Raw genomic sequence first — 52500 nt, forward strand, 5'->3', positions numbered from 1 at the left:
GCGCCGACACCCACGGTCAACTGGGTACTACACTACAGCTCGGAGTGAGGATAACAGGGATGCAGTTTACAGGGTTATGGGCCGTTACACGCCCGATTGGTTGAGAGACTCACCTCCTCTCCCCTGACTCACTACGACTTGTGAGGTCTGCATCTTCCACTAAGGTGAAAAGGCATAGTGGTGGCTATAGCTTGTGTGTTTCTGAACATTCAAGTGATGCTAACGTGGATCCCGCGAATATTATAAAAGGAAGGATATCATCATCGAGTTTATATGAGCCATGAGTCATGAAAAAGGTCAAACATCTAATGTGTCCGTCCAATCAGAAGAAGAAGAAGAAGAAGAAGAACGTGGGAAGGTATAGCAACAGTGTGTAAACTACGATGTATCATGATGAAAGAAGCAAACGGATCTTTGGAGGAGAGTAGAGGACATAGTTGAAACGAGATCTACAAGTAGAAAGGGCATGGCTGTAGGCATGACCTCATGCTCAGTTCTGGTCAGTGAGATACAGTACAATATGTGGGTAGTGGTATCACGCAAGATACAATCATACAAGTACATGTACCATGATCTAAAGTAGCAACGATAACTACAATAGTCATGTAGTATGCAATCCAGTAGTAGTAGTAGCGCAAGCAGGAGAACGACTTTTTTTAGTTTTTACTTGTTGCTTCTTCACAAGTGGGAAGCGATAATTCCCCATAAGCTGTGTAGGTTCGTCAGCAATGGAGCGACAAGAGTCATGCAGTGCGTGACTGCGTGTGCGTGTGTGCGTGTACATGTGACATAACTACGGTCAACTAGATGTACATCGTCATGACGATTGTAGTAGTACTACTACTAGTACTAGTATTAGCAAGCTACGGTTCAGTACTGGCAAGGCAGGGATATTACTAGTACAGTAGCAAGCTACGGTTCAGTACTGGGACTACTGGCAAGGCAGGGATATTACACTACATGCAGTATGATGAACTATTCTCCTCCAAAGATCCGTTTGCTTCTTTCATCATGATACATCGTAGTGTACACACTGTTGCTATACCTTCCCACGTTCTTCTTCTTCTTCTGATTGGACGGACACATTAGATGTTTGCCCTTTTTCATGACTCATGGCTCATATAAACTAGTAGTAGTAGTAGTAGAATTTATTATTTTGATAGGGAAGGCCCTACAGACGTTGCCGTCTTGTTACAGGGAACCCTAAGTGCTCTTTACAGAGCGAAACAAAAACGGATAGATGCTCAACCTGACGACACGAGACAGGCTCGATGATGCTATCCTTCCTTTTACTTTTCGCCCCAATAAAAGCTGCTGTGCTTTACTGAATACTACAACTGCAACTGCAACTGCAACAACAACAGAGCCGAGCAGAAGAGCTGTTCTGACCTCCAGGCGTGCACCAGAGAAAGTTCCTTTAATGGTAGTACCTACATGATGTATTACATTGATGACAGTTAGGGTCCGGCGGATTCTGCCGGCAGAAAAATTGGCAGAATTCGGTACTTTTTCTGGTAAGTTTCATGTATGTTTGGTATGTGGATAAAACAATGGAGCAGAATTCGAGGAATTGCCCGCCATAAGGTTTGTATTATTATTATTATTATTATTATTGTGGAAGAGAAAAAAGACATATGGATACGAGTTAAGAGTAACTCTCCATCACTGTAACATGATACTATATACAGTCAGAATTTATTTATGGCTCAACATCCGAGTTTCAAATTGCACACCTGATGAGCCGTCACGAACCATACGGCGAAACGTACGTCGTGTGAAACAACTTGTTTTGTAGTCAACTAGTCCATCACAATGTCATGCATGAGGAGTACTGTAGGAGTTTGGCTTTCGGCTTGTACAATTCGTTCTCGCAAAGCTTCCCTTTCTTTACTTATCTTTGATATTTATGACCCACCCAAGTTGGGTGGTGTGCTGCTTTGCTGCTTCGAATTGTAGTTAGACCGCTTTGTCAAATATCGTACTGGTCTCGTCATCGTCCAGTAACAATCGACATTCTTTGTTCCTTTGGGACTGTAGCTTTTGCTCGTTTTCGTTGCGCTTGCATTCCCCTCTTTGGTCTTTCCATAACCTTGAACCTTCCAAGTTGGAAGGCTGTCGGTTAGCGCTACGGAGATGTGTTGAAGCTAGGTGTCAGGACGTCGAATGTTTCAGTACTCTGTCAGTTTTGTGCCTAGTTATTGCACTTTCTGACTGTATATAGTATCATGTTACAGTGATGGAGAGTTACTCTTAACTCGTATCCATATGTCTTTTTTCTCTTCCACATTTATTTATGGCTCAACATCCGAGTTTCAAATTATTATTATTATTATTATTATTATTATTCAAAGGATCAGTCGGGGAAGTGAACTGCCTGAAAAGAGAAAAAAACGCCAGACCCACCAGGACTCGAACCTGGGACCCTGCTTGTCATGAGCAATGCTTTAACCACTGAGCTATGGGACCAGGCTGAACCTAGAAGGCGCTGACAAGTTTTTCACTCCAATTCCCCGACTGATCCTTTGAATATGAAGTTCTCCCAATCCTTTCCAAATTATTATTATTATTAACTTTTATTTTACTAGGGTGTTTCCCACAGACCTTTGGTCTTCTTACGGGAGCCCCTAGGAAGGTTATGCATGAGCGAATAAATGAGCGGTAATCTGTACAAGTACGAATGGTTCTGCCAATTTCATGGCTTTTCGGCCCTGGCACCATCCATAGCATTCCCTTTGTGCCATATTTTCAACATGTCATTTACCACGGGCATATTCTCTTCCGCATGGAAAACAGCGAAAGTCATACCTGTATTCAAGAAAAGTTCCCGCCACGAACCTGCAAACTACCGCCCTATCTCTCTTCTTCCCTGCGTGTCCAAAGTATGTGAACGCATCTTTTATGACCACTTATACAGACATGCTTCGCCGTTTCTGAGTCCCGCACAATCTGGGTTTCGTAAAGGCGACTCCACCTCCCTTCAACTGACCCGCATCGTGCAGCAGGTGTGCCAGCATAGGGATAACAGAGCGCTTGCTGGCATTTGCTTCTTTGACTTGGCCAAGGCTTTTGATACCGTCTGGCATCGAGGACTTTTGGCAAAGCTCGAGCATGCATTCAGGGTACGGAAACAACCACTCTCCTGGCTGAAATCTTATCTCTCTGGGCGTTATCAGTACGTAACTGTGCTTGGCACATCCTCGGCTGCAGAGCCAGTATTGTCGGGCGTTCCTCAAGGATCAATTCTTGGTCCCCTACTATTTATAATTTACGTAAACGACTTACCTGCAGTCTTCCCTGGAACGTCTCTGTTTGCTGACGACACGACCCTTCTCACCTCATCAGCTTCCCTCACTGGCCTGAAAAACAACTTGCGTGCTGGCATTCAGGAAGTTCTTTCCTGGATGTCGTCCTGGAGGTTGTCCCCAAATCTATCAAAAACAAAGATCATGCTCTTCCCGCCCCAGCCGGAGTTCACAACCCTCATCCATGCCAACTTTCCAAATCCAATTGACATAGTGTCTTCTCACAAACACCTTGGCATTGTGATTGACTCTGCACTCTCTTGGGTACCCCACATCGAATATATCTGTAAAAAATCAAATAAATCCTTAGGAATTCTCTCCCCCACTGCTCCTACCTCACACTTTCTTGCAAGCTTCTTTTTATTTAGCCTACCTTCGCCCAATATTTGATTATGCTGATACGTCTTGGGTTGGATTATCCTCTTCCGCTGCTGCAAAGCTTGAAATACACCACAAGAAAATCCTTAAAAAATCCTTAAAATTCTCCTCCGTCAACCCCGCATGCTCTCATCATCCGCCCTTTATAAAATCGCTCACACAACCCCGTTATCACATGGACGCAGTGCACACCTGGCTTCTCTTGTCCATTCTATTAAGCTTGAGTTGTGCCCGCCTCATCTCATGTGTTTTAATGGTTCTCTTCTTGAAGAACTAGAAACTCGCTCTTATTCCCTAAGTATAACTCATCCACTCTTTTGCGCTCCCCTCTCTTTATTGCTTTTTCTGTTCGGCTCACTCTACCCAGAGAAGTTAAGGACCTGACCTCACTCCGCCTGTTTAAGATCCGTGCCGCCCCTTATTTACTACGACATAAATAGCTCATTATCCACATGTCCTTTGCGTCTCTGTGTTTTTCACTGTTTATATTAAATGAACAGCAACAACAACTCCGTAAAGAAAGATAAATTTTATCTTTCTTTACGGAGTTGTTGTTGCTGTTCATTTTGCTACTCTTTCTTTTTCCCTCCCCTTATTTTTATTTATCGCCGTGGTTGGCAATCACCCACTCTCTTAAAGGGGAAGTTAAGGCAAAAATTAAAATCTCACCAGTTGTAGTCTTCGGGGCGCTGAGTCGAATGGTCTTGGTCCGAGAAAGCTGGGACGCTCCCTTCCTACTTGAATCCCAATCGAACTCGCGCACTTCCACCGAAACTGGTGTTGTAGTGTTTTGGACGCTGAGTCGACTGGTTTAGGTCCGAAAAGGCTGCGATGCAGCGTTCCTCCTTTATTCCCAATCGAACATGGTTGAACAAGCGGTCACGTGCTCCTGGGTGCCCAAATCACCTGGTCACCACGCCAGCAGGCGACAAATTTCACACCAAGGTTCAACTCGAGTGACAGGAGTGCACCCAGAAAAGGTCAAACAGGCTAGTAAGTAAGTTGTACCCTGCAGGCACGGTGGCCAGGTGACTGGCGTACGCAGGAGCACGTGACCGCTTGTTCAACCATGTTCGATTGGGAATAAATGAGGAACGCTGCATCGCAGCCTTTTCGGACCAAAGCCAGTCGACTCAGCGTCCAAAAGACTACAACATATGGGCCAATTGCGGTCATCCGTGCTTTTATAATAACGAAATGGCGCTTTTAGTGACATTTTGCATACAAATCCCCATCTAGGAGGGCGCAGTCACCCAGTTTCGGTGGAAGTGCGCGAGTTCGATTGGGATTCAAGTAGGAAGGGAGCGTCTCAGCTTCCTCGGACCACGACCATTCGACTCAGCACCCCGAAGACTACAACTGGTGAAATTTTAATTTTTGCCTTAACTTCCCCTTTAACATTGGCCGGTGTTTCCACCGAGTCTTGAGATGTTGTAATAAATAAATAAATAAATATCGAGTGCTACGTCAGTTGAAAGAGCATGAATACATGTAGCTGCAAAATCTCTGAAAATTTTGTCTCGATCTGACCAGCCGGCTATAAGCCGTTCAAGAGTTATGGCCGAAAATGTGCCCTTGCAAGGAAAGATTTTTTTGTTGCACGCTGTCATTTTTTGGCAGCACTGTATTTGAATGTGAGCAGACCGTGCGCAACTTGTCGTATCATGGAAAGTTGGAAACACGCGAAAACGTGCAGAATTCTGCTCCAAAAAAGTCCAAAAATGTTTAAAATATGTCTTGGGTTCGCTGCAAATTGAGTTTTGCCCTACTCTGGTCCAGCGTGATGTGTTTGCGCGGATCCCGGAATCTTCGGCCGGTGCAGTTGGACTCACCTCCCACCTTGGCGGTTGCTGAGGCGGGCATTCGCATTAATTTTGATACCATTTGCCTCTGGTTTTGTCTGTATTGGTTTCATCTGTGCTCTTTTCATCCTGCTATTATAGTAGTTTTCGGTCCGCGCGCTATTGGGTGGCTGATAATTTTTTTTTAATCACGTTTTTTAGCCACGGGCTGCACGGCGGCGGGCTTCGGGGTCATGTCAGGACTTTTGCTAGCAGTAGCACCCTCGTACATGTACATCGTGACGTTGCAGATATGTGGCTTGATTCTTGTAAGTAGTTGTAGTTGACGTTGAATAGTGACTTTGGCAAGTTTGAGTCGTGCCAAGAAGTCAGGTAGGATTCAGTACTAGGCAGTAGTGGAACGTGAGTGGTAGTCTTTGCCGATTTTTGAGGGTATCCTGGATTTGGTGTGCAGCGCTGTGGACGTCCCACGGTCCCACTCCCAGCACTGAATGTTGTATCAAAGGTACGACCTCGTAGCACGTGCTAAACCTAAAAAATTCAAAAATTGACTTGGGTCTGTGCGAGTTTATGAGAGAACGCCCACTCGTTCCGTTGTGACAGATTCCAGGGCCACGTTGAGGGGCCCTACCCCACCACCCATTACTAGTCATGGCCAAAATTTGCTCGGCCTACATCGATATTTTGCCGCACAGTTTTGCCACAAATTTTTCGATATTCTGCTTGGCATTTCCTTTCTCCGTCGGTATTTTGCTTTGGTTTTGCTCGAGATGAAATGAGTTTTAGGGAAAACTCAACGATAATTGTCGCTGATGACGACGATATTTTTGATTGGGCTCCTGCTGCTGCTCAACTTTCCACTGAAATGTAGCCATGAGTCTGTTTTCTACAACTTTTGTGCTTGTTTTCAACCTCGGTGACTGATTGTGTTGAGGAAGTCCCTAAGAAGCCTTGGATTTTTCGAAAAGCCCACCAAAACTCGATATTTTGCTCAAAACTTGCCAGAAACTTGCGCATCCGATATTTTGCTCAAAGAATTGCTAGCAAATTGGGGCTATGACTACCACCCATGGCTGCTTCTGGACTTGTTTTAGGTTTGGCAATTGGATCCCGCACACGGACAGAATCGTCACGAAAATATGAAAAAAATTGTAAATGCATTTTCAAGTTTGGCTCCTGGGTGGCTCGCACACCGTGGCACTATGCCGGAATTTTGAGTTTTTCCGGCCTGGAAAGCATGTCAGTGAGGCGCAAGAGCGTTACTTTTAAATCATGTCCAGAGGGCCACTGAGCATAGTGGCAGGAGTGTGTGGTGAAAAGTTCACTCAAATCCATTGAGAGACACCAAAGTTACAGTCACTTGTAAGATTCGACATCACCTATAGTGCAACTTTCACTTCATTTCTCTCTTCGTATCCTCCTGCTCTCCTCGACCGATGAGCGGACAGCAACGTTAATTGGTCCCAACCGCGTTTCTGAACCCACGACGACCTGAGATCGACGCAGAATCCCGGATCGCCACTGTAGGCACGGGCGGATTATGCCGGTATAATTATTGGCATGATTTGGTGGTTGAAAATTTGGAGCCGCTTTAGGAGCTGCATCTGAGCCTTGAGCCTTGAAGGGTGGTGGCGTTCCTACGGATGCGGAAAACTCGGCCTCTAAATAGAGAAACCGAGTCTCACGCGAACCGTGAAATTTAATAATTGGCATCCTTTCGGAGGTAGGATCATAACTACTACATGGTTGTACCAAAATTCTAGTATGTAGGCTACACAATTGTGTACAATGAATGCACCTGATCAGTGCTGGTGGTCTGCATGGTAAAGGGTTTGAAGGCCATGCAGATTGTGTTTTCAATGAAAGGCAGGGTAGGAATCATGGCATTACATTATTGTATGCTCGAACTACTTCGAAGTAGTCTTCTTGAAAGTTCTTTCTCACACTGATCCAGTACATGTAGCAGACGATACGAGTGAATCAGCTTTTATCAGGGATCCTGGGGTGGACGAGATAGCCAAGGGTAGTCCGCAAAACTCCGCGTACATGTACATTATGCATGTTGCGAAGTCATGACCTCTGCATTTTAGCAGCCATGACTGCAGGCTATGGATAGTGCTCCAATAATTTTAAAAAAAAATGAGGTATAGTTGCTGCTCGGTCATGATGGAAGGAGAGGTGGAGCTACGCGAGAGATCAGCTGGTTATTCGCAGGGTGAGGGTGACATCGGCTGGACGAGTATGACGATTGCGAAGACAGTTGAACATGATCATTTTCAAAGGTAACTCAAACTAATTTGGCAATGAAAAAATCTTTTACAAAAGAAGTCAACCGATATGAATAGAGAAGTATTGACTGTTTTCTCTTTTGCATGTTGATCTCTAGTAATGCATGGACACCTTGGTATGGAGATACTCGTGTAACATTTTGTTGTACGTATGGCCACTTGCAAGTACGAAAGAGGCACAATTTTCCGAACTTTGAGGCTCCATAAGTACAACAAAGTGAATATGTATAATTATGTATTCCCTCGTGCCAAAGCATAATATGAGGATTTTCCGAGCATAATGCGAGAATCCAAGAAAGCATAATTCCACGATTTTGCAAGCATAATCCGCCGGAGCCTAATCGCCAGTCCATGCGCACTAGGGTCCAGCGGATAATGCCGGCATTATATTCGGCATTATACGACTATCCGAGCATCAGAGCATTATGGAGCATTAGAGAGGAACAAAACGAGCATTATGTGAGGTTTGAGCGGCATAACGAGTTTCACAGTGGATAATATCGGGAAATCCCAGGTTTTTGGCAACAATTGGCTACAATCATGATCATGAGATGTTGTCTGATGATTGGTTTTTGCCATGAAAGTCTGAGTAACAACGAAACAGCCCTATTTTACTCCTTTTGTGTACCTCTTGCGTACACTCACCCCCACCGTTAGGCGCTGCATCTGCCGCTAGGGTTTATCGGGTGTTAGCGGCCGTCGTGAGTTCCCTTCGGGGACAGATACGATAATTTACTTTTTTTTGCGTTCTACGCTCCGCCCGTTCCGGGTATAGTCGCTTGGGCACTTTCAATTTTCAAAAGTCCTGTGTACATTTGAGTCCAACATTTCTAGCGCTATCCTAGCTGATAGAGTGGGTCTCTAGGAGTGTTTTGGCACTAGGGTGCCATCTCGGAGCTGGGGCATAAGGGAGCGGCGAGTGGAATACTGCGTGTCCAATTTCCTGTACAATTTAGATCATGTAACCATGGTAACGGCGCTGACTCATTCAAAGACTGGCAGAATTTACGTCGTATTGTCGACTTTCCGAGTTGCCTATGTGACTGTAAAGTACACCAGGCACGCAGATACATTGAATGTTTGATGATAGGATGATGTGGACTGTATAGACCTCTTCAGGTTCCTGAAATATCATACTATTTTTGGTTCAAAGCTAGCTACACACTAGAGCACAATCAGGTATGTACAGTAGAAAGTTACTCCTGCGATTAGTTTATACTATTGCAGAGTTCCATTACTAGATTCAAAGTTCCATAATGTGTGCCAGGATTTTATAGTTTGGTAGTATGAGTCCGTGGTGATGCCCGAGCACTCAGTGTGGCATGACAAATCGGCAAATCACGAAGTACAGTTGGAAACCGCCTTACTGCCATCAAACAATCATCTCGTTATAACACAATCAAGCCTGTCTGTCTTAGTACACTGTTCTTGATATCATAGGTGTCCTCAGTCATGGGACATTTGGTGATTATAAAAAGTACACAGCAAATGTTTAAAACCGGCACCTAAGAAATCACGGGATGGCCCACGCCTGTTATTAAAAATACACCAAAATGATAAGAATTCTCAAGGCAGAGACCAATGCGCAGCAACACATACGCATACAGTGTTTGCATTTGAGCTGCAATTGCAGCAGTTGGCACTGAGTGTCAGTAACACTCTGTTAACAAGTTACGGCCGCGAGATACATGTATATAGCAAGGAGCATGACTTCATGCCTGGGGTCGCGGGTCACAAGAGAAAACCCGAGCATTAGAAATAATATTAATACACAATGAGAGGCTTTGGGATGCGTCTAGGCAATGCAGTGTAGCCATTCACTGTGGAGAGAGGAGTCAGTGACTGCTATACTAGGTTGTCGTGCACGGGTGACTTATAACCTAGTTACTTGCAGTGACAGTATCGGTAGGACTAGTAAGTATGCTGGCATAACCTGTACAGGCAAACAGTAGAAATAGCATGGAACATGACCAGGTACAAGTGCACAGCGAACATACTGAGGCGCGCTGTCGAAAAGCACGATGGAAGTGGTTGACCTGGAATGTTCTGTTGGGGACTGCCAGCTACACTTGGTTGAACGCAGCTCACTTCCCCGGTGTAAACACTGTAAGCCAACACACACAAATACATGACCTGTCTCAGCACCAAAGGAAACATCTGCCAGGCACAGAACGCGTTCACGCAGAAGATCTGTGATGGCGTGATACTTCTATGTACTATGGAAGGCTATGCACACATATCCTGATGTAGACTATCTTACAGTATGTTTTACATGGAAGCTACCTTGCTTGGACCAACAGTGTACAATCATGCACAACACACAGCCATGAAAAACTTACAAGTAACTACCTGACACTTGACTAACATTCACACTTGAAACATACTTAGGGAAATCAAACAGGCCTTACCGTGACCAGAAATCCATGGAAAACTGATGTTCAGCAGTTATTCCGCGATCTCGTGGGAGGGGTTGTCAACATCATCAGTTTGACCATCTTCATCATCAGCACTGTCTTCATTGTCTCCATGAAGTGTAGGTGCTGCAAGCACTTCGGACACAGCATTGTGCGGATTCGCGCAGGAACTGCATTGGCATGCATCGGTGCAAGAAATGGAGGACTGTAGGCATGAGCACCGGCGCGTTGAACATCCAGTGGCGCAGGCACACCGGATGATCGCCATCAGCTCTGGTGGTGCAGGAGGAAGAAGACCCCACATGATCATGACATTAGAGTCGTCTACCCTCCATCCATGATCACTGATGCTGGGTAGGTCTGGGGATGCGACCAGTGCCCGTTTCCACACACCAGCCTGGTAGTTGGCCCGTTTGACGTGCTGCTCCAAGCTATCGGCGCAGGGTGGGAGCTGAGCAGGGGGTGGGGACCGAGAGCAGAACGCCTTGTACCTGGCCTCGTTGATGCTCTCGAGTTCAGGGTGACCGTAAAGGTGGCAGACATACTTCTCCACTTCCTTCTGGAGGTTGACTGGCAGCACAAAATTGTCGCCCATGTGTGCTAACGCAATCTGGTGGCTTTGCTTGCTCTTAAGGACTTTCCACGCCTTCTTCTTTCCTATTCGGTAGAAGGAGCTGGTGCTGTCGCAGCCAGTGACCGCATGGAGGCCAAGCAAAGCTGAACACACCTGTGCTCCCAGCTTTTCAGCGACAGCAGAGATGTCCACGATGCGTGAGGCTGCCCGTCTGCCAGTCTCAAACAGCAATCGGGCTGGAATACTGGACGCTAGAGCAATGCACAAAACGAGGACGTCGGTGTCGGGTGACCGAATGACCACTGCCGAGTAGTCTGCACTTGCATGGTAGGCATGAAGCAGCATCCGCGTGTCGGCCTCCTCCTGTGTTGACCGGAGGTTTGGCACCTCTTCATACGCTACGTGGTCACCGTTGGCCTTCAGGAGGTAGGCCATGTCCCGGACTGTTATGACAACGCATCCCCCTTGCAGCAGCTGTGCGCACTCTGCAGATTTCCAGTGGTTGAAGAGGAACTGCATGAGCTCCTCCTTGTTGGCACCATTTTTCATGAACAATTTCCAGTTCCTTGGACATGGCTGGTCAGGCCGCAGAATTCTGGTGCGCAAGGCCTTGGGGACCGCAGAGGAAATCACAAATTCCCCGGCACTTGGTCGGCTTGGACAGCTGAAGAACAAGATCTGTTCCTGGAAATAATCAACTAGCAGCTGTTTCAGAGCAAATAAACGCCACCTGGGTGGGTCGTTGACGCCAATGGAAGACAGGAGGGTGGCATACTTCTGGCGCATGCTGGCCATGCTCACACAAGCACCGACGTCTACCTTACTTTGAGATAGGACAAGTGTCTGCACGGACATGGTCAGCTGGGCAAATGCTGCACCGAAGCTGTCAGTATGACCCAGGGACGATGCTGTAGTGGACACTGTGGGCTTCGTCAGGCCCTCGTGTGTCCTCTTGTGAGTGTAGTTGGCCAGGCACGAGCGGTGATACTTGATTTCCCTGGCGATTGCATCTCCACCAGACACCTCCCTCAAGACCCGCGAGTCACTGCGAATTGTTGCAGCATTGACGATGTTATTGCTCGCACTGAACGATATGCATTGGGTCAGTGACTCCTTTTTCCCACTTCTTCTTTTTGACAGGTGCTGGCAGAATAGGCACAAATTTAAATCTGTCTGGCTCCCACTGGAACGGGTCCTCTTTTTGGGGGGCTCAACATCTCTTTGCTCAGGCTCGCTGTCATCACTGTCATCATCATCATCATCACCTTCACTGCCTTCGTCGCCACCAACAGCCTCGACGGGCCGGACAGACTCAGCAACGGCTGTCTTCTTCAAAGTCTTTTTGTTTGTGTACCACTTGTAGCAGGCTTTGTGGTATAGAACTTCGCCGCAAGTTTCTCTATCAAGATTTCCGATCGACATCCAAGTGTCATCTCTCTTCGTCTCAGCTGCATTCCATAGGGTAGTCCAGGTAGTCTCCGTCAAGCGCTTGAGAGGCTGATGAGCAGGAAAATTCGGGTTGTGACAAATGCATTTCACTCCTTCACCTGAAGCTTTCGCCAAGGAAACAGTTTCCAGCCCCAACTCGTCTGCCATGTCGAACAAGACAACTAACAACAGGAATCATAAACACTTGCACCTTCTTATCTGCCATCTACCTGTCTAGGTTGTCGGACAGATCGGCAAAGAAACTTAGAGAGGCCATGCGATCGGCATTGGATGAAAGCAAAAACACAATTGTCGAACCAGTCAAGTAAGTTTGAAATTTAGTCGTGGGCGGACGTCATCATCCTTTTCACTTGCGCAGAATTCGCATATGCGTGTTTTGAGCATGCGCTTAATTTGCACAGTGTTCGTCTTCGTATTCAAACAAGTCGCCGTAACTCCCTTCAGCCCCAACGCAGAAAAGGCACCCAAGCGCGAAATTGTTTGCCCTGCCGATCTCCAACACGTCCAACCACCCACGAAATGTTGGACTCAAATCGACACAGGAAATCAGAAACGAGCACTTTTTGAGAAACCGGCCAACTGACTAGTAGGGTCTTGCGGATTCTGCCGGCAGAAAAATTGGCAGAATTCGGTACTTTTTCTGGTAAGTTCCATGCATGTTTGGTATATGGAAAAACATGGAGCAGAATTCGAGGAATTGCCCGCCATAAGGTTTGTATGGTTCTGCCAATTTCACTGCTTTTCGAGCAGAATCTGCCACCTTTTCGAGCAGAATCCGCCGGTCCCTAATTCTGGGCATTTGAGCACTATGCATTTTACCGGCGCATGACTTTGTGATTGTGTAGTAACACCTTTAGCACTAACGCTACATAACTGTTGCTACATAAAAACGTTATGATTGTAGCGTTGTGGTCAGGTAAATGTATACAAGCCATTTGTGAAGCATGCCCAACCGAGGCCGCGCCGAGGCAGTTCAAGTGACACAAATCCGGAGAAATTAAAAGAGGTTTCTTTTACTTTTAGAATAATGGAGAGCTGTGCAGGAGACATACGCGAAGTGAATATCAAACAGACGAAGAAGAGTTTTTTAGTTGTGCCAGAGGCTCTGGCGATAGCATCTCTAGCGATACTGAAGTAGACACTGATGCATTGCTAAATTTGGACCAGGATGAAGGAGCGGCTATAAAACAGAAAGAGCTTGTTCCAAAAGAACTGCTTTTGCCGAGTCCAGCTCAGGAGGCTCGAAAAGAACTAGAATTTCTCATGGACTCAGTACCAAGTCGATTGCTCAGCAGCGCCTGTCTTACTTTCCTGGTGAAGCACGTACAGTTAGTTGTGGACGGTTGTAATGCCAGGCTTACAGTCAAATGCTATCAGAAAGGAAGAAAGAGTGTGGCAAGCCATTCGTCTACACACCATCTCAAGGAGAAGATGAGAGCACAAGCAAAGGATGTAGAGTGGCAAAATAACTTCTGACCACGTGTTTTCAGGATTTCCGCAAATGGGAGGGCTCTCCATCTGAGATCGGATCTTGTTTGCTACATTACACTCAATGCACAAGGCTCTCCAGGTCCCATCAGCCCACAGACAATCCCACTCCCAGTCCCCGTCCCACCATTCGATCAAAAGCCTCGGACTCACGACCCTCCATGTTCCTCCATGTACATGTACGTCCAGATACATGCAGTACACAGTTCTGGACCATCCAACATTTCGCCACACTGCAGCTCCCGTACAACCCTTTCTCACAGTTCTCACAACAAAGTTTCTTAGCCTTTTCATTACCCATCCCGACCATGTCCAGACCAAGCAATCAGTTTGCTGGAGCAGCAGTCACTGACTTGGATCAGACCCAAAATACTGTATACCCTGGAAGTACGCACTCAACTACCGTAACCAGTCCATGTAACAATGATTATACCGCCACATGGTGAGCGAATCCTTTCCCGTCGTACCGTCCCAGAGAGACGCGAATTAAGCAATGTTACCGTCCCAGCAGGCCAGAGAGACGCGGATCAAGAACTGTTACCGTAACCAAGATAAGAGTGACGCGATCGAACACATCCCTTTTACCGTCCGTCGCGAACACATACATTTTCTCGCTCCACCGAGAGACACATCCTTCACACATTTTAAACACAAGGTCCCTACTTTATCAGTCTACCAACACAATCATACTGCCTCACCACATGAACATAATCATTCGTACACCTGCCTACTGCCTACTTTTGAAAATCACGAGGGCGTGATTATCTGTCTGAAGGGAGTGAGTGCTCCAGATTTGTCAAGCGCCTGTGTGGCCTCATTTCAAATGGGGACACGAAGTTGTATGCCGAGACAATAGGGAGGTTTCGCTCTACGTAATTACGTATGAAAATCCGTATGTCGTAGATCTACGCGCCGGGGAGCGAGGGCAACTTTCATACGTAAATCTCTCTACGGATTTCCGTAGGAAAGCTCTTTTCTACGTTGGGTCCTGAGTAGGACTTTTTGAAATATTTTTTCGCATTTTCCGCATTTGTCCATGGCAACGTTCAAGCCACGCGAAACACAACTAGCTCACAAGGTACACACACCGTACACCACGTGCAAAACAAAAATGGAAAATGCGGTTTCGGTTCACAGTGCATGCGGTGGGCGCATGCAGCCAACGCGTCTCCAAAGCAACAACGCATGTTCAGCAGTCGTGGAGAAATCACGTAGAGCGAAACCAAGAGTACCCCCTGTACTCTTGGCGAAACCCAACAGCTCTGATTTTTACGCATGAAAATTCCGTGCAGGTCCTACGTTATTTTCATACGGAATTCTGTAAAGCGAAACCTCCCTTATGACATATGTCCGGTGTCGACTGGCGTTTGCATTGTTGCGGTCGGCGATCATGTGCATCCGCAGTGCGCGATTGTCATATCACCGTCCTGTGAATGCATTGCGAGAGTTGGCAATCTTGGAGGGCCGGCTGTGAGGTTTTGGAGACAATGGTGGGCAGGACAGTGCCCTTGTATTTTCCTGTTTTTTTTCTTCTTTTTTCTCTCGTTTTGCGTTTCTTTTCACACATACAATTGTTTTCATTTTTCTTGGTGTTGTGTTCACACGTCGAAAATTTGATTGAGAATTATTGTAATTTGCAGCGAAGAGACCACTTGGATTGAAGATGGTGTGTGTGTGTGTGTGTGTGTGTGTGTGTGTGTGTGTGTGTGTGTGTGTGTGTGTGTGTGTGTGTGTGTGTGTGTGTGCGTGTGTGTGTGTGTGTAAGGTTTTCCATGCAGTTATCAAGTAAGACTTTCGTCATAAAGTTACATTAGTTGCACTTCTAATAATGGCAATAAGTAGGGCGAGCTGAAGGTGACATTTGGATTACTTTATTAAACAATGTAAGTGATGGAGACGATGCAAAAACAATCTTAAGGGTAAGGAAAAATACATGTAAGAAGAAAAAAGCTATGGAAAAAAGATGATTCGAACAAGTTTTCGTACAACACTCTTCAGGAATCACCGTTGTACGTACTAAAGAACAAAATGAGAACAAAGGAAATAATATTAGCAATCAAGGTAGGGCCTAGGGTAGCAGGATACAATGACAGCACTATGATATCGAGGTGCGATTTCTCACAAAAATGTGCAGAAAACAAGGGCATACAAGTAAGAATTATTATAATTACAACCCAATACTAGTTCAAAACTAGGATTAGATAAACCTTGTTATAGTTCACACATGTTGTTAGATTGACAGCATGAAACAAGGTGGAGGACACTGTGTTCGGAAACAGTGACCTTACGACAACCATCAACACCCATATGGTTCAAATGGTCCTAACCGGGACCGGGGGCTCTGCCAACCGTGGATGGTTGTAGTAAGGTCACTGTTTTCGAACACAGTGTCCTCCACCTTGTTTCATGCTGTCAATCTTAAACAACAAGTAAGAACTAATACCAATCGTGAGTTGTGGTTTCGGTGTTTTTTTTCTTTCAAAACGTCCTGAAGATGTCTTCTCTTGGTGGTAATCGGACGTGTTACGACGAAGTCTTGCAAGCGTTGCAAACGCCTGCCTCGTTTCCTGCGGAAGCGAAGAGGCGTAGAGCAATAAAACGCTTTGCAGTCAACTTCGTCTTGGATCGTGGGGTCCTTTTTCGCCACACAGAATGAAGGCCTACCAATGGATGGATCACAGACGACGGCCAACAAAAGGAGATCTTGCATCCATGCCACTCGCATATGTCTGGTCACCTTGGCCGTGATAAGACGAGGAGGAAGGTCTGTGAGAGGTGAGTAACTTGGATTTATTTATTTTCAGTCTCAGAATCAGTGAAAGTCGAGAGGATGGTAGTGTGTGGAGTTAGTAAGGGAGTTAGTGCACCAACTTTATTATTATTACTTTGAAGTACTTTCAAACGTCTTCATGAAGGCCCACACACAAAACTGACCACAACTTACAAGGCTTCTTTGTAGGGCTGTTACATGGGGCGTTTACTTGAAACCCGGGTCGACTTTCCACCCGTGATGAATACAGATTGACTGGTAAAATGTATTTCTGTTGGCATATCAGTACAGTAATTGACCCGGATTAATTCACCATTTCATTAGCAATGGTACATTGCGACATGAAGTGGGGGTCGTGTGAGGAGTGTAGAGCGAGATATAACACTGAGTGTATAGTCCTTATGCACATTGTACAGATGTACGAAGTTCTGTACTAGGGCCGTAGGTGTGTACATACCCGGTTGGGTGTTCATTGTGTGCTATACATGCGTGTTTGACCCATTTAGCCTCATAATTCGCGGCGAACAATCACTTTTCCAGCTTCTTCACTTTGGGATTGAACTAACGACTCGCTAGATCACTGTCGAAAAAGTGTTCGTATGAAATGCCTTCAGGGCCCATTTCGCTGTGGAAATGGCAATAAACACAATAGGGTCCTGCACATTCAACACCCAACCGGGTCTACGGGATTCTACGGGATTTCGTGCATCTGTACAACGTGCATAAGGCCTATTGCTTTCAAATCCATCAAGATTACATTAAACCCAACCGATTTTAAAAGTCTTTTTTTACACAAACACATGAAAATTTCGACTCACATTCTTTACGGATGCCTTTGGAAAATCGCAAAACCGACCACAGCGGCAGCTACAACGAGAATAGCAACATGAGAACACAGTGGTCGCAGCGTGCTAGCAGGCACAGAAGACAGAGTATTAGCAATGAAAGGAAAAACTCAGAAGGAAAACCCATCCAACCGGGAAAGGAAGACCCAAGCCTAACAAGGGCACCCAACGTTCCTCGGAATAGCCAGGAACAAGCGAGAAATAAGGGAGGGAAGGGTAGGGACACTGTGATATCTCGCTCTACGCTCCTCACACAACCCCCACTTCATGTCGCAATGTACCATTGCTAATGAAATGGTGAATTGCGTATCGGAGCTTCGATATAACAGTGTATGTTGAAAGCGCCAACCTAACAGGACGCCATAAAAGCAAGACGTAAAAGAGAACAAACGCGGATAACGTGAAAAGGGGGTATAAGCCGTAGCAAACAAAGAGCATGGCCAGTGTTCATGCCGTATGGGAAAGCTGAAGCACAGCAGAGCCTAGCTGAGCCCGGGCAGGCACATCCGAAGACAGTCGGTGGTAAAATCGACAGAATGTGGATTCCTGTCGCCAGTCAGCCGTGGCGAGGATCACATCAGTTGACACACCCCTGGATGCAGCGGCCGACGTAGACGCACCACGGGTGGAGTGTGCCAGAAAGGTCGGGTCAATGCCCGCCTGCCGCATGACCTCCTTCAGCCAACGCGCACTGGTAGGGGAGGACACAGGGCGATGGGGTTTGCGGAAGGAAACCAATAGTTGAGCAGGGCGGCAGTCCGGGTGCCAGGTGGCCGACTGCCGAGCTTACTCCAGCAAGTGGACGACAGGACAAAGGCGAGGGTTGGCGAAAGCCGCGAACTCAAGCCGCTTCAGTGGCGCACCCACACGCTGAGTCTTGGTGGGAGCCCACAAAGGAATGGATACCATGTCCGGCGACACAATAAGGCCGTCAGAGGCCAACTTCCAAAGCTCATCTGCCCGCGCGGCCCTGGTAAGGGCCAGCAGCATTACCAGGCGCATAGGAGAGCTGCTTGTTGGTCAGGTCGGCAACAAGGGGCCAGGTCAGGAGAAACGCCAAGACAGTGTGCACATCCCAGGTACAAGAGTAGCGCGGAGCCGGTGGCCGAGTATGGTAGATGCCCTTGAGCAGGCGGACGACCAGCGGGTGGGAGTCGATGGGCGAACCGTCAATCGGCAGAAGAGCACCAGAGAGGACCGAACGATAGCCAGAGATGGTACGGTAAGCACGACCCTCCGTGAACAGCACCGACAGGAAGGTGAGCACATCCATTAGACGCGGTCGAACAGGATCGACTTGCTGTTCCATACACCAACGATTCCAGCGTGACCAAGCGCTGTCGTAATGCCGTGCTGTACTCCGGCGCCAGGAAGCCATGAGCAGGGTGGACACTGATGGAGGAAACTATCCACCCGAGAACGGATACCAGGCAGGCGATCAGGTACAGCTTGCCGGCCTGGATCAGAGGGTGAGGCTCCCCGAGGGGACCGAGGAGTAGGTCGGCCCGGGATGGCAGAAGGAGGGGGCTTGGCCGTCAGAGTGCTGAGGAGAAGAGGGAACCAGACAGCTCCCCGCCACAGCGGCATGATCAGGACCAATGAACTAACCCGTTGGCGGAGCACTTCGTGAAGAACACGGCCGATCAGGGCGAATGGAGGAAAGGCGTAACCGGCCACCTCGGCCCAATCCAGGGTGAATGCGTCGGTATTGATGGACGATGGCTCTGGCCGCCAGCTGACGTACCGCGGTAACTGAGCGTTGATGCGCAAGGCAAACAGATCGACGGCGCTGGGCCGGAAGAACTCCTGCAGAGTGGAGAAAACGGCGGGATTGAGTTGCCACTCCGCGCTGCTGTGGTTCCTTGAATAGAAGTCGGCGTCGATATTTAGACGGCCGGGTAGGTACTCCGCGAGCAGGTGAATGTCCCGGGCCAGGCACCAGTCCCACAGCTCCGTGGCTAGACGGCTCAGGAGAGAGCTGTGAGTGCCACCCATGCGGTTGACGTAAGAGATGGCAGCCTGGTTGTCCATCTGGAGCAAAACGGTGCTATGACGGTTTCGCCGGGCAAACGTCTGAACCGCCAGGGATCCTGCCAGGAGCTCCAAGGCGTTGATGTGGAGGGAGGCCTCGGCAGGTGACCAGCGACCATCGGTATGGAGAGCCCCGCAAGCCGCGCCCCAGCCGCCATGAGATGACGCGTCGGACTGGATGACGACGCTCGGGGTTGCCACCTGGAGAGACCGGCCTGTCCAAGCCTGTAGTCTAGATGCGCTTGATTCATCAGGTCATGCATTACATGCATGTAGCTTAGATTCACCGTCACCATGGTCACTGTCACCATGCATGACATGTGGATATGACAATTCACTTAGTTTCTAGTTCTGTCCTACTGAGCGTCATATGACACTCCGAGGACCGAATTCATGCGCGTTGGCGCGCTTTTTGCTTTGAGTTGTTCTTTTGGACAGAAGAAATAATTAATTAGTTTACCAGAAAAGCCGTCCGGCATCGTTGTGACTGTCACATGAGCGTGAACACTGAATGCTTATTGCTGTGCAATCACTTGCTCTCCCATTTGCTAAATTTAAATAATAATTATTGTTCATTCCTCTGGCTGTCTCGACAAATGAGCTTCTGTATGGACTCTTGTCCATTGTGACGTGCCATTCAATGAATGTGTGCTGCGATGCACTTGTCGCCTACCACCACACACGCACATTGGCACGGACACAAGCTGTTGTAAACTGTTACCGTCGTCCCACGGCTGTGTGCCATCCACATGAACACTTTGGGGCGTTTTTTTTCTTCTTCTTCTTCTTCACCAAAAAGGACATGAGGCAATGATCAGGACTATCAGCATGAAACAAATCGATTGTTTCATATAATGTACTGAAAATGACCAACGCTGCACGGGTTAACTGGTAGAGCAGAGAGAGGTGACGCACAGTGACCAGAGAATGTACAAAAGAAGGTACACACAACACAAAAACACACAAAAAGCACTGAACACTAGACTATTTCGCCGCACCGAAAAGATATCGATAGAAAAAACACACGTACATTCTCTGCCACCACCGATCATCGTTTTATGCTTGCTATTCATGTACTAAACTACTGCTTTGTTTGCTTGCCTGCAATGGACATGGCGTAGAGTAATAATAATTATAGTGATATATGTACAGGGCAGGGCGTCCTACATCATAATCCAAAAACACCAGCCGAGCGAGAGGAATATATGTACAAGTAGTGGGCAACAAGTGGTCTGTCAATAATTAAACACATTTTAGACTGGTAGCAGGCAGGACTGCTCTCGTAAGACTGCAGCCGAAAGGAGGCGACGGCAGACTAACTTCGTGTACCGACAGACTAACTTTGTGTACCGTACTGCAGACTAACTTCGTGTACCGTACGGAAGGCACAGTTTTATTGAAACGGTAAAGAAATAAACCGGTAATAGAAACGCGGACAGGGGTACGAACAAGACTAGAAAAGAGATCACATGCGATCGCCTACGATCGCTACTCAAGTTTCGGGTTATGTTTTACCTCCAGCAGACAGGTCCTCAATGCTGTGTCTGCCTGCTAATCCTCAGTGGAGTGATGCTTCTTCACCACTGACCACTCTCTAAGAGTCACCTGGACGCACCAACCACCCACACCCACACACACACCACCGCCACTGCCAACGCCACCTGCGTTCGCATCGCACCAAAGCAGTGCACGGCCTGATAGCAACATTCAGGATGTAGAGCTGGGCGGCTGATGGTCTGGGCGCATTTGCGACAAGACATTGTCGATCCACTGGAGTGGGCTGTGCAGAGTGACTTCAATCCAACACGGAGTACTTGTTACCTCCTGTCGGTGATACTCTGAGCCCCAGCCCTTGACAAAGCTCACTCTGAAATGGCAGTTAGAGACGAGGTTGCTGACTGCATCGTATCCCTGGTGTACAGCTTCGGTCAGATCAGCAGCAAACCGTGGGTTGTTGAAGACCCTCATGTTGCGTGTCTTGGTCAGCTTGCACACGGTGGATGGGTTGAAGTGGTTAATGGCATTGGCGTTGCGCGACTGCACAAACAGGCTGGCCTCGCTCAGGCATTCGACAAACACCTCACCACCAATATAGAACATGTGCATGCCTTTGCCAATGTGCTTGCGGGCACTTTCAATGGTACTATTACGACCTGGATTGGACAGGAGGCCCAATGAGAACCGGTCCTGCTGCTGGTTAGGATCTGTGAAGCCATCAACAACAATGGAGGTCTTGCTGCTGTGCGCCAAGAATGGTTCACCAACTCGCTGGTTCAGCTCATAGTAATGGATAGCACACCAGCAATCCTGCTCCGGGTAGGGGACGGGTACGGCGTTGGCGGCTGCAAAACGCACACACGTACATAACACATGCAGGCGAGCATGCACGTGCACACGCGCGTGCGCCCACACACACACACACACACACACACACACACACAAACACACACACACACCTCAGACCTGTCCATCGCAGAAGCAATGATAGCCAACAGCTATGTTAGACATAGCAACTAGTGCTGGGATTACACCATTCAACAGCTTGCAGGGCTGATGAATTGACCGCCACTAATTCTAGCCTGGTATCCACCACACAGCTGATTGAAGTGGCTTTTTCTGGCCAGTGAATCCCTATTTTTCATTTTATTCATTCTTTTTTTTCTTTTTCGACACACACACACCACACCACATACTCCGGCATACACTGGCTGTTGGTAACCACCCAGGAGAATGAGAAAGAGAAGAAAGACGTGTGCGACCTTAATCGTCTGGAATTGAACCCGCAACCTCTCGATTGGAAATCGACTGCACATACCACTGCGCCATATGGGACACACACACGCGCACACACAGCATGATTGCATTGTTGCTGACGGTCTTTATGAATTTTTTGGAGCGAGCAATGCATTGCAACCTCCTTGGACCAAAACCGTCGACTCGGCGCCAAAAATCCAAGGATCCTGAGATTTTCATTTTTCACTCGCTAAATATTAGATGCAGTCAGCAACTTCATCAGGCCCTGTGTCCGAATCTGCTTATCTATCTCGCCCAGATTCAAATTACTTGAAAGACCTGCCAGGCACTATTATACATAACAAGACATCACTTTGACCATGATGCAAGAGCGTCAGGCGAAATAGCACGTCATAGTACATTCGAGATAAGCGGGAAGAAGATGACGACGTCCACTAATTTAGTATCTGTGCACACAAATCTGCTGTGTGTGTTACTCTGTGTGTCAGCTATGGCATCATCGCCTGTGGTTCCATGCCTAGCATGTACGTCTGAACCATCCTGCAAAGTTTGAATGACGTAGGTTGAGCGATCGCTCCGCGAAACATACTTTTTGAAATTCTCTTCATAGTATATCTTCCACCATTGAAATTTCGAATTTCTTCGAATTTTTTGCTGAGAGGGGTGGCTTGCAACCTCGATATGGCTTGTTCCAGGCATGCTTTGGAGCCATCGCCTGTTGAAGTAGTGGCGGGGATCTGCCCTGCAACTGCTACAACAACAAAATATTCGATCTGAGAAAGGGTGAGACCGCGAATCTCGGTTGAATATTGAGTATTTCAAGCCTTTTCACGACGAAGATGGAGTTTTTTTCGGAGATGGACGTCGCGGCAAAGGACATGGTGTCCGACTTCTGGCGTCTGGTGAAGCCAGGGATCATTTGTCCAGTCAGGTCGGCAGCCTAACCGTCGGTAAGCTTGTGTTTGGATCCCCTTCTGCTCGATGTGGTAGATCACAAACAATTTGATATCGCACAAATTGATCTCAGCATCGTGTGTACAGTATTTTATATTCAGAAAATCCCAAAGTGTCTCTGTGTGGCCGTCCTATGCCACGAGAAACTCCAATCAGGCTCCTATGTCCTCTGCCTTCATGATTGAATTTGAATAACGAACACAACAATCGAGGGCGGCTTTGCAATGAAAAATACAGCCATACTGGAGCTGATAAAAGAAGAAAAAAACGTGCTCAGGATGAGACTCGAGTACACGCATACTCTCCCAGCAGGTGAAACGCAAATTTTTGTGAAAAATGCGTGTCGCCGACTGACCAGTAATTTTCGCCTGACGGTACCGGCGTCAACAGTTTCAATATTGAATAGAACTGAAGTTGGAAATTGGCCTTGGGAACAGCATGTCTCTTCCATTGATCAGACTTTGGTGGCTGGAACAGCATGTCCCTTCCAATGACCTAAATACGCTATGGGCTGGAGCTGGACTTACGAATGCTGACGTGTGGACTCGGAGCTGGTGGATTGGCCATGCTATCTGTAAAAACAACAATAAAGACATCAGCATAAAGGCATATAGTAAGTTATATGTGTACGTTCTGACCAAAAATACCCAAGTTGCTGGTGAGGTATGTAGAAAGTAGTTGGGTGGACACACCCATTCCCAAAGCACTGCAAACGACCGAACCAATTCGTACCGTACAACAGTTCGGCAACATCGTCCCCGTCAGGTACAAATGAAATAATGATGCCATGCAGGCCAAACAAGAGCAACAACATGATCTAGCGCCAAGCGAGTAGTATATACAATGAGTTAAGCGGCAAAAGTGTAGGTGAGGCATTTAATGCCAGAACCCAAACATATTGTGAGGTCACATTCAGTCATTGTCGCCTTCCTAACACCTATATTTCTCACCTCATGCACTCATACTGAAAGAGGCATGCCAGTGAGGTAAGCTTCAATTGTAAGTGATCTTTTCAGTGAAGCATACAGGCTCTGTGGTTATTTATAATCGGATTGTCCAATTCAGTGGATTATGCAGTACATTGTACACGCATGCGGTTCTGCTGGTACCGTGTAAAAAAGTAGAGCGGAGAACACAAATGAAGAGGACAGTGGCGGAGAAGCAAAAATAAACGCCTGGTTGTGGCAACACCGTTCCTGAAAACAACACGCGGATAATCTTACTCATATCTACAGCGCTTCCAGCTTCTGATGCAGGTGATGAGGGCGACCGCATGTCGTCTGGATAGTAAGCAGGTACAGGTGACTCTATAGACACACAAGAAGCATAACACACGCCATCTATTAATTTGTTATTAGTCTCAGCACAGGTGATTACTGGCGTGAACGGTTTCAGTCATGCCACTTTCGCTAAAAAAAAGTGTAGGTACAGGATGCGCGTCGTCGGGAGAAAGGAACGTGGACCAGCTCTCCCAGTGCCGGTGGTTTCCCATACAAGTTGGGTACACAATGCACTGGTCCACATACGTTCATGCCACCGGAGAGACAGGCTCAGCCTGGGTGAGTAAAGTTACCACCGATGTGTGTACCAAGCTTACAAGCTCAGCGCTACGCATGCTAAACTTTCGTTGAAGCTCGATGAGATTGCAATACCAGACTCTTGGTCGACTGGGTTTGCATTCGCAAAAAGCCTCCAACCTTCAGCCCCATGCATCCGTATGTTTGATGACAAGAGTGACTGACATTGTTCAGTATACAGTCAAACCTCGTTAGGACGAACTTCAAGGAACTGAACAAATCTGTTTGTCTTATCGGGAGCTCTTCTTATCCAGATCTGACAAAAAAATCGATATGCATATCATATGGATTGTATTTACGTGAAGGTACATGCTGTGGTACATGAGAAGCATTTTATTCTTAGCATAAGCCAGAAACAGGTAAGTACAATGATAATGTGCAATGAATCACAACTGTGCCGAAACCTGGATACAAAGACCACCTGTGCATGTGCGTGCGTGCGTGTGTGTGTGCATGTGGGGGGGGGGGGGGGGGGCTATACTCAAGTCTGTCTGTTCAGCGGAGGTTGTTACTTGGTCTGCGTCAGCAATATTGTCACTTATCTTTAGACCATTTGAACTGAGACTTTGGACATCAACGCGTGCACTTGAGACGATAAAACTTGGTATGATGGAAGGTAAGGTAAAGAATGACAGCTGGCCATGAGGAATTTATTGTCCAAGGAGGGTTCATACTCTTTTGGACCTCCTCATCGCTGCTCTCGGTGCTGGTGACAAATATGTTTTGCTCGGGATCGACACTCTCGCTTTCGCAAGCTCATCTCTCTTCCTCTCCGCTGCCTGGCTATTTTCTAAAGGGAAGTCGGCCGTGACCGTCGCCTTCTCTATAGGACTTTCGCATGGGCAGCATGACTGCCTGTGTGGTTCAAATCAGTCGCAGTTCTTTTGCAAGATTTATTTTGGACGACGACGACGGCTACAGTACTTGCAAATCTTCACGACGCGCTGGATACTCAGAGCGCTGAGCTGGAGGTGAGGGAACTGCGATCTCAGCTTGGCGAGCGATCCCTGAGGTGAGCGATCTCGGCCTGTTTTGCAAAATGGAACTGATTCCGAGGAGCCGGTTACTTTCTTGTGCGTCGCGCTGCTCTTGCCTGCGCAGTGTGACAAGATAATCTACTTTGATGCGGCGCTGTATCAATCAGAATCACCCACCCGTCGCTTTCGAAATCCACTCGAAGTCTAGCTAGACCATTCAGGTACTAGTAAACTAATTTACTAACCAAAATTGGGATGAAATGGGCCGCCAAGTGAGCATTGACGACATAAATAAAAAAGCTGAAAGATAAGTAGCAATATTGCCGACGCGGACCAAGTATGTCCATTGGTTGGGTCTCTAGTGCACAGTTGCTGAGGCTGGTTGGTAAAGTAACTCGTCTGATTTCACTTCAAGGTACCAATGCATCTAGTGTCTGCTTCCATTTTAAGAAGCAGCGTACCCTACGTACTGGTTACCCCAGCAATTGTTGGGAGTACACTGGTAACTGTCTTGGCCGTTTTTACACCGCTGTGCTCAGGGTGGTGTAGACAAGGTGCGCATTGGGGGTCGATTCGCATGGCTTCGCCAGTTATGTGGATTGGGCAGTTATCTCGGTGCTTGTCTTGATCTGTTTCATGCAGGTCTTGCCCGCTATCGTTGCTACAAGAGGAAATCAGTGGGTGGACATCCAGGGCACATGCAGATTGGTGTGCTGCTTTTGGGATTGGCGTGCATGCATACACGGTATTTTAGAGGTGCTCAAAATTTTAGGTACGTATGAGGGCAAACGACCAGGTTACGAGAACAGCTAGTTTAGAGGTGCTGTACAGAGAGTCAGAGAAGCTATTCCCCAGTGGATGATGGGTGTAAGTGTCAGTGTGGCTATCGAAAATTTTAGGAGGCACGCGAAAATTGTGAAAATAAAAGTACCGTATTCAAAGGTACCGTGAGACCGCCCCACCATCTCGTCCTTTCGTGGTCGTGCTGTGGAGGTGGTCTCCTGTCTGTAGGTCATACGACACAAGCCTTGTACACAGACTGCACGCCTTGCAGTCAATCTGTACTCAATTTACCTTAGAGTGGACACGAGCTCCACACAAAACTTGTAAGTGTGATCTTGTTCTCACACCGTACACACTTCGTTGCACTCTGCCATATGATTTTCCTTTTCGTCAAGGTGGGGCGCTCTCGCGAGACGGGGCGCTCTGGCCGCACTTACATACACTGAAAATTTGGGAAATTACAGTAATCAGGCCTTACCTGGGGCACCAAAAGCTGTGGGTCCATTATGTGCCGGAGAGGCACCAGGTGCCTGGGCATTGCTGGGTAGGGAGAGTGCCTGAGGTCCCGAGCCAGTCACCCGATGAGAAGGCGGACGGTCGGAAAACCGGGGCACTAGGACGGGCGGTAGCACTGCAGGACCAATAGAGAACACAAACGAAAGACAAACGAAAGAAAAACGAGAGACAAACGAAAGACCTTCTTTTTATACAATCACATGACACATAGCCTCTGGAAAGTGCTGTATTTCTAACGGTATACCTGGGTGCTTGAAGTCCGGCCATGGTGTTCTAATTCTAACCACCAATAACAGTTTTCATTACTACTGTTTTCATAACTTAATGGTGTCAAGAAGGGAAAAATCTCAGAAGAAAAAATGACTGTCACCACCCTGGAATTGAAACAAGGACCTTCACTTGCGGCCAGCAATGCTCTAATCCACTGAACTATAGCGGAACTATCATCCCAGCAGAGACGACCTTTCAATAATTTCTTCGGACTTCAAAACTCACGCTTCCCGTGACACTACACAGGCTGCAGTGCTGGTGGGACGCAGACCCTTACTGTGCCCGCACACTTCATGCACAAACTACATGACTGATGATTGTAGTGTCAAGAGCACATAACCCGGGGGTTACGTACTCTTGCTACATGTAGTAATAAGTATGCAGGGAGCCCCGATGTACTTCAGTATCAAATTTCATTACTTTGGGTGCTGAAAGGGAAAATGCTGCCATTCTGTTGACTCACAGTCTTTGCCAAGAGAAGACTACGATATGGTATTTTCATTATGCCAATGGACAGAAGCCTGCAACGAATAGTAATGCTATACCTAGCAAGTGAGTTTTCAAAGTGCTGTTGCAGCATAGAAATTGCGTTACATTTTATACGAAAATAGACTTGGGCAAACCTAATATCAGCGGACAACAGAGCGTCTAGCAGATCTTCAATCAAAATATACGTATACAAAGTGCGCAAAAATATACTCGAACCGAATTTCGCAACATCAAGAGCCACCAGCTAAGAGCCGACTCGTGTGGGATTTGTGCTGATGATTCGAAGTTCACTACACAATGTACAAGTCAGTTTAAAGTGCATGAGCAGGCTGTACTGGCCAGTTCAGTGTCCGCGGAATCCGTGTCTAAGGTGCATGGCGCAACTCTGCGTGACAATGCGAGCATTTTGACATACATGATGTGTTGGAGGTACATGTTTGGAAGTTAAAAATTAGAAAACATTTCCTGGCAATTCGGGGTTCAACTTATCAGGATTCCACCTGTAATTGCCAACGCATGCCTGATCCGCAGCATCTACCACTTGTTTAAATCAGTTATTGCACAGCTGCTGGGCCACCAATAGTTTGGAATACGCCATTGCAATGCATTTCGAAACAGCAGTCCTGTTCTGTGCGGACTGCGGAGCACTCCTTACTTACCCTAAGCTAAGCCCAACATCACAATGCGTGCCTGTTCAGCGCATTTCCATTTGTACAAAATAGTCATTTCCTTCCTTATTGCGCTCAGGCATCCCCATCGCAGCCAATGCAAACCAGAATATTTACAGGAAAAGCTGACAGCGTACAGAAGGATATGAAGAACTTGATCACCACAAGTGTTGTTTGGTGCACAGCGACTCGCTACTAAATTATTGGACCACGATGAAGAGGGCGAGCTGAATTCACTTTTGTTTACTGTATTCGACATGTGGCAACGAATAGAAATACCGTGATGATGGTATAAAAGGAGAAAGAGAACGAATTAAGAAAGGACATTGTGAAAGAAGAATCCGACAAGTTTTCTTACAACACTCATCACGAACCATCGTTGTTTACCATAATTATTACCATAATTATTGTAGTCTCTTAGTTTATTTCCATCATTCCCTGTAGTATTTTGAGAAGAAGGGAACGAAAACGTTCAATACTTTTGACACATGTCCTAATTGGCTGGTGGTGATTCTTGCGTAGATGCATGCATAGACAATACATTTTTTGTAATAATTATTACCATAATTATTTAAATAAGCGACGAGACGACAATAGTTTTAGAATCGCGATAAACAGAAAGAGCTAAACAGTCATTTCATAAATATTTACAAGCTCGTGCGATCGCGTTTTACGTAACTTTGTGGGCTGCATATAGCACACTCGGATATTTATTTGGAGTTTCCCTGATCACATATTTGGAGGATGGAGCACTGCACCGGTCCATTCTGCACTGACTGTGTGCATATCGGGCCTAATGCCTAGTAATGGACACACAATGACCGGCGACAAAGACTTTTGAAGGCAATGAAGCCCGCGCAAACTTCGTTCCACAACGGCACTGAGGAAAAGACAATCCCAAGGACGGAATGGGAAACATGATGCAATGCCGAGCATAGCTGCTATCTCTTCGCATTCCGCTAGCAACATGAGCATGCGAGCAGTAGAGAACACTCCAAGCAATAATTCCCAACAATTTGTAGTGCGGATATCATATGACCCCACGTACACGTACACGCATCACGGAAGTAACCGACGGATCGCGGAGACGCAAAGCCCAGCAAGGCCACGTGCAAATAACTAACTACAATGTACCTTCAACATTACAAAAATATCCATTCAAGGGAAGAAACGCAAAGGCATTCAAACTGCAGACAAGATCATGCACTTCGCAATGTTGTCACACGCAGGGCTATTTTTTCGTTGCAAAGACACATCAAAGCAAGTACTGGCCGGCAGTAGACTAGACGCAATACGTGTTTGCCTGGATCAAAACCAGAATGTATAATTATTCTTTCGCCGCCCCCAATGATTCTTACCAGGTGTCTCAACTCTTCCGTAGTGGAACGGATTGACGCAGACATCTTTCTTGTTGTAGGAAAAGGCGAATTCGCAGCTGTCAATAGGCTTCAGCTCATGATGGCTCTGCAAATCTGGCCATCTCCACACGCGACAATATATTACATGGGGCAGGCCTTTACGATGGCTGACTTGCAAGCGGCCGTCGAGCGAACGGGGTATCGTCACACATTTGCTGGGCTGATCTGGCCTCTGCAGCGCTCGCTCCAACTCCTCCAGCATGGGCTTATTCTTTTTCAGCTTTTTGTAGAGCGCGTCCACAGCTTTCGTGCCCCATGCTTCGTCCTCGTCACCCTGTCGCCAGCCCAGAAGGCGCTTGACGGTTGGGTTGGTTCCAAAGTTCAGAAGACTACTCCCACCAGACGCCATGGCCTGGAACTCAAGGAAGACCACAGCAGATGGAGCAGCAGAGGAGGACAAGTGTTACTCGAAGCGAGAACACCGAAATAATGTTGCTCACACTAGCACTCGATTCACAACAACAGTATGCGTGGTAGTGTCCCAGGTGTACTGGTACACAGCATGATTGTTGTTTTGTAGACTTGAGGCTGAGCTCAGCGAGTCTTTGGGTGACTCATAAGTCAAAGCTCAGAACAATGTACATGCATGCATGCAGTGCAGTGAGTTGCACTGTGAAAATCTCGGTAGACGTAGGCCAAATTTTGTAGACAAGTACTGAAGTAGAGCTACGCAGTGCAATATGAGCAGATCTGCACGCTGCACTAGTTACTACAATACAGCGGAGATCGGATATAACGACCATGCATATTATGCAGTCAACTTCGCAAATTTAATAACGATATAACGACAATTCGCGAATAACGACAGAATTTCCATATGCCCAGAGCAAAGTCCAGCGCATCTACCGGTACTACTAGTAACTGTATTCATGGTATTACAGCAATTATGTAATGACTAATGAGACATCGGTACCGGGTATTACTATACCGTATTTCCGCGCATATAGCCATGGCGACATGTAGGTGAAACATCGCTGTTTTGGACCAAACTTTTGGAGAAAATAGCCTCGGTTTTAACGCCATGGCGCTAAAAGTGAGAGACGCTTACATGCAAAAAAATCGGCAGAGTATGAACTTCGAGTACTCGTATGGTGCCGTTGCACGTTCATGTCGAGCATCCACATACTTTCAATTTTCCATGAAAATTTCAAATTGTGAACCTATTGTGTACAAGGTAGCATACAAACTTACTTGTGTGAAGGTGCGATGGCGGTATGGCATGTGACAGTGGGAATGGGTACATGTAGAGAGAATCACCGCTACTGTAGGTTCACTGAAAGAATTGAACTCACCTTTAACGCCGGATGCAACTTCCTCCACATTGAATTTTGTTCACTTATAACGCCATGGCTTTATAAGTGAGGGTGGCCTTATATTCGGATATAACGCCATGGCTTTATATGCGCGGAAATACGGTAAGAATGCTGGTTGTTGTTGTTGTTGTTGTTGTTGTTGTTGTTGTTGTTGTTGTTGTTGTTGTTGTTGTTGTTGTTGTTGTTGTTGTTGTTGTTGTTGTTGTTGTTGTTGTTGCTGCTGCTGCTGCTGCTGCTGCTGCTGTTGTTGTTGTTGTTGTTGTTGTTGTTGTTGTTGTCGTTGTTGTTGTTGTTGTTGTTGTTGTTGTTGTTGTTTGGCTTTATTTAGAGTGGAGTTCCAAAACAGGCCGTAACTTACTACTATGATGACAATGGTCCCACTGATAATAAGAGAAAAGAAAAATATATAAATAAGCGGACAAACAGAACAGAGAAGAAGATAAGTTAGATAACTAATATGAGCACGGCAGCCGGTTCGCGAATAAGGACACTTTTCTGATGCCCCGCCGAGTATTGTTATACGCAAAGTTGACTGTAATGACAGATTGAGTTCACTGACACAATTTCCGTTGGCCAAGTCTAGAATGTAAGTAGTCGCGAGCATATCATAATGCATATGCGCTTGTCATTTGCGTACGCTTTTGATCGGGTATAACGACCAGGATCTAGGACTAGGAGACCGATGCCATGGGATTTATCGTGCGGTAGACCGCGTAGGAGGCGTAGTACGTAACCTGTGCCCGAACACAAAATGATGCACACTCGTCGACATCGCGCTCGTGCTCACAGACTAGTAGTAGTAGTAGTGTGTAGTGTGCAGTACAATGACATGTAGAGTATGTCATTTTAATGTTTAGTCTACCCCCTCTCTACTCTTCTGCTTCCCTGTATGTCCTTGCAAATGCTTGCCCACTGTCGACCCACCGTCAAAAATTAATTTGCACTTTTGCTCACAAATTTAAACTAGCTCTACATCCTCCTCATCTTAGCGTGTATAACTGGTTCCGAATCACAGATGGCTCCCAGACAAGATGATCTGTTGCCCTCCCCTTGGCTAAAATGTCCTCCCTTGTACACTCTCCACTCTTTGTTGCCTACTCTGCTTGGCTTGCGCTGCCCGCTACTACGCGCAATGCCAGTGCCCTGGACGCATTTAAATCTGCTCACTAGATTCACCATCACCTATCCCTCCCATGCTTCTCCGTCTTGACCATTACTTTTCTTCTTTTATTCACCATGGTTGGTTAACACCCACATCTCCCGTACTGGCTGATTTTCTTTTCATGCCATGGGGTGTTGTCTATAATAATAATAATAATAATAATACGAAGTAGTGGTTGCGACTTCGGCGATGATTTGTAAGAAAGGTTTGCTCCCTACACCGGAGCTCGCGCTATTCCGCTATTTCGACTTTTCTTGCAGGTTTGCCGAGTCGAAGGTTCGATGGACTTCTTGTGTGCTCTGGATGGCAGTCGTGAGTCAGTCAAGTGTCAAGTAAAGTCGGCGGAATAGCGCGAGCTCCGGTGTGGGGAGCAAACCTTTCTTACAAATAACAATAATAATAATAAAGAACTCTTCCTCTCCTCTCCTCCATGCGCTCTCACAGCCGACTCACTGCTACACTCAGTAGCCATTACACACACCAACCAAGGAAGGGTTGCAGGTAGATACTGAAATTCCTCCTGACAGCTGTTTCGCCTTCATAAGGCTCATCAGAGAAGGTGATATTGAATAGGATGATATCAGGTGGAGATGGTCAGATTTATACTACAAAACATGGGCGCAAGATTACGGGCAAAGTGTGAGAATGAGAAGTTACAATTCTCCAGCAACACAGTGCCAGGGGTTCCAAGAAAATGGCAGGTGAGTAATCCAATCACAAGCTGCTAAACTCTCCAGCAACACAGTGCCAGGGGTTCCAAGAAAATGGCAGGTGAGAAATCCAATCACAAGCTGCTAACATTATGCTAACACTAATTTTCTACTGGCTAGGTGATAGTTTTTAAAGAATTTTGGCGAGCCACCAAACAAAGTGAAAGAAAGTAGAGTACTAAGCGTGCAGTGCAGCAAAAGTTACGAAGAGTGCACACACGCATGAATGGACTGTAGTTACATGTAGATCTACTTTTCACTTTGTTTGGTGGCTTGCCAAAATTCTTTAAAAACTATCACCTAGCCAGTAGAAAATTAGTGTTAGCATAATGTTAGCAGCTTGTGATTGGATTTCTCACCTGCCATTTTCTTGGAACCCCTGGCACTGTGTTGCTGGAGAGGTTAGCAGCTTGTGATTGGATTACTCACCTGCCATTTTCTTGGAACCCCTGGCACTGTGTTGCTGGAGAATTGTAACTTCTCATTCTCACACTTTGCCCGTAATCTTGCGCCCATGTTTTGTAGTATAAATCTGACCATCTCCACCTGATATCATCCTATTCAATATCACCTTCTCTGATGAGCCTTATGAAGGCGAAACAGCTGTCAGGAGGAATTTCAGTATCTACCTGCAACCCTTCCTTGGTTGGTGTGTGTAATGGCTACTGAGTGTAGCAGTGAGTCGGCTGTGAGAGCGCATGGAGGAGAGGAGAGGAAGAGTTCATTACATTTTATTGGCCGAATAGTACCGTTCACCATTTGAAATAATAATAATAATAATAATATCGCCATGAAAGATTATGATCGAGATCTGGAGAGCAGGTTTCAGGCAAGAACGGTACACATGTACAACCAGGCAGTCACATAATAATACAGTACTCAGTAGTACTGAGCAGGGAGTAGTAAAATACAGTATATAATAATAATATATTACACAAAGGCACACAATGAAAACCTTGGCTTGGAAACGTTGTCTGATGATTGGCTCAGCCATGAAACTCTGAGTCACAACGGAATTAATTTGCCAAGGTTTTCATTGTGTGCCTTTGTGTACGCCGCTCTGCCTGAATCAGGCATTGAGCACTCTTGCAGAACCAAAGCATATTGCCGAGGCTGTGTAATAATATTAATTTTTATGTATTTTACTACTCCCTGGTACTGAGCATGGCTGCTAGCTGCCAAGACAAGTGCCAAACTGTCAATGCATTGAATGCAATGAGTAGATTGTACTATTGAGTACGAGTTCGAGACTGCCGGGTAGGCCTTTCCGGATTATGTGTTTGCATATTTTTGCATTTTGGGGGTCAAAATGCATTTTGTCCATTTTGACCCACTTTGGGCCAGGGAGTCGTAAAATACCGGTATTTTACGACTCCCTGCAAGCGATAGGTACTTCACGATCACCATGAATGATCACCATGGTGCCAAATGTCACGCGACTAGCTGTCGCCATTTTGTTACCATGGCAACGGTGGCATTTTTTTTGCTTTTTGGGTAAATTTTTGCATTTTCTTTAGAATTTTTTTTGATTTATAGGGGTTTTTCAAAACACTTTCCATTTATTTATTTATTTATTTATTTCACTCAACTCGTGGTTCATGACCAATTGGCACGCAAAGTGCGAGAGAGGGGTGATAGCCAACCACGGCAAGAAAAGAAAAGAAAGGAATATAGAAAAAGAGAAGAAAGAAGGATAGACAAGAATCCAGCAATGAGATCCTATCGTACTACATTATGCGATCGGAGTGCATTTTTAAAGCTGGAAAGACATTTTGATGTCTTTTATTAACATGCTGGGGAAGTTGCAGCCAAAGGCTGTAGGACAAAAACAGAGGAGAGTTGGTAAATGCGGCTGAATTAGCACGGGGAAGTGAGAGACTATTACGAGTGGACCGGGACAGAGAAAACCAATTGAATACGGAGAGATGAATGGGAATTTTACCTAGGCGAATTCTGTGGATCAAAACGCAAAGCTGCTGTTTGCGATTATCTTGCAGTGGCTGAGTATTGCTGATACAATAGAGCTCAAGACTAGGAAATAAACGCTGCTTGTTAAACAATATTTTAGGAAGAGATTTATGTTGGATTTCAAGTTTGTTCACAAGATGTTGACTTAGACTACACCAAGACTGACATGCATACTGGAAAATAGGTAATAGATACGAGCGATAAAACATAGAACGGCATGTATTTGGCAAATGAGAACGATGAGGATATAGTATGCCGAGAACACTACTAGTTTTCTTGCAAATATAGTCTACATGAGGAGCCCATGTTAGACAGTCGTCAATAATTATACCAAGGTGCTTATGTTCATGGACAATTTCTATGGTCGATGAGCTGCCAGGACATGATAAAGACACATTGCAGAACTGATCACTAGCACCGCTACAGAAGAACATCACTTTGGTCTTACTAGTGTTCGGTCTCAGCTTCCAAGTCGACATCCAAGAAATGGTGGAGTTTATCTTTTTCTGGAGGTCATTGACTAGCAATTGCTTGCAACTACTTGAAGCGGAAACTGTGGTGTCATCGGCGAACAGTGAAACATTAGGGACAGACATCGGTAGATCATTGACGTAGACTAAAAAGAATAGTGGCCCCAGGATTGACCCCTGTGGCACACCAGAATTAATTGCCTGGGGAGACGAGAGGGTGTTGCCGACGCGTACAGCCTGTAGCCTGTCAGTTAGGTAGCTTTCAAAGAAACAAAGCAGGTTGCCACCAATGCCATAGGCACCCAACTTGGCAATCAGGCCTCTATGCCAAACAGTGTCAAAGGCTTTCGCCAGGTCAAAGAAGCACATGCCAGTATGTTCTTTCAAATCTGCATGATGTTTTGGATTAGGTGGACTAGGTGCAGAGCTGTGGAGTCCCCTCGCCGGAAACCAGACTGCATGGTATGCAAGTACGGGGACAAGTGTCGATATAGCTGATCGTACACAATGCGCTCAAACAGCTTTGAAATACAGCACAGTAGGGAAATGGGTCTGTAGTTCGTTGCATCCGACCGGCAGCCTTTGCGCTTATAAATTGGGACCACTAATGCGTATTTCCATGCGGAGGGAAAGATTCCAGACGACAGAGAGATGTTAAAGAGCAGCGATAACGGATATGCTAGGCTGTCTTGGAGGTGTTTCAGGATTTCGTTTGGTATACCATCGTAACCAGGAGACTTCTTATTGGGGAGACTGCGTATGTATCTGGTTACAGTACGGGATGAAATCGTCAGCGATGTAAACGTTGACTCTACAGGTATTTGGTGGATAGGAGGAAGTAACCATTCAGGTCTATCCTTAACGCAGAAGCTGGTAAACTGCTCATTCAGAGCATCCGCGATATCAAGAGGCGCAGTGGCGGAACTTTGGTCAGACCGTGTGATTGCTGTTGGACTAGAGCCCAATGACAATGCTGATTTACGAAGAGTTCTTATAAATGAGTGAAGTGATGGACGCTGGCTGTCGGTGAGAGAAGTAGTAATGGACTGGATGTATTCTTTATGGGCTACACGTGATAACGTTTTTGCTATATTCCGCTGACGTTTGTACTGCGTTGCATTGGACGGGGTAGGGTATTTTTTATAGATGCTGTAGAGGTCATGCTTTCTCTTCATGCCTGCCCTGAGCACTGGTGTCATCCATGGTGGATCCTGGCGTGAAGGGCGGCTTCGGTTTCTGGTGGTTGACTGGTGATCGCGGTGAGAAGAGCAGACTGAGAGAGACGATTCGAGGACAGACGAGAAGTTAGAAACGGCTGTATCAATATCAAGGCCGCATAAAAGGTCACTCCAGTGAGTTGCGGCAATTTCAGCATTGACGCCTTCCCATTGCGATTGAGTGAGCAAGTGATGGCTGAAGCGAGGCGGTACAGTGTCAGATGTGGACTCTCGAGACTGTGCTATGTCTTTAGCTATGGAGAGCCTGCCGAGGACGATTAAGTGATCGGAGGCACCCAGGGGGCTCAGGGATTCAATGGATGTGAACCTCTCGGGAATGTTTGTGGCGACTAGGTCCAGGCAGCCACGGGGCCCATTGGATGTAAGATGGGTGGGGAACGTAACAAGTTGAGACAGTGCTATGGAGCGAAAAAGGTTACACAAGGCAGAGCCTGCAGCAGATGTTGAGTCGGAGGCACACCAGCTCTGGCAATGGGCATTAAAATCACCAGTTACAATGGTAGATGATGGAGCAGGTAGCTTAATGAGAGCAGTCCGCAGAGTATCTACAAAATATTGTAGGTCAGCAGCGGGCTGGTTAGGGGGTCTATACAAGCAGGCAAACGACAGTGGTTGGGATGAACCTATGGGAGTAGCTTCAATAGCAATTGCTTCAAAGTTCTGTTGCCGAAATGAGTGAATCTCTCTCACTTTGCTGAAGGCGGTAGTGAGCACCAGGATGGCAACACCCCCATAGCCTCTGAAGGGGTCAGGGTTAGAGGGAGTTTGCGGTCGGTCACGGCGGAATACTGCATAGTTCGGCAAGTGTAAGGTATGGTTGGTGGTGAGCCAAGTTTCGGTGATGCAGATAATGTCAGGCTTCTTGGCATTACAAAGGATGGAGAGTTCACCGAGTTTGTTGTTTATTGAGCGTGCATTTATCACCGCAACAGACACGTGGGAAGAAGATTGAGTAGAATGGTTAGAGGAGCTGGAGTTAGGTTGGAAGGGCTGTGCAAAAACATTTAGTGTAGAGTCCAGGCTCGAGGAAACGGTTGAAGTAGTTGGAGGGTGTGGGTTGAAGGGGAGAGCGTTGGGATTTAGGATGCAAGTACTGCTCATTTACCTACACTGTCAGAGGAGAAGCGCCATTCGCGAACACGTACGGAGGCAGGCCAGAAATCATCACGTTGGACCGTGGTGAAGTGCTCTTCAGGAATCACAACATGGGCATAAGCCAGTCCAAAATAGCGTGTTTCAGCCACGGAGCATTTGATGATGTGAACATCTTTGTTTGCGCACCACTTAGCTATTGCCTCAGCATGGCAGCCGCTGTCTATGTTGCTGACGTGGAGCGCTTTGCACCTTACACGGGAACCACCGCGTAGGAGACCCTGTGTTGACTTCTTTGTCTTGTGGAAGTATGATGTGACTGAACTGTGCGTGTACGGTGTGGGTGTTTGGTCAGCTGGACGTTGGAATGATGGCGGTGGAGTACTACGGTGTGGCAGGCTCATCAGTTGGGCGCTGTAGAGCGGACGAGTGTTTGTGAGCCTCTGTTCAAACTGTACGGGTGCGTTGGGATTCAAATGCTGCTGCTGTGAACGTGGGGCTGGTGCTACGGTGGAATTCAAATGCTGTGGATCGGATGGGGAACTACTCGTACATGTAGGTTCATGGTGATCAAAAGGCATACCGGTAGGTTGGGTGGGCGGGATAGGTGCATGGGTTTGTGATTTTAAACTAACGTCTGCTAGCTGGCAACGGAGAGACTCAACTTCCGCTTTCAGGTCTACAATGGCGGACATCTGGCGAACTAGTTCCTGCACTGTCTTGGCCAACTCATCAATGCCAGCACTTGCTTGACTATTACTACTAGTATGTACATGTGACTGACCTGCATTACCGATCCCGTGTTGGCGTAGCAGGCGGACTATGGCAGCACGGTTAATATTGCTGGTGACCGAGATTTCATTTTTCTTGGCCAGGTCACGAAGTTCGTCAAAGCCGAGGATGGCAAGGTCGGCATTAGATAGATCCTCAGACATACTATGTCCACTACTTCGGAATTACCATACGTGGAAACTAGTGGAAAAACAACAGCTTAGTCATGCTCTGAAAGTCCGATTAATGAGGAGCAACGGAATTTGCATCCATGCAGTTCGGAACTACTATTCTCTGTAATAATAATAATAATGAGGAGCAACGGAATTTGCATCCATGCAGTTCGGAACTACTATTCTCTGTTCCATTTTAGACCAAGAAAAAACGCATAATCCGGAAAAGCCTACTGCCGGGCCAGTGCCGGCTGCACATCACGTCATCACTGACGTCAACTGTGTTACACCATGGCATTGGCATTCACATGATTCACTGTATACCAGTGGCAGTGGGAGTACTGCACTGTCTAGTCTGCAGTACTAGTGGTGGTGGTAGCAGACTGACACTAGTACTACTACTAGTACTAGCGCTGAGATGCCAAACAACAAGCCATTCGCGTGAAACCAGAAAACTCAGATGATAAAGTAAGAATCCTGAAAGGCAAAGCAAAAAGCCAACCCAAATTCGGCAATAAATAGAAGAACACTCGATTGAAGTGTAAGATTGAACCCAAAAGCTTGACAAGAAACCGTCACCTAAATAACCTACCGGCATGCAAAGGCGAAGTCACGCCTCTGCACGTGTCAGCACAGCCGGCGGCAATATGCTGAAAAGGGGCTCCCGAGTCCCGACCTTTTCGGTGGATGTAAGAGGCCCTGCAACCCCTAAGCATGTGACTGCCCATCGCAGGAGGCAAAACGAAACCCAGTGCGTAGCTCACACATCACGACAGAATACACCAAGTCTTCGTTTTTGTCTACAACCAAAGCAGCCGGTGGCTTCAGAAATATGGTGATCTCCTTGCCCGCCACACCCCCCAAGGTCGAAAACACCAGTTGGGTGAATCATGCTCTCTCCATCTCTGGCACCATACGTCGCCTTCATCATTCTCTCGTGTATTCTCAGGCGGCTAAGATTTCCGGACGAGACAGCAAGGGTGGCGGGTGGCTCACGGCCAGAGGCCCTTACATAAAAAAAGGCGTCCTGCTGCCGCGACCAGAAAGCAATAGCCCGTATGTCCAGGCATGCCTCTGGCTGACGATTAGCCGAGGCAGCAGAGACGTGTTCACTGTGTAGTGGGAGAAAACTGGGCTCAATCTCGACATCGGACGGTACCCCCCCCCCCCCCCCTGCAGCACGCCGGCCAGAAGGTCCCGAAGCTTGTTATGGCGAACCGACGGATAGCCGCCGGTCGGGCACGTGAGGGCGTGGTGGGTATTTATTATTCCTTATTTCCACGATGGCCCATGGCCAATAAGGAAGATAATATGATTCAAATCAGTCCGGAATCATATAAAAACAGTCTAGCAAGTAAGGAAACCAACACATTGCAGGGGGGTGGGGTTACGATGGGGTACAGTGTGAGCTACTACAGGAGCATATGGATGATAGAATGAGGCTAGACGCCATGGATTTAAACGCATGCTTGCTATTTGTTTCACGCAGGTCGGGGGGTAGTTGGTTGAAATTGTGAAGGGACATGTTGATGGGTGAGTTGGTGTGTCGGTATGTGTGTGATGTTCTCAATGTGTATGTTCTCATGTGTCGTAGCGCATATGGCTGCTCTGTGATTGGTCGTGCAAGGTGAGGCTGTTGCAGGTGAAGGGGAGCGCGGATGTACTTGATGTTGTGGGCAAGAGTAACCTGTCGTAAGAGTTGCCAGGAGACTAATGTGGGGAGTTGGAGATGATGAAGAAGTGAGCTGTGATGGACTGGTGCAAAAAGGGGGATCCACAAGCAGATACGGGCTGCTCGTCGCTGAACGCGTTCTAATTGGTCCTTCTGTGTGCGGGTGGTGTTGGATAACACGAGACTGCCGTACTCCATAACCGGGCGAATGTAGGCGGTGTAGATTACGAGCAGACTGGGGGTGTTAAGTTGGCCTCGTGTTTTACGAAGTTTGTGAAGGAGTTTTTTGGATTTGTTTATTATGTGCGTGACATGTGAGTTCCATTGGAGGTTGTTTTGTAGTATGATTCCAAGGTGACGGTGTTCGTTGACTTGCTTTAGGGGTGTGCCGTTAAGAGTGATATCGAGTTGGTGGTTTGGTGTGAACGACAAGGTAACGGTCTTTGAGGCATTGACGAGGAGGTGCCATCTGCGCAGCCAGGCTGCGGCAGCTGAAACGGCTGACTGCAGGGACAACTCCGATGTCAAACGGCTCTGGTGTGTTGCGATGAGCGCCATGTCATCTGCAAATTGGCTGTTGTTGTTGTTGTTGTTGTTGTTGTTGTAGAAGTTTATTTAAAGTCGCACCACAAACAGGCGATTTCGCCTCCTTTGATACATGTGGACGACAGAAGGAATGAGAGAGAGGGGGGGGGACAGAAGTATGGAGAGAGGAAGGGTAGAAATAAATAAGCAATCAACCTCAGGGCTACACCAAAGCAAAAACGGAATGGGAACATACTATATACAAAATAGCTTCATACATATATTGCAAAACACGTTTACTATTCTTCAGTCCGCTATACCACAGAAACACACTAGCCGAAAAGCATTTAAGCGGAGCCATGATGCGCTTTTAGCAGGGCACAGAACTGAAGGTGGCTGGGCTCGGAACGGAGATCAGGCGGGAGCTGGTTCCACAGGACTGCGCCGATGAACTGCATGGTCGCTCGACCCGCAGGACCGGGCCAAAATGGTACTCGAACGAGGTGATGTGCTGCTCCCCGAGTGCGGTCACCAGTAACTCTCACAAAGAAGCTGGTGAAGAGGGAGCTAGCTCGGGAGAACAGACAACGACGGACAAAGATGAGGAGCTTAATGTTAAACATGTCCTCCAGGGTGGTGAGGCGGAGCTGTTCAAAGATCGGGCTCGTGCGCGACCACGGTGGCAGACCGAAGAAGCCGCGGATAGCGCACTTCGTTAGACGTGTGAGGGGCTCCATGTTGCCAATTTGAAGTGACGGATAAAAGGCGTTGGAAGCGTACGACAACCTACCCTGGATCATCGACCTGTAAAACAGGATCTTTGACGCCAGGGTGAGGCTTCGGCGGCTCCGCCACAGCGCACCTACTGACTTCCGCACCTGCTGGATTGTGTGATTGACGTGAGGCTCCCAGGAGAGCTGCCCATCTACCATTACGCCCAGGTACCGCGCTTGTTCCACAACTGCAAGGGCTGCATTCCCACAGCGAATTCGAATGTTATCTGTGTCAGGGGCTGGGCCTCTTGGGGTAATCAACAGAGCTTGCGTTTTCTTTTGGTTCAGCATTAGCCCGCGGTCCTCCAACCACTGCGACAGGCCAGTAATGGCTGTGCTTAGAGAAGAGCACACTTGTTCGCAACTGCCCGAGGCTTCAATTGCAATGTCGTCTGCAAATTCCTGGTTTGTGACCTGCTGGGGCAAGCAGCATCGAAGGTTACGGATGTATAGTGTGAACAGGAGGGGGCCGAGGACGGATCCTTGCGGCACCCCTCGACTGCATGCGACGTATTCCGAGCAATTTCCGCCCACGACTACGCGTTGAAGCCGCTCACTCAGGTAACTAGTGAACCATATCTGGACAGTACCGCCGACCCCAATGTCGGATAGCTCCTGTGCCAAGATGGTGTGTTTGACACAGTCGAAAGCCTTCGACATATCCACGAATATCACACCTGTGAGTTTGCGCTCATACTTCGCTTTCAGCCAGCGATTGACAGCTAGCACATCTCTCATTCCTTCTGTCGTCCACATGTATCAAAGGAGGCGAAATCGCCTGTTTGTGGTGCGACGTTAAATAAACTTCTACAACAACAACAACACAAGAGCGTCCTCCGTACTGTGGTTCTTCCTGTACGCGAACTGCGAGTCAGGGAGAATACTGTGATCGGTCAGAAAGGATGTAAGCTGAGCTTTGACGATCTTCTCGAGGAGGCGAGAAACGACTGGTAGTAGAGAAATAGGTCGATACGCAGTAGGCTGACAAGGGTCAAGGCCGCCACCTTTGAATAGCGGCGACACATAGCAATTTTAAACTGACGGGGAGCACACCCCTGACATAGCGAAGTATTGAAAATGATGCTGAGCGAGGGAGCCAGTATTGATGCCGAGTTTCTAAGGACAATACCCGGCAAGTCATCATGTCCAGTTGCTTTTGACGCGTCAACGGACTGGAGAAGGGCCGTAATGTCCTCCGTCGAAACAGGCGCAAATTCCGTGAATGCTGGTGCTTCACGTTCGGCTGGTGCGTTGGCGCACAGCGCGTCTGGTCGTCCAGGGTCATGTACAACTTCGCCAAAAGTTCGGGAGAGGATTCCAACAGGTACTTGTGGTGGGCTTGAACTTTTCGCTCGTCCAGTCACCACGTTTATCGTATTCCAGAGCTTCCGTCCATCCTTTCCGGCCGACTGTAGGCGAGCTTGAAAATACTGATCCCTTAGCCTCCGATTTAGCTTGCGCGCGGCTGCGCGGAGAGTGCGGTGTTGCTCTCGCAGGCGGACATCGTTTGGAGAGCGTGAAAGAAGTCGGTGGGCCTTGTTTCGTTGACGCACAGCAGATACAAGTTCAGGACACAACCATGGGCAAGGTCGGCGCCTCGGCTTACGAGGAGGTTGTAAGGGGGCGTGACGATCTAGAGCAGTAAAAACCTTTGCGTACCATTCGCTTTAATATCATTGCATCAACATCATTCGACTTGCTGCAAATCTCAAGATTGCAGTCCTGCAAGTCAGCGTTAAAATGCTCCCAATTTATCCTCCACACTCGCCTCTTTCGAGATGCGACTCGTTCGGACTGCCGGGTGGCGACGATAATGTTGGCCACAAATGCGTAGTGGTCGCTGATGTCACACTTGATGACCGTGCATGTTCCAACTAGAGAGTTAGGGGCGAGGAGCAGATCTATTAGGGTGGAAGTTGATGCCGTTACTCTTGTCGGTGTCCGGATGTGGTTTTCCAGATCAAACCGCTGGAGCATGGTGTGCATCCGGCTGTGTCCCGAGCACATGTCCACATTGAAGTCACCAATGGCGACCACGCGGTTGTTTCGTCGCAATGTTAGATTGTTCAGACTGATTTCTAGGTCTTGCCATACTGCAGCAGTAGTGGAAGGCGGAAGGTAGAACGTAGCGAGGGTGATGGGTTCACCGGATTCTGTCTTCAAGGTGAGTATCAGATTTTCGATTGTGTCACTCTCGAGTTCAGCGTGTCTGGAAACAGCCAGGGTATCTCGACTGTATACAGCTATACCGCCACCAGGTCTGTGCCCGCGATCGCGCTTAAAGAGTCTATAATGAGGTATATGAATGGATGAGTCAGAAATCGAACAATCAAGCCAAGTTTCAGCAATGCCGAAGATATCTACATTGTGGTAGTTTATGAAGTTTTAGATTTCGCCTAACTTCTTTCTAAGGCTGCACTTTGTGTTCGAGTTGGTGCAGGCAGAGGGCAGGTCAATGGTGTAGATCAAGAACAGCAGGGGGCCTAGAACGGATCCTTGGGGCACCCCTGCTGGTATGGCTTGCCACTCACTGAAGGCGTCGCCGACACGAACACGTTGACGGCGATGGGTGAGGTAGTTGACCATCCATTGCAGGGCGGTATCCTTCAGGCCGAGGTGTTGCAGTTTCTTGAGGAGACCGGCGTGCCAGACTCTGTCGAAAGCCTTCGAGAGATCAAAAAAGCAAGCTGTGACGGAAAGACCTTTATCTCGGCTCTCGGAAACCTCGTGCACGAGTCTGGCGAGCTGGAGTTCGGTGCTATCATTGGCACGAAAACCGGATTGATCCACTGGGAGGAAGGGTGTGACGTGCTTGTAGAGTCGCTTGTGGACGATCCTCTCCTGCACTTTACTGATAACGCTGAGAAGTGATATGGGCCTGTAGTTTATTACCAATGACCGTTCGGCTTTCTTGTATAGTGGGCTCACAGTGGCATCACGCCAGTCCTGTGGTTGTTCCCCTCTCCGAAATGACTGATTGAAAAGTCGGGAGAGTGACGGCGACAGCTCACGCGCCATGGTCTTGAGGAGTCTTGTTGGGATGTCGTCAAACCCAGGGGCTTTGCAAGGATTAAGGGCTCCTAGGAGCTGTTCTACCTCGGCGGGTGTGGTGGTGATTTGGGCAAGCTCTCTCTCGCCGGATGTTGGTAGAAGGATGTCGGGGACAGGCTCGTTGTCAACTGAGACGGACTTCTTGCTTTCTGAAATGAAGAAGCTGTTGAATGCTTCTGCCTGCTCTAAGTTCGATGTGAGCTTCCTGCCATCATGGTTCAAGGCTGGCATTTCCTTTCTTGGTGAAATTCGAAGGGTCTTCATAAGTTTGTAGAGGTTTGGGCGGTTTGTATGGGTTTGGTCACAGTGGTTGTCGGCATTGGCTGATTTATGAACGAATTTGGACTTGGCACTGCGGAGAAGAGTTGTTGTCTTGTTTCGCTGAGTTGTGAACTGGTCCCAGTCTTCAGCCGTCCGTGTCCGGAGGTATTCCCTGTATAACCTGTGCTTTGTACGGATATTATTTAGCAGATCAGGCGTCATCCATGGGCGTTTTTGAGACACTGCAGATGATCTAGTCAACCGGAGTTGAGTGCAGAACTGGTGCGCGGTGCGAAGTAGAGTGTCACGCCAGAGCGACCACAGTTCGGTCAGCGAATATGACGGCAAGTCAATGTCGGGTGGCAGGAGTTGAGTATACGCTAGCGCTTCTCTCAGGGCGCCAACGTTCTCTGAATTCCAGTTCCAGGTCCAAGGTGGCAGGTTACGTCTGCCACGCTCATCTGCTGGTGGCTGCATGGAGATAGTTCCCTGGATTGCTAGGTGATCTGAACACCCAAACGGTGCTCTGGAAGAAAGTGTGACCTCCTCCGGAGGGAGATTGGAGATGACTAGATCGAGGCACGAATGGTAGTCAGGACTTTCCACAGACACAATGGTCACATACACTTCAGTGGCAGACCATAGCGCGTCTCTGAAGTCCGACTTCTTCAAGACGGTGCGGTTTTTCCAGGACGGTTGTGCTGTCAACCACGTTGACACGCCCTTCTCTGGTCTGCTACTGCGAGCAGCTGCCGCTGGACCGGTGAAAGCTCCTCGGCAAGCTCTGTTTGCTGCTGCCTGCACCCACTGACGTTTTCCTGGCGATTTTGTCGGGCGATGCCTTGTACATTGTGCGTCGCCAACGGCTTCGAGAACAGGATTAGCTATGCCCTCCACAATACTCAAGATACTGTACGAGTTTTGGTCCTGACTGATGCCATGGTTGGGGCATCTTGGTCTCTCTCGTTTGGGTGGGCGTCGATCCCATTCACTATTGGCGCCGTGATAGCAAGTGATGCATTGCCTGATGCTGACTTTGTTACCATAAGGGATTGCCAAGCCCCGAAACGCGTCGGGACTCGGGAGGGACAGAAGCTGTCTCTGCGAGCTGCCAGCTGCCATTCCTTGACCCAAAAGGGCAGCAAGAACTTGATGATCCAATACCTCATCTAAACCGGGTGCCAGAGGGATGGGGTCCAACAATGTCTGAGGCGCTCGGAGATGCGTTGGATGTTGTACGGAAGAGGAAAAGCCAATTAAAATCATTCAAGCCATACAAAGCAAATGGTCTTTTCTATGCCGGACGATGGAGGTTTCCGAGCAGGCATTGGAGCCACAGGCAAGGGCCATCCACCACAAGCTGATACCGGCCATTACTGGCCGTTCCTCCCCAAATGACTCCATGAGACGCCTTTTTGCATTGCCTTGTCGGCTGGGTGGTCTCGCGATCGTGCAATCTTCAACTTGAATACCCCCCCCCCCCCCGCCCCCCCCCATTAATATATAAATAATAAATAAATAAAATACGACGTACGTTTCGCCGTATGGTTCGTGACGGCTCATCAGGTGTGCAATTTGAAACTCGGATGTTGAGCCATAAATAAATGTGAAAAGGAAAAGGACATAATTATGACACACGGCGAGGAGACAATAATTTGATAACGCAATCAATAAAACTAGCTGAACCGACATTTGTGTACTTTATTCATGCAATGTACTTGTAAAAACGGTGGAGACGATGTGCAATAAAACGATGAAAATATGAAGAAATGGTGTAGGGAAAAAATATGGATTCAAACAAGTTTTCGTACAACACTCATCCGGAATCGTCAGCTAGTTTTATTGATTGCGGTTACATAATTATGAATACGAGTTAAGAGTAACTCTCCATCACTGTACTAGTAACTGGATACTATATACAGTCAGAAAGTGCAATAACTAGGCACAAAACTGACAAGAGTACTGAGACATTCGACGTCCTGACACCTAGCTTCAACACATCTCCGTAGCGCTAACCGACAGCCTTCCAACTTGGAAGGTTCAAGGTTATGGAAATTTCTGACTGTATATAGTATCTAGTTACAGTGATGGAGAGTTACTCTTAATTAACTCGTATTCATAATATTATGTCCTTTTCCTTTCCAAATAAAATACGTCAGTATTAAACGTCCAGGTTCATCACTGCTCCCATTGTGCAACGAATCAAGGGAGGCATCCACGCGCTCGGAGATGCGTTGGATGTTGTATGGAAGAAGAAGAACCAATCGAGGTCATCCAGTCGAAGAGGCTTGTCGGATGCACTGTCGTCTGTCATCGCGGACTCTTCGCCAACTTTTGTCCGGACGATTGACCTGGCAAGGGAGAGAGGAGCTTCCAGTTGGCTCACCTGTAAGCCATTACGCCACTATGGGTTCAACCTAACGAAAGGTGAATTCAGAGATGGACTGTGCTTATGGTATGGTTGGACACCCCAGCGGCTGCCGTCATCATGTGTATGTGGGGTGACCGCCTCTGTGAGCCATCTCTTATCGTGCCCAGTTGGCGGTTTTCCATCGATGAGACACAACGAAATCAGAGACATAACGGCTTGGCTTTTGAAGATCGCATGTAATAATGTGGCCAATGAGCCAAGTTTGCAATCATTGATTGGAGAGCAGCTTCACTATCGCACGGCAATCACCGAGGACAGTATTAAAGCCATGAACGGAGACCCCCTCGACTTAGGCCTCGGCATTTGGGGAATCCATAAATAAAAATTAAAAGGACCAGGCACGTCTCGATATCGGTGTCAGTGGATTGTGGAGCAGTCGTTTCGAGCGCACACTCATTGTTGTTCGGTTGTTTAAAAAAAAATTATTCAACATCTCCTGGCTCGTCGTAAGACTGCCAATATTTATGAGAAGTCGGGTGGTAGCCAACCACGGCGAAATAAATAATAAGGAGAGAAACAAAAGAGAGTACTGCAAGGAGAGGCATGACGAAAATGGTGAGATTATTTAGGAGAAGCATGACGAAAATGGTGAGATTATTTAGGACGAAGAAGCTGAAGCTTGAACTATGCATGCTTTAATTAATTAACTCGTTTCCATTCTGTCCTTTTTCTTTCTACTTTTAATAAAATAATAATAAAGAATGTGAGTACGAATGTGGCGGCGCCGTTCTTGCGATCGGTGAACTGAAGCACTTCCCTGCGAATTCTAAGCTGCAAAAAATATTAAAAAATAATGTCAAAGTCAGCTACATGTATAGTTGTATGCCCAACGGCAACGAAGCCGCAGTAATAACCGAGCACAGCAAGCTGCTACTTGAGCCGAAGCGTATTGAAAAGCCATGCAACTGTTGCGCCCAACCGGAGTGACCGCTGAACGGCCGATGCCAAGCCCAAGAAGTCATTAATATGAAGCGCACGTGGCGAGAGAAAACGAGCATAAGGTGTACATCGGATCTACTGAGCCACCATTTAAGAAGCGACACTATAACCACAGGTCGGACATGAACATCGAGTCGAGGAGGAGCAACACGGAGCTGTCCAAACATGTATGGCAGCTGAAAGAGAACAACAAACAGTATGCCATCAAGTGGAGGATTGCTCAGCAAGCTAAAGCTAAGGCTAAAGGTCAGCAAACGGTGCAATCTCTGCGTGACAGAGAAATTCCGTATCATCATCGCCGACAGGAATACTCGCTCATGCCAACAAGTAAGTTCCAGCTCAGCAGGGTAATGCGATGGACGGCAAATACATGGGTCACACCAGATTGGGGGTGGCTGTTTTGCCCGTCAGGATTCGGGATCCGACGGGGGAGTGGCGATCGGGCTGGGTTCCGTAGGGCGCGGGAATGGTGAGCATTCCCCAGGGCTCCTGGCTCATGAGCGCTGGCTCACACGCTTTGGCGGATCTGGGCTTCTCTTGTTCTGTCGCCGGTTTGTCGATGCTTTGGCGGGTGTGGTAGTCACCCCCTTGCCTGGCGTGAGTGATTCCCACTATCCACGATCACCATTTTTTGCTACACCACGGTCGGACACAATGTCATGTGTCATAATGCAGCACAAATCTGTACGACTGTGTCGCAAGATAATGCAAAATAAAAGCCCTTTGTGTACTAGTGTTGTGCAAACCCTCCTCGTAGTCTGTCTCATTTTGCCCTGAGATGTTTTGATGCATAGTGATTATGACGCTCATCATTCGCTCCCTTGTCACTGGACAGTTCTGTTCGTTTGGTTTTAGCGAATTCAAATAAAGAAAACAACAACTACAACAAACAACAATTGCGCACTAGCGTGTGGCCTACATGTACCATAAAGTACCGCCAGAGCGCCCCACCATCTCATCCTTTCGTGGCCGCCTTGTGGAGGTGGATTCCTGTCTGTAGGTCATACGACACGAACCTTGTACAAACATTGCACATCGTGCAGTCAATCCGTACCCAGTTTACCTTCGAGCTCCACATAAAAGCATACCAAGTGCGACCCTAGTACACGAAGGTTCTCACATCGTACAAACTTAGTAGCATTCTGCCATACGATTTTCTTCCCTTGGCTGTAAAATCAAGGTGGGGCGCTCTCGCGAGACGGGGCGCTCTGGCGGTACATTACGGTACAAGTATAGCATCGCACTATTCCTCTACACGATGCTCTTAACCCATTTAATTGGTATGTAACATCTTTTTCTCTCTTATAGTCACGCTGGTTTTGGTCACCTCCTTTTGCTCGCGCTATAGAAATGTTGACCTCCATTATCTCTGCCCTCTTTTCTCAAGACCCTCCTGACATATTCTAGTGAATGCTAGTCTTGGTCATATGCTGTCTGATGAGTGTTTTCACACAAACCTCCGAGTAACGGCGGAAGAAGATGTGTTTGCTTTATTACTGGCTGTGTCCACTGGACATAGAGCACTATACGCAGCCTGAGGACCTTAGACAACTGTACTTTAGTATCTGCCTATCTATCTATCTATCTATCTATCTATCTATCTATCTACTTCGAGTATCTATACTCTCCGAGGCTCCCTCCCTCCCTCTCTCTTCCTCGTCCTCTCCCTACCGCTCCCCAGTGTCTTCCTCCTCTCAATAAAACTCTTCCTCTACCTCTCCCTTGTCTCTCGATTCTCCCTCCCCTGGACTACTGAAGGCTGGACCTCCCTCCCAGAGTCCCACTCTTCTTATCCCAACTCTCCCTCTCCCTCAGAGGCTCTGGCTCTACATCCTCCATTACAGATGTAGTTCTTTCTCCCCCCCCCCCCCCACACACACACTCTTTCTCTTTGTTGTTGGTTGACAGCATGAAGCAAGGTGGAGGACACCGTGTTCGGAAACAGTGACCTTACTACAACCATCCACGGTTGGTACTTGGTAGAGCCCCGGTCGGTTGAGACCATCTGAACCGTATGGGTCTTAGACCCGGTTCTGACCCTCTTTATTCTGGGGGAGTTTTTCATAGACTTCTCCAAATGTCAGTCGTGTATTCTGTGATCGCTCCTGGATGTCTTCTTGATAGTCATAAAAATAGTAGCCTGAATTGTTTTCCTTAATTCTTTTTTCTTCCAACTAACGTTGTGTTACTTCCTGCCCATGGCGCCCCTCTCTCAGCTGACGAGTGACAACAGTCACCACCATGACACTGTCGTGACTCGTGAGAAGGTGCTCTCTACTCTAGCTCTGTGTAGACGAGGTTGGTGATGTCCCGACGCAACCAACAACAGGTGTGAACTAAAATAAGGTTTATCTAATAGTAATATTCGTTCTCTTTCTGTCTTTCTTCAACACACAGACAACAATTGCATTTTCAAGTGTCTTTCTCGCGCACGCACACGCGCACGCACACACGCGCGCCCGCACGCGCTCACTTCATGCCATGCGCCATGCATTGCCCTGCACTGATAAGTGATTATCGCGATACGGCACTTACAGTCAGCACGTCGTGCATCTTGTAACTGCATGACCACAAGAAGTGTAATGTAACATTATGTGACATGACACGTCGATGTGGTATGCACTGGGTACGGGGGCATAGGCGCCACTGAGTGTGCACTGTGCAGTCCAGTGCAGGGCATGCAGGGGCATCGGAAGGTATTCAAGGCCGCACGAGTTACGGAGTAGGTGGGGGTCCGGGGGTCCTCCTCCGGGAAAATGTTAGGGAAATTGGGCCCAAATAGCCTATAATTCATTGCTTCAAAAGTCACAAGATGAAATTATTGGTGCGGCTTTGGCCGGACCCGCCGCACCGGGTATAGGGATCTAGTCAGTGACAACCCGCCGCCATCATGCAGATGTGGCATGCAGCCACCACGGCACAGTTCTGCACTCACGTGACTCAGTGCAGTGCAAGCAGCAGCTTGTCTGCCACACTGCCAGAAACACTGCGGGTACCGTACGGGTCTGCAGTCTGTGGACTGTGTAGACTGACAGAATTGCACTCTTGCCGGTAATGAAGTCCTTCTTCCCAAAGCCTAAGTTAGGCATACGTATTGCCCACAGTATAACTACAGCAGGAAGATATTGAAAATGAAATTACCAGAACTGGCAGAAGGCCTCCACAGCACATGAAGGGCCTTACATGATGTACTTCCACTCACAACTGGAGCAAGCGGCATTGGCGAAGTCTGCTTCGTATTGAAGTCTGTCACAGACATGCCCACCTAGACCTAGATCCTGATCACCAGATCACTGCTGTCAGTGCCCGTCTGTCACTGCTGACAGCATGATCAGTGATGATTGGGCTACACGACTCCCTGGGCTACAGTGTAGAGTGGAATGTAGATTCTGCCATCTTATTTTTCTGGACTGCAGCAGTACCACGACCACGCAGTCTTGTTGTAGTTACTAAGTTAGACCCATGCCCTGGCCTCGCCCGCTATATGGCTATGCCATGGCCTAGACCAAGACTCAAGAGTAGACCTACGCGTAGGTCTACTCTTGAGTCTTGGTCTAGGCCATGGCATAGCGGGGGTTATCATGGTTATGTACTCTTGCCTAGACCTACAGTACATGTAGTCTCCAGTCCATCCAGGGGTCAGGTCAAGATCCACAGTGCAGACGCCGTCCATATGCTTGGCGTGACCCACACTTCGTGTCCGAATATGCAGGCTGGAGGGATCCTACAAGTACAAAAGAGGGAAGCTTCCAAGTGAGTTACTGCCTACTGGTTCTAGTTCTGTGCTGTATCCTGCATCGCTACATCTGCAAAGTAGGGAGTCGGATCATAAATCCACGTCGCTCATCTCCGCAGTGCAGTGATCAGTGATTGAGTGGCGAACAGGTGCTCGTAGTACTTCCTGACCTTTCACTCGAGTCAGGAGAGTACGAGTGTTGCATTGTTCAAACTATAATTTACTTGTTTTAGATCGACTGGTGAAGGGAGAAGAGAGTAAGCAGAGCAAGCATGGAGGTGATAGTTTGCCCAGGTACAACCACGGCTGCTGATGACCAGTCAGTGGTACTAGAGGATGGATCGCGCGTTTCGAAGCTAGTCGGCAAGGATGGCGAGCTGCGAACCAAATTGTTCGACGACGTATCAACTGCGTACGAAGCGTTTGAGCGAGGCTGCCGTATCAGTGGCGATAGGGAATTTCTGGGCC

General features: G+C 47.6%; 3 protein-coding genes across 3 annotated transcripts in view; 1 reads left to right on the plus strand and 2 right to left on the minus strand.

Moving 5' to 3' along the window:
- Positions 1-9480: 9480 nt before the first annotated feature.
- Positions 9481-11385, minus strand: LOC135815868 (uncharacterized). Its single transcript, XM_065329214.1, has 2 exons — positions 10179-11385; positions 9481-9874 (listed from the first exon to the last, which is right to left on the minus strand). The coding sequence occupies exon 1, from the start codon at positions 11305-11307 to the stop codon at positions 10216-10218; it is 1092 nt and encodes a 363-aa protein (XP_065185286.1). The 5' UTR covers positions 11308-11385; the 3' UTR covers positions 9481-9874; positions 10179-10215.
- An 8759-nt stretch (positions 11386-20144) lies between these two features.
- Positions 20145-30205, minus strand: LOC135815866 (mothers against decapentaplegic homolog 5-like). Its single transcript, XM_065329213.1, has 5 exons — positions 29688-30205; positions 26865-27017; positions 24273-24356; positions 23577-23621; positions 20145-21683 (listed from the first exon to the last, which is right to left on the minus strand). Exons 1-5 carry the CDS (start codon positions 30094-30096, stop codon positions 21049-21051), a joined length of 1326 nt encoding a protein of 441 aa, XP_065185285.1. The 5' UTR covers positions 30097-30205; the 3' UTR covers positions 20145-21048.
- A 21771-nt stretch (positions 30206-51976) lies between these two features.
- LOC135815871 (long-chain-fatty-acid--CoA ligase 1-like) overlaps positions 51977-52500 on the plus strand; it is a 6540-nt gene continuing 6016 nt past the window's right edge. The window contains exon 1 of the mRNA XM_065329218.1: positions 51977-52500. This exon is cut by the window's right edge and continues 15 nt beyond it. Within this exon, the coding sequence (XP_065185290.1) occupies positions 52305-52500 (196 nt within the window). The 5' untranslated portion in view covers positions 51977-52304.

The sequence above is a fragment of the Sycon ciliatum genome, chromosome 4 (genome assembly GCF_964019385.1).
Source record: "Sycon ciliatum chromosome 4, ocSycCili1.1, whole genome shotgun sequence".
Lineage (NCBI taxonomy): Eukaryota > Metazoa > Porifera > Calcarea > Leucosolenida > Sycettidae > Sycon > Sycon ciliatum.

Bases quoted from the DNA above. Each gene is read 5' to 3' on its own strand.
- LOC135815868 (XM_065329214.1), bottom strand. From the start codon at position 11,307: ATGAAAAATGGTGCCAACAAGGAGGAGCTCATGCAGTTCCTCTTCAAC.
- LOC135815866 (XM_065329213.1), bottom strand. From the start codon at position 30,096: ATGGCGTCTGGTGGGAGTAGTCTTCTGAACTTTGGAACCAACCCAACC. The intron at 27,018-29,687 runs GTAAGAATCATT...TTGGTCCTGCAG, and splicing joins CGGAAGAGTTGAGACACCTG to TGCTACCGCCCGTCCTAGTG. The intron at 21,684-23,576 runs GTAAGTCCAGCT...TGCGTTTTGCAG, and splicing joins GAGTCCACACGTCAGCATTC to CCGCCAACGCCGTACCCGTC.